The following is a 72,089-nucleotide window of genomic DNA, read 5'->3' on the forward strand; positions in this document are numbered from 1 at the left end:
GCGGTACCTTGGGGGGACCCAAAATGCAAGCATGGGAGAGGTACAAGTGGTCTCCGAGTTAGCCCCATTACTTACCCCTAGTGGTTGGTGCAGGTGAACGAGAAGACAAAGGAGACTAGGGTGGTGCTTGAGCTGAGCAAGGGGGTCCTACTTCCCTAGGACCTTCAAGAGATGGGGAATCAAGCAACCATGGTGCTTGAAGCTCGGCTAGCATATAGTCTTTCTTTGCTTCATGTTTTCTCTTTTTATTACTAGTGGGGACTCGTGCGGTGTATGGGCTTTGTTAGGCGAAAGTTAAATAATAGAAATACATAGGAATATATAATTGTCTTATATTTTAACTTTTTAATAACCAATCTGATCAAACTCGACTTGAGTTGGTCGATTTTCTAGTATTTTCGATCAACTTTGGTTTAGCAATTTTCCAACTCGACCAAGTTAGGTCAGTTTCGATTTGACCATTTGTAAACCGACCAAAACTAAACTGACCCGATCATAGATATATATTAATATTTTATATTTTAAATATAAAATTTTAATACGAGAAAGTGGAAAAATTTCCATATTTCTTGGTTTGAACAAACCAAACCGAAAATAGACCCAAATTGATACAACCTGAGTTGGCAAGTTTTCACTAATGGTCAATCAGTTTTAGGCATGGTTTTCAAATTGCCGTTGACCTAGAAGGTTGAACCGTTTGGCCCGAGAACCGTCCAAGCAACTGGTTCCATTTTACCCCAAACTCGATCCTTGGCAAAAAACCGTTGGAAAAGTCAATGACTAGTTGACTCGGGTTGTCAAACCGTCGACCCATCAATCCGTTCAATGGTTTTTGGTCATTTTTTATATTTATTTTTTTAATTTTTTTGTCAAAATGGGCTATCCATTTTAATCGGACGGTCAGATCGTCGATTCAAAAACATGTGGCTAGAACGGTTCCGTTTCTGAGTTGTTTTTTAAAACCATGGTTTTAGGTGATAGAATCTTGGCTTAACCAAGTCTATTTGGTTGGGGAAACAACCTACAATCGAACTAAACCAATTCTTGAACACTCCTAATTTCAACTAAATTAATAATATAATCTCTAATAAATAACAATAGTTTAATCTCCAATAACTATTCCAAATTTATAGCAAAAACACACAATTATTGAATATAAATTTATAATGAAAATACAATGATATCTAATAAAAATACAATAATTACAAAAAATACAAAAAATACTAAAAATATATTAAATTAGTCAATAAATACTGTAATCTCAAATAATAGTTTAAACTCTAATAAATATTAACCAATAAATTATAAAAAATACATAATTACTAAAAATAAAATTATAACAAAAATTCAATAAGTTAAATTTCAAAATTTAAATAAAGTTGTTTACTCTCCAATAATGATTGAAAACATATTTATCAAAAAATATAATAAATAATTACTAAAAATAAATAAATATTAATTTATATATATATATATATATATATATAATTACTAAAAATAAAATTATAACAAAAATTCAATAAGTTAAATTTCAAAATTTAAATAAAGTTGTTTACTCTCCAATAGTGATTGAAAACATATTTATCAAAAAATATAATAAATAATTACTAAAAATAAATAAATATTAATTTTAGCATATATATATATATATATATATTTATATATATATATATATACACACACTATTATTGTAAAATTATTACTAAAAATATAATTTTTTTGAAAGTTATTGTCTATAATTATTAATTGATATAAGTGAAATTAGTTATTTACAATATTATTTAGTTATTTAAATAATATTATTATTGAAAATTTTCAAATATTATTTATTTATTGAATTTAATATTCCATACAATTATAATTAGTATTTTTATTACATAATTCATCATTAATTTTGTAAAATATTAAATTATTATTAATAAAAATACTATGAAATTTATTATAATTATTCTACTATTAAGAATTTTTTTTTTAATTTATTACATAACTTTGTTATTTTAACTATTTAAAATTTAGTAATGTTAAATATTTTGTTATTTAAATATTTAAATAATATGAAAAATATTTAAAAATTTCCATTCTTTGAATTTTTTTTATTTTAATATTATTATGTAGTATAAAATATTTTGTTATATTATTATTTATACATTTTAATGTTTTGTTATTGAAGATATTTAGTAATTGAAATATTTAAATAGTATTTTATTTTTTAATGTTATATTTGTATTATTTGAGTAACATTTAAATTGAATAGTTCGTAACATTATGATTCATATTTTTACTACATAATTTCATGATGAATTTTGTAAAATTATAGAATTATTAATAATATGAATATTATTAAATATATTATAAGCATTTTTGTGTTTTGAATAAATATTTTAAAGTTACTATATAATTTTGTTATAATATTTAAATGAAAATTTTTAATTGAAACTTTCTTTAGATAGATGTAGATAAAATGTGAGAGAGAGGATAAATAGGAATTAGAGATAGTTTAGGAGGGAATATCTCTACTAAATTAGAGATAATTTAATAGATAAATAGGAGTTAGAGATTATTTAGGAGATAAGGTATAATAGACAATTTAGGAGAAAGTTGTGCCCCTTGGCTAAATATTAGAAAAGCAAATACCTCTTTCTTTATTGCTTTTGAAAATAGTTAAGCCTATGTTATTTCCTTATTTGTTTAATGGGTAATTATGTGGAATTAAAAAAATAAAAAATTCAAGAAAAAGCAGTAAATTAGGAGGGGTGTTTGGAGAAAGGAGAGGCATGGTGAACATAACAACCCCACTTTGTATTGTAAACAAAATTATTAAAAAGTTATAAAATATAACTAATTATTTAAAAAGTTAAAATACAAAACAATTATCTACTCTTATGCGGGCTTGTATGCAAAATACACAAAGTTCCTATTCAAAGGTTTAAAACTAATGATGCTAAACAGATTTAAACTACTTTTTAGTATAGTGGACGTAACAAGCCCACTTGAGTTTGATTGAGCAAATGGAGCCCAACTTGGACCTAGGCCCAATCTTAGTATGTCAAATTTCATTTCATGATGGGCCCGGATTCGAAAGATACAACCTGACCTTGGGCCCAGTTTGATTCAGGCCTTAGACCTAAATGTTTTAGGGTTGGGCCTGGGTTGACCTTAAACCAGGCCCAACCTGCCTTACTTGCACTCCTAGTTGTAAGGCAACTTTAGAATATGTATCACAATACACTTTAGGCTCAACTTGGAAGTAATGCAAACACAAATATGTATTCCTTCCAAACGGAGCCTTAAATATGCATGGGCACGGTAAAAAATAACCCGATATGTGTGAATGAAAAAAGTCATATTGGTCCTAATTATCTAGGGTCTTAGGAGGGGTGGATTGAATATATCTTGGTCCTAGCTATCTGGGGTCTTAGGGAGGAATGAATTGGATATGATCCACCAGATATATTTGGATATATTAAGAAAACTCATATGAATCCCAAAGCGCATTTGATAAAATTAAATATGATAATGCATTAGTTATAAACACATAAGAAAGACGTTTTAAAAGTTTATGTGAGGTGTGAGATACCAAAATACATTTAATTAAGAGTTAAGACGAAACATGTACACTAGGAGACCAATTTGTTAATATTTAAAAGTACTACTTTAAACAGGATTACAGTTATATGTTTAATTTAAACCTGAATCCATATATACCTACAAAACCCAGATCCATGCATTTGTAGTGTATTTATCTACTTAATTATAATTTTTTTTTCCAGAAAAAAGAAAGAAGCAAAGAAAAACAAGAGATGGTTTAAAATTGTGAGGCCAGATCTCCTGAAAGCAAAAATGGTGCACAATACAAATGAACAGACATATCGGGTGTTTCGATATTTCATAATTTTATTTTTCAGATTTTTTTTTTCAAAATTGTTTCAGTGGATCGGTTTTAGGCGTGCCTACTGCCTGAAAGTGGCGAAATTCTGAAATACCCTTTATTTGGGGTTTCCGAGAACTACCGCATATTGTATGAAATTTTGAACCTTGAGGTTGAAATAGCAACACTCGTACTTTATAGTCTTGAAAACCAGGAAAGTGATCAGCTTTTCCACACATAGTCACTTCATGAGATTATTCTAATATACATACAACTGTGAGGAAGAATTCTGTAATAGAATTTAGGTACTTCAGTTGGAACTTCCCCTGTTATAGATGTATGATTTGGCAAAATACAAATACAGAGCTAACTCTACTGCACCAAGTCCAGTAAGAAGGCAATAATACCAATCTAAATATGCCTGGTTCAAGTTGTTTGCAAACCAGTTCTCTTGGCCTTCTCTACTGGTTGCCTTCTCAATGACAAAGATGAGGAAGCTGCTTAAGAAGTTTCCCATGCCAAAGATGCTAAGGTAGAGGGACAGGCCCATGCTTCTCAACCCTTTTGGCACTTGATCATAGAAAAATTCTTGCAGACCAACCATTGAAAAGGCATCAGCTACTCCGAACAAGAAATACTGAGGAATTAGCCACCACACTTTCATTGGAAGAGTTGCTTGTGGCATATCTACCAGCCCAGATTCTCTGGCCACTCTAAGTCTTACCTTCTCAACTACTGCTGCCACAACCATGGAGATATTTGATAGAAACATCCCAGTTCCAATTCTCTGAAGTATTGTTATTCCAGAAGGCTTCCTAGTATAAGCTCTAGCAATTGGGACGATGACACGATCGTAGATCGGAATGAAGATAACAATCGAAAGAAAGATAATGGATTGGAGTGAAGCAGGCGGTACTTCGAAACAGATGTTATGGATCTGTCCATGGTGTATCCTTGCTTGGTGAAGAAAGTAGAGGATTGTACGGATACAACTCCATACATTAAACATGTTGCCCATATAGGAACCAAGTTTAAGACTACATTTGCTTCTTCTACCCTACTGATGCTACCGATTTTCCAGTTTTCATCTGAACCTAATTGATCATTTGTGACCATAATCAATGCTTTGTCAAGAAACCTGCAGAATTTGAAAGATATCAAAAGCAAGAAGTCTGAAGGATTGGATGGACACTATTTCAAGTTCTGACTCGTGATTAGGAAGTTCTCACATATATGTCATCATCATCATTTATACCATACCCAAGTATAAGGGGTCAGCTGCCTGAATCCTGTTTCATTATTCCTATCTGTTTATTGCAATGTTTTCGAACCGCAGTTGATTCAGACGGTTGGACCATTTTGGCAAATTTTTTTTTATTTTAATTTCTAATTTTTTCATCAGAATGGGCCGTTTGTTTGAACTGGACAGTTGAACCGTCAACTCAAAAACCGGTGGCCATAATGGTTCCAGTTCCCAGTCGGTTTTTAAAACATTGCATGGTTTAGTGCCATATGATCATATCCCTTGTTAAATTATGAGCCCTTAAATCATTTCTTATTACTTGAGCCCATGTCCCTTTTGATCTTGCCCTGGCCCTTCTAGACACTTCTAACTTGGGGCTTATCACTTGTTTTTACAGGTTATGATCTTCTATGCATGTGACATAACCATCTTAATCTACTTTCTTTCATTTTATCACTTATTAGAGTTAAAAGTTCTTATATATTACTATCATGAGATATGGAACTTCTCACATAAAAAAAGTCCATTATGGATGCATGGTCATTTCATGGATAAGATATGTGACCTTCGTCCACATTCATGGCACCAAAGAGATCACATGAGTTACTTGATCTTTGTCTTAAAATTAAGAATGAAAAATTATTTGTTTCCTTCTTGAATTGGTGTGTGCCATGCTGAGAGAGTTCTTCTCTTGCTTCTTCATCTTTGGCAACAGTCGCAGTTGAAGGAGGGGTGTGCCAGTTCCTTGCTGCAGCAACTAACACTTGGTATATTCTCGAAAATGGATTGCTTCTATCTTCTTCCGCACTGTATCGATACGTCTTCATTCCAAGTAAGAAAACAACAAGCGCAGCTGCCATGGAAATGCAAGGAATTCCAAATCCAAGAACCCAGTTCAAATTGTCTTGAATGTAACTTAAAATCACAATTGATATAAAGCTACTGCTGCATATCCCAAAAAACCACCAATTGAAGAATGAACTTTTGGATCTGCACTCTCTTGGGTTCCATCCATCAAACTGATCTGCACCAAAAGCTTGTACACATGGTTTGTGCCCTCCTTGGGCAAGGGCCACAAGATACAGAGAGGCAAAAAAGAAGATGTGGTTCCTTGTATTCTGGCAGTAAGGCAAGCTGGGAGAAGGATGAATTGCTGATACTGTTAACAACCCTCGTCCCTGTGATTCCATCAAATGTAATAATGTTCAAATTCAAATAAAATCAAAATTTTATTTTTAAGAATAATATTAAAGACATGAACCCCGTTTAGTGTCATATCCATCATAATTTTATTTGTATAAAACCTAGCTAGGGGTGTTCATTTCAGTCGGTTTTGGTTCAGAAATAAAACCTAACCCACATTTAGGATAGGTCATTTTCATGAATCAAACCGAATTTAAATTGGCTCGGTTTGGCTTTAAATCAGTTAATTTGTTTAATTAAAATATAAACGTATGTTATATTTATATTAATATTTATTGTTAAAATATGTTAACATTTATAATTAAAATACATATTTTATATATATATATATTCAGTTGATTTTTTTTAAATCGAACAAAAGATTATAAATAAATATTTTTAAAATTTCCAAATCAGACCGAACTGAATTGGCTTATTCAGTTTGGTATCCGAATTTTAACACCTCTAATCAAACCTTATCCCAACGACATGGGGTCAGTTACATGCATTCTGTTTCACCAGCCTGTTTTGTTTAATGTCATTTTCATTGTTAAATAATATGAATGCTTGAATCATTTCTTACTATATTTAGATATGTCCTTTTTGTTCTGCCCCTTTCTTCTATTCCCTTCAACTTGCAACATATCGCTTCTTACATGTGCTGTAGAGTGTTTTCTATGCATGTAAAATAAAAATCCTATACAAATGGAAAATAATACAAATGAGCACTCCAACAGGAATAGGAATGGGATCAGAATTGGAATTGAAATGGGAATGATCCATTCCCATAATATATTTGGTTCAACAGAAATAAGAATGAAAATTGGAATCAGCAAGAATAAATTTCATTCCCAAGGGAGGGGCAGGGAATGGCCATTCTCTCAAATGGGGAAATGCCATTCCAACAGGAATAGGAATGGGATTCTGATTCCACCCAACCAAACAGTTGGAGTCAGAATAGCCCATTTCGATTCCGATTCCAGACCCCTATTCCCGTGAACCAAACAGGGCCTAAATCTAATGATATTATGCCATATTCGAAAATAATACTCTTTTCGGGACACTATAATACATTGTGCAATATATTGTTTTCCCCCATAAAAGTGAATATGAAAAGTTCTCACAGCATTACGAGTTGAGATGTTCTGCCAATTAAACACGTTCCAACCCTCTGCCAACTTGATCTAACACCACACATCTCACCATGAGATTTGGACAAACCATAAAAGTGGGACCTGCTATTAGATGTACAATGTGAGATCATATTGGTAGAGGGTTGGAACGTGTTTTGTTGGCAGGTGATCCAAACTCCAACATTACCAGCAGCTTACAACCTGAAGCTCAACCCAACTTCATCAACCGAATTTACCTAACCTAAAATGTCTATTAATACTTGGCAAAGTATTTTTGGCTGAAAAATTTCCATGGATTAAAGTAGAGAAGCACAAGGGGAATCCTTTTCAACCAAATTAATTTGTCAATGAGAGTTTCCTAGGTTTAGATTTCTTTGCTAAACCATCCGGTACTAATACCCCCCTACTGGATCATCATTGCTAGTAAAATCCATCCACTTGATCATGGACCCTCTTGGTTAGTCATTTTTCCTCAATCCCCCATCCACATCACATATTGGCCGCTATGTTTTATTCAAGTATTTGGTATTTTAATTTTGAAGTGGTTCAAAAAACATATTTTCCTTAGGGGGTGGGTAATCATGGAGATCGAATCTTCTCCTCAGTGCACCTCACACCAACCTCAGCATGTTTAACCATGCATTTAGAACATCTCCCCATGAATTAAAAATTTATAAGAATGAAATGTTTCAAGTGCACCCTTGGAATGTGTTGAGGTCAGTGTGAGGCATGCTCTGTGACGAGTAGGTTTGAACTTGTGATCATGGGCTGAGCTGGGTGTAACACATAAAATTACAGTTACAGTTCTGGCCCAGCTTTTGGCTTATAGATTTAAATACATTATACTTTTCAATTAGTGGGGCCCTGTGCAATGTACGGAAAATGTTAGGGCTTATTGGGCTTAAAATTTTTTGCTATATGGGGCTACATAAGTCAGGGGTAGAGATGGCAATTTACCCCCATCCCTACCGAGTACCTGACATCCCCGACCAAGCGGGGATGGGGATGGAGATTGCCTTACCTGGGATTGGGTGGGGATGAGATTAATAGGAATACCCGATTGGGAACAAGGAGTGAAGTTCACACCCCACCCCAACCCTGATTATATATATTAAATATATATGTATATATTATATTAAATATATAATATTATTTATGCTATATATGTCAAAACATAATTAAAATATTATTTGCATTTTAATTTTTTTCCTTTATTTTAAATAAACACCTTTCTGAAACTAAATTTTAATTAAAAAATCTGGGGATTCAGGTCCCTAATGGGGAATCCATCTCCATTGGGGACTGGGGATATAGGCCAAATTTTTTTTCCCAACGGGGATTGGGGTGAGAAACAAGGACTAATTTAAAACTCATGGTCAAGATGGGGAGTATGATCCCCGCCCTAAACCCGCCCATTGCCATTCCTACCTAAGGGGTCATCCCCTAAACCCATAACACCCCCAAACTCTTAAATATGGGCTAAACTATGATACAGAGAAGATATGATATCGGAAAAATAACTGACCAATAAACTGAAATTATAAATGTGGTAGAAAATAAGGTGTCATTTATCAAAATTCATGGGTGGGTTTTGATTGGTCAAAACTCTTTCCATATCATGCCTTTTCTGTATATTTTTCCCTTAAATATAGTTCCAATAATTATGGTAATTATAAATGTATATCCAATACTTATGAAAATCATTAAAATCTTCCAAATATTTATTTGAATAATTGGAAGTTTTATAATTTAACTTTCACTAAATTAAATTATCAAAATCAATAATTTTTAGTAATTAAATTACCAAAATCACTAATTATTGCTCAAGAATTAAAGTAAATATCAAAATTATTGAAAATATAAAAAATAAATTTATATTTATTGAAATTATTTTCCACTGGAAATTTTAAATTATTTTCTAATGATATCATTAAATATTAATAAATTGACCAAAATTAATAAAAATTTCAATAACTACTTATTGCTTAAAATTACTAATAATATAAAAATTACTAATAATTATTAATTTTAATTATCAAATTTGATTTATTGATATTTTAATTACTTATTAATTTTCAGTAAATATTGATTTTAATAATTAATTTTCGTAATTTCTAAATTAAATTACCAAAGCTAGTAGTTTTTAGTAATTAAAATTTTTAATTTACCAAAGTTACAAAAAATTATAGTTTAGGTGTTGATATTTACTAAATAATATTCAATAATATCAGTAATTATTGAAAATATAAAAAATATTTCACAAATTAATTTAACCATGCTTTTGGTTTTTAGATGGTTTATTGAACATGTAATATAGATTAAGAAGTGTTTTAGAAAGAATTTTAGGATGGAGAGGTAGTTTAGGAGAAATTTTAAGAGGGGCTTGGCTAAGTGATTGGGAACATATGAGAGAGAGAGAGAGAGAGAGAGAGAGAGAGAGAGAGATAATTGAAGTGGGACTCCAATGAAGAAGAGAGGACTGCCACGTGACTACTGAAAGGACTAGAAAGAGGTAAGAGAGAAAAATGAGAGAAGGGGGAATGGGAAAAGGATAGGGCTGCAGACATGTCCTGTCACTATATAATACAGTATAAATGTCATAATTTATTTAAGCATATAAAATATTATATATAATATATTATACGAGTAATTTTATAATATTTATATATTATATAACAAGTAATGTAAAATAAAACAAAAATATATCAATACATCGTAGGCTGGTCCTGAAAACAAAATCTAAGCCAAGTCCAGAAATTTGTGGATCGAGCCAGGCAAGATCAGGGTACAGATCATCACTCCTGCCATGGGACATTCTTAAATCATTTATTCTTCTTTAGTAAGGTACTTGACTGGAAAATGAATTCATATCCTTATATTTCTTAGTAACCGGAAAATGATTTGCCTGTACCCAAAAAAAGTGGATTTGCATATTCTTTTCTAAAAGGCTGTGGTATTTTGTTATGCAGCAAAATGAATTGAAGAATTGTCAAAAGATCATGATTAAATTATTAAAGTTATTATCTAAAATTCCCTTCTACTTTTTTCTTCTATTTCTCTTACATTTATCTTGACTTTTCAAAACCTGGACCCCTGTCAGAAAATTTTGTTATTTAAAAACCGATCTTCTGTCAAGTCATTTGTTATTAACCATTAACAGAAGTTATCCCGTCCAACTATGCCATTAGTTTTTCTACTGATCAAAATTAACCTTGACTTTTCAATTGACTAAAGTGACTTGAAAATTATATTTATAGATTATTTGTGTAAGAGTGCATGCTATTCGTAAGTGCAAGTATTGAGTTTGGATTCCTCATAGAATTAGTCCTCCATAGACCCACCTCACCTCACATCAGGAATATCTCCCGTAGTTGTTTGTTTTCAATACAGGAAGATGTTCCCATGGCTGCAAATGCTTTGAGGTGCGTGTGAGGAAAATTAAAGAATTCAAGATTCTTATGTTTTAACCATAATATCATAAATGTTATGTGGGTTTAATTTTTAGGGAAAGTTCTGGATTAGAATACTATATTTTGGGCCTAGTGCCATTTTGGTTTCTGAACTATAAAAACACAATAGTTTAGTACCTAAATTTTCAAAATATGCCAATCTAATATCTATCGTTAATCAATCGTTAAGTGGCATTTAAAAAGGCAAAAATGTCCTTTGAGTGTCATCTAATTTTTTTTATTAATCATTTAAACGTTGACAAAACATATAGTCTCAAACCTTTTCTCTTCTACTCAAGAAATTTGGGTCATGTCTCTCATTGGACATTTTGGTGACCCCAACATTTTTGAATAAAAGAGGCAATGATTTGTGACAATTCATTTTTTGTCAATGTTTGGATGGTTGATAAAGAAAATTAGATAACACTCAAATGACATTTGTGTCTTTTCAAATGACACTTAATGACTAGTTAACGATAGATATTGGATTGGCATGTTTTGAAAGTTCGGGTTCTGAATTATTGTGTTTTTTAAAGTTTAGAGACCAAAATGGCATTAGGCCCAAAGTATAGAGTACTAATCAGAAATTTTCCCTAATTTTGATAACTTGCACAAAACCCAAGAAAAATATCTATTTTATTTCATAGTGTATAGATATATAGATATAGATATGAATATGGATAATATATAATTTTATTTAGTAATGACATGTATATCAAGGCAAGAAAGAAAATATATGATAAAATATATAATTTTTTTTCTTGTGAATCTAATCGTATTCTAGGATACAAAGGGAAATCTGCGATTTGAAAGAGAATAAAAATCGATTCATTTAAGTAGATGTAGAATAGCCCAAAGTCGCTACATAGCATTAAAAAAAAGGGAAAATTCCCGATAGGTACCATTTACTTTAGTCCGTCCAAGTGCCAATTTACTACCCGAAATTTAAAATGCGACAATCTCTCTATTGAAATTACAAAAATGACCCATCAGCTATTTCGACCAATGCAAATGGAAAATACTGTTCAGGTAAGATTCTTTCCCAAAGGTCTAATTAGATGTGAGCCCAGATTTGATATTTCAGTTGGTATGACGTTAATGATTTTAATGATTCTATTCGAAACTTCAGAGGTCAAAACTCAAAAACACAGAGGTTTTGCGAATCTGTGGATTTATCATACCAGCCTAAAACCACTTGCCTTTCCTTTGTAGGAGCACGCCGAGCTTCTTCTTGTCGGTGCCGAAGGGGTCGTTGTCTTCAGAGCCACCGTCGTCGCCAATTTAGAAGACCACCATGATGAGAAGCCTCACCATGTGCTGTGCCAGAACGCCGAATGTGTGATATCTCTCCAAATTCCGCAGCAGGAGGAGAGGGATTACTGTGTGAAAGAGAGAGAGAGAGAGAGAGAGGGAGAGAGAGAGAGAGACGAGTGTCATCACTGTTCATCAAAGGAGATGATGAACAGTGACGAATGGATGGCGAGGTTTAGACTAGAGGAAGGAGAAGAAGGTGAAGATGGGAAATGGGGAAAGAAATACCGGGAAAGATGAAGAAAACTGGCAAAACTTGATGCAGAGGAGAGCAAACTCGCCGCCTCCTCCGATGGTCTGGGCGAAAATGGCAAATTGCCAAGTAATCTCAACTGGCATCATCTTTGATCTCTCGTCTCTCACTCTGCACAACACAATTCTTATAATTTGAAAAGAAACCATCTCTCTCTGATCTCTCATGGCTGCTGCAACTTCTCCTATGGAAGACACAATGGCCAATGTTGACCTTGGTAGTGCCAAGGAAGAAGACGCTGAGGTTACCGAAGATGCAGTTCCTCACTATTCCTCCAACAACAACCGGATTCGATCCCTCCTCGACACCGTTGACCAGCTGCGCCACCTCAATGTTATGAAAGAAGGCATTGAGCTCCCCACCATTGCCGTCGTCGGCGACCAGCTCAAGTGCATAAAGAACAACTCTTGGGGGGTGTTTATTCTTTAGCTGCACCGCCAGACCATCTTTCATCAGTGAATCTAAAGAGAGAGAGAGAAGCTAGAAAATAGAGGGTAGAGGAGCTGGATTTAGGAGAGTTACAGATATTCTAGGAAGAGGTAGGGCTTGCAAGGTTGTGGAGAACCAGAGCTTGCTGGACACAATGGACTAGCTCTTGGACCTCCGACGGATGGGAGAACCAAAGCTTTGCTGATGATTTGCTAATAACAGAGGTACAACTTGCAAGGTTGTGGAGAACCATAGATGCTTAGAATTGAGAAGCATCCGAACCTCCTCCTTCGTCTTAGGTGAGAGCTAGGAGGTGGACCTCCAAATAGCGGCGGAGGTACCTCTGTTTCCATCACAATGAACCAACTCTCGGACTGCCTAAGGTTGTGGTGGTGGTAGTCTACGAGGTGGAGCTGGTGGTGGCGAAATCGGAAAATCATCAGCAGCAACAGAAGGACCCTCGCCAGTCGAACAACTCTCGGGTCGCCATTGATACAACAGTTGAACAGACTCGCAGTCTCAGCCTCAAGTGAAAGAGACTGAGCGATGGCCGGTGATACAACTGTTCAGTTTTAGTCTTTAACCTCCTCGTGCTCAGTTGAACAACAGTTGTATCAATGGCGATGGCCGGTGATACAACAATAGTTGTATTAAAGAGACAAGTGGATGAGCGGATCCTCGCAGTCTTAGTCTCAGGTTAAAGACTCGCCATTGATACAACTGTTGAACAGACTACTTGGCCATGGTCGGTGACTTGCAGGAGGGGCTGGATGTGAAGAAGAGGAAGACAACGAGAAATTGGGTTCGAGGAAGAGGAAGAGGAGAGGAATGTCGTCGACGCTGCCATTGATACAACAATAGAATAGTGAGACAATGGGTGTGCTTCACCGGGAAAAATGGTCTGTATATTTAGGTTTGGTATTTTGAAAATATTTAATATCATTTGATTCTTGCACTAAATTCTCGCAAAATGAAAGTTTATGTATTAAATTGTCACATTTTTAAAGTTTGGATACTAAATTAGCATTTAGAAAAAGAAAAAATACAGGATACCTATGGAGAATTTTCCAAAAATAACAAAAAAAGAATTGAAAACCCTCCCGGCTCACTCTCCACTCTTACCAGCACGCACGGGGAGTCGGGGAGATAACGCAATTTTATTTTATTTTTCTTTGGACAAGTGAAGGGGAAATAAAGCATTAGGATCAAGTAGAGTTCAATCTAGAAGATTAATTTTATGACAGTACTAAAAGATTTACCTGAAAGCCACTTGTAGGAAATAAAGCTCGCAACGACTCTCCCAAGTTTCCAAGACGACTCACCCAAGTTTCCAAGACGACTCACCCAATGTCCAGTCCTTACACTTGCTATTTAAAATAGAGTCCATTGGATGAAGGATAAAGTGGCTCAATAAGGGTCATTTTGATTTGCAGTCGAAAATCTTTTTAAATTAAAATTACAATAGTCTATTCCCATATTTTATTTGGTTTAAATATGAATGATAATGAAAATGAAAGTCAACAAGAATGAGATTTTATTCTCAAGGGAGGGATAGAAAATGGAGGAATGTCATTCTAGTAAAAATGAGAATGAGATTCTGATTCCATCCAATCAAACAGTTGAAATTAGAATAGACCATTTTAATTCCGATTACAGACCCCTATTTCTACGAATCAAACGAGGCCCAAATGAATAAAACTATCGAAAAAAAACATGCCATTCAATTAAGGGTATTTGATTCATTGGAATAGGGGTTTGAAATCAGAATGAGAATGGTCAGCCATTTGGTAGCGCAGAATATCCAATCATGCCTCCCCCCTTGAGAGTCATATATATCTTATAGAATCTTATTCTCATTCTGGTTATGATTCAGACCGTAAACCAAATGGACTTAAAATCTATGAACCATAATTGAGCTGGATAGTTAGACCATTTGACCCAGAAACCATTTAAACAACGATCTGGACAACAATTTTTTAATTTTTAAATTACAACAGGCCATATATTCGAACCAGACAACCGAACTGCTGCCCAAAAACCAGTGGTTAAAGCGGTTGGATTCTGATCGGTTTTTAAAACATTTTTTTTTCTTTTTTGGCTAAAAGAACTTTTTATTGCAGTTTTAGAACATTTCTACGAACTATTATAAATCTCCAAGATGAGGGGTAATATAGTAAGTTGACAAAAACAATTAATCTCCAAATGGCAAATCTGGATAAGTTTAAGGGAAACGGAAAAAAGTGGATAGGAGTTTCAATAATAAGTAATAACCCAATTATTAATTACTTTTCCAATAGTGCAAATATAATCGGTTCTGGGGTCCTAATCCGTACCAACAAACAAAATTAAATCCCACCACACAATAGGCCAAGAGACTAAGCGACCCGTTGACATGACGTAGTACGTTTTCCGGGCGAAAATATCCACTATGAATTCAATTGTATTAGTATCGAATCCGGGTCACGTGCCTATAGAATACATTCCAACAACCTAACAACATGATCCGATACCGTACATCTCAAATCAACTTGGTAGGGTTGGAATGTGTTTCGTTGGCAGTAGGAACTCATGACTATTGGCTGCAAAGGCAACTGTGTAAATGAAATTAAACGAGGAGAGGGAGAGAGACTAACTAGAATGTAGAGGAGAGAAGAAACGAGAATGGTCCGAAAGCGGCTGAGGTAAGCATCAGCGACAAAGCCTCCCAGCAGAGGAAGCATGGATACCGCTCCCGACCATGCGTTCTTGTTCGCAGCGGCCGTCGCCGTCGACTGCCCGAGTGGCCCCGTCAGATAACTGATCAAGTTGGAGCTAATCCCGTAGTAAGAACACCTCTCTGCCATCTCCACTCCTGCAGTCCGTCAAGTTCGAATCTTATACCCTTAAAGACGAATTAATTAAGGCAACAAAAAGAACTCACCTATAATGAAAATTGCAGATCTCCAACCACCGCTCTTGGATCTAATAACCCTGCGACCTTTATAATCCACCATACCTTCTACGGTATCTCCTCTTCCCAGCAGTGGAGTCTCATTCGTAGGAGCGCAGCAAACAGCCATTCTCCTTATCCTCTCTCTTTCTCTCTCTGCTATGAATTCCGAAAATAACGAAAACGTCGAAAAGAATGTGCAATTAGTGAAACATGAGAACATACCGTAGGGACTACTTGGAACAAATATCTGTAATGGATTGGCGATCTGGGGTTCATATACATATATCGCGGTCCACATACACATTTTATCATGAATTGATAACACCGCCCGTGTTCTTACAGAGATGATGTGGGCCCGTGTGGGACACGCTCTGTAAAAGGCGCCCATGCGAATTCGGCAATTTGGCGCTGAAGAGCTTACTGCACTGACCCGAACCAGCCAGCCTCAAACCGATTCCACTATACGAAGAAGAAATAAAAAAGGGTTTATAGTAGATAAGGACAACATTTTGCTCTTAATATCAATAAAAAGTATTATTTTTATATAATAATTAAAATGAGATAATTTTTTTGAAAGAATATCAAGAAAGGGCAATAGACACTATTGCTCGTCTTCCTCCTTTCCTTTGCCTCTGTATTTTTCCGAACAAGTAATAACCGTAAATGCTCTTCATGTCCCAAAAAATAAACCGGCAATAGGAGGGGGCAAAAAGCGAAAAAACAATAAAAATAAAATTTGTTACAAAATAAAAACTTAGATCGCCAAAAATTGCCATCACCTCCTCGCTTGCCTGAAGCTCACAGCTTTCGTTTCCGCAGATTCCCTCACCCGCTTTGACGGCGTAGGTGTCCGACACTCCTTTTCGCTGGACTGCTCTGCTATGCAGTTTGTTTCCCGACGAAACCTTGTCGGAGAACCTGGTCATTGCTCCCCTTTCCTATCTACACTTGTCGTAGTAGAAGTTTTGGCAGAGATTGAACTGCGTTTACGGCAGGCAATCATGGGAGCAGCAGGCTTTGGTTTAAGAAGCATTGAATCCGGTAGTTCAATTTCGAATTGTACTGGATTCGCCATCTCCTTTCTGGCAACGTCTCGAAGTGCAGTTGCGGCAGAAGACTCGGGCGAGTTCTTGGGGAAGAGTACAATCGCATTGCTAAAGAGGAGAAGAAGATTACGGAAGAACTTTCAGCTGCAACCAGAGTATCATCCTTCTTCCAACCTCGATTTCACTGTTTCAAGATCAAGATGTTGCCGGACCAAGCTTCTGTACCTGGTCGTATCTTGCAAATCGGAAAAAAAAAAAATCATCAGCAGCTGCAATGTGGTTTTCCGGCACAATTTGTAAACTATTTGTCTTTTTTGCGTGAACCTCATTCAGACATTATCATAGCTCAGGTGGATCCATTCGCATGAATACATAGGTAAAGGAGGAAGACGATCCACGCCCTTTCTTGATATTTTTCAAAAAAGGCTATCGTATTTTAGTTATTATATAAAAATATTATTTTTATTGATATTAAGGGCCCTTATTTTATAGAAACCTATCCCATATAATACAGTCTACATCCCCTCCGTGTATTGGAACATCTCCCAATGATGACATTTTCTTGTATTATCATGGGGAGATGTTCTGAACACATGGTGGGATGTGCTGCGGGGGTTGTGGGGGGCAATCTTGTAGGAGGCTGATTTGAACTCAAGTCTATACTTATGCTTGATCATCGGTGAATCGTAAGGGTGATCATCGTAGCTTATGCTATCGTTGTGCTGAATCGAGGATGCAATCAAATAGTGTTGCAAATAATCCTGTTGACTAGATGAATTCAAGCTGGAAGGACAAAGATGTGTATTAAAGATGCCTGTAAGCATAAAGAGAATGAGGCCCGAGAAGTTGTTCTCTGGGTAGGTATTCTGATACTCAAGTTAGTAAAAAGACAAGAAGGTGGTGGGACGAGTTGAAGAGAATAGACTTGTCTAGATTGAGGTGAATGCAATGGGTGCTAAAGTGAGTCGAGAGTCCAAAGTCCTTTACCTTGAGGGGGAGTTGCCTATATATAGCTGAATATCTATGTTGTAGTCGGATTAGGCCAGTGGGATTATCGGGATGAGGTTACCTGCCGAGGTGCTCGGAGGGCTCCCCTTTCCTTAGCGGAGTACGTTTCCTTGTCTGTATGAAACTCTTCTCCTTGGTCCATCCATCTAGGACGTGACCGCACTAGGTGGTGCTGACGTGGTGGTGTGGTCCAAGGTGTTTAGCCACTGAGACAGACACGTGGCATCTTGGACCAACTCAGATACCACCTGAACACCACTCCCTGAGTTTTGTAGTCATGAAGTGTAGTAATTGGCCGCGATGGAGTGGAAGAGCTCCTAAGTCCTCAACTGAGAAACTTTAACCTTTTCAGTTGGTCGAAGTTTGGTTGGACCAGACTAGCGAGTCACCTGACTAGTCTAAACTCTCCATTGCCGACCATACGAGTTGCGCCATTTCTTCTTCCCAAGGTTACGTGTGTGCACAGTGCGACGCTAGATCTGCATCGTTGGTCTAATTTAATCTCATTTGTTGGCTGCCTTTATATAATGAAGAGGGGCGGGCCATCTCACTTTTGTCATTTTTGAGTGAGAGCTAGCGTGGGAGTTTTGGCAGGTGTCTGATCCTCGGTTGGTGCTTCAGGTGTCCCACAATACCCACTTCAGTAAGATGTCTTCCTCTTTTTCCTCATCCTTTTTTTTTCTTCTTGTTGCAATAGCTCTTTGGCTAGTGAGTCCGAGTTAGGGCCTCAACAAGAGGTTCTCATGCTCATGGTTCTTGAGACCAACGCCAATATGACCAAGGTCGAGGGGGTCGACGTCGGGGAGATCAACGATGCCGACTTAGAGATTGTGTTCGAGGGAGAGCTTGGTACCACTCCACGGTTTTGTGTCCATTTTGCCTCCACTCGTTGCAGCCTAACACCTTGAGATCTAGCTTGTTTTAGGGAGTTGTATTGTATCCCCAAGGAGTATGAGCTGAGGTGTTCTGGAATAGGTGAACGGGCGACCTCGGCTAGCCCCAAGAGTTTTGTGTCTACCGACGTAGCCTAATAGATGTTCTAAGATTCCCTCTTGATGTTGGGATCGTGACTGTATTGAGGTGACACTCCATCTAGTTGGTTCAACTTATGTTGAACTCTTTTAGGTACCTCGTTGGGCTCCTTTGTTATTGCGCCATTCACAACATAGACATCATACTGTTGATGTTCACATACTTCCTACACTTAAAGAAGCACTAACAGGGCTATTACTACTTCTTAGCTTGGCCAAATACCTAGGTGCTTGTTAGGACCCCTCCTCAATGAAATACTAGAAGGAGGAGTTATTCTTCGTGTGCCACCCAAGGGACTGGCCATTCCCTACCGAGCTAACAGTCCCAAAGACTCAGCTCGGCCGAATACCTAGGTGCTCGTCAGGGCCCCTCCTTAGTGAAATACTAGAAGGAAGGGTTCTTCTTCGTGTGCCACCCAAGGGGTTGGTCATTCCCTTCTGAGCTAATGGCCCCAAAGACTAAGGTGGAGGTCCTGACCGAGGCTGAATTGTCTAGAGAGGAGTTGGCTGCCGTTCGGTGGTTGGTGAGGATCCATGTACAAGAGTACACATCGTCAAAATGCTAGTCCGTGCTAGGCTAATGAAGCCCCTAGTTAGTCTGTCCTCGTTTTGTGCAAGTTTCTTTGTATTTTTCTTTAACCGTATGTGATTGATGTCTTCTTCTTTGCGGATTTATTTATGGTTGGCAAAGAGGAGAGAGTGTGGCGCATACAGGCTACCGCACAGAGGAAGCAACGACACTCCAGCAGTCCTTGGTAATCGAAGTGGCCGAGGTCTACTGAGGGCAACATGGTCGAGATAGACTTGGAGGAGGCACCTCCTCAGTGCGTCTGACAGTAATTGACTCGGGGTAGTCTCGAGAATCCGGCCCCTCTGACTCCAGTGAATGAGGAAGCCAACATTTAACGGCCGAACCGGAAGGCGGACACTTTGGTGACCAGGTGTGACGATCTGACACAGGCTTAGCCTTGCCTACGCTTGGCAGGCTTACGTTAGGGACATGCCCGTCATTTTCGCCTATAAGATTTTTGGGAGAACTGATGTCATCTTCAGGCAGACCACCAGAAGCTTAACGTACTCTTTGAGGAGGGGTGGTCGACCTCCTTGGGTGCCTAACCTTGGCACTCCTAGACCTTCATCCCCTTGCGAGGCTGCCCTGGTTAACGGCTAGCATGACTATCAGGGTTCCTCATGGGTGCACACTCGCTCATGGGGACAGTGTCGGACCGGCACTACGCTACCGATACTCAAGGGAGGCTTGGCATGCGGGCTTGGCTCAAGCACGACCCTTCACCACGCCAATCCCTTGCCCAAGTTGAGTGAGCTATCCCGTTGCCTCTAGCACACAGGTGTGTTTCGGCCCAAGCGGTTGCTTATCATCCTGGCACACAGGTGCCTGTCATCATCGGCATACAGGAGACCCATCACATCGGTGCCAAGTCATCTCATCGGCGCATGGTCGCCTTGCATTATGGTTGTCCCCCTTTAGCACGTAAGCGACGCCTCCCATGGACCGGTCTGAGCCAGGAGAGTGCCTCGGCCATTGGACTTGGGGTCATGATCCAGTGCTACTGACTTTGGAGGAGCCATCCCATCAGACAACTCCTAGCCTCTATGCATATAAAGACTTGTCCTGGCCTGCCTTAGCCAAGACGCCGCACGGGTTCCTTCCGCTGTAGATCTACCCCCGTGACACGGGGGCATCCCCAAGACTGAGGGCATCCCCGAGCGGCTATCCGTGATACCGTGGCGGTAATCCTCTTTGGCCTCGTTTTTCCTCTCCTTATTTGTTTGATGCGCTTGCTAACTTGGGTATATTTGCTGGGCTATCTGCACTATTACTATACTAGTCGACCAGATGGCCAAGCTTTAGGGATAATTAATTCAATATACCAATAGTTTTAAACAACTTATATATATGCCTTGTTGACCATGGAAAACAATCAAACATTACGGTGGACACTGAAACAGAAATCTGTTATTGTTCATCATCTTTTTCATAGTGAAATATTAATTACAGTGCTGCGCTTTACTGTTCAATTCCTGCACCGGTGGTTGCGTTGAAACTAGTAATGGTGGTTAGTGTTTTAGATTTTTAATGGTGTTTTTAACGCTGGTTTGATGCAACCTGCAAAGAGTGCACAACGGAAGGAAGAGAGTTTTAATGCTGCTTATTTTAATGTCGATCCAAACGTATAGAGGTAGGCTTTGCTTGATATTTTCTTTTCTTTACTTTATTGTTGAAAGTTATTGAAACAGACAGGAACCTTGCAACATTGGAAGTTGTTCCATTTGGGGTGATCATTTGGAGAAATTCAGTTTGTTTGTTTGTTTTCTTTTGAAATTTTTATTATATCTTTTACGTTTTATAGTTGTTCCTCAATATTCTTTGCATTTTTGTCTTTTAGGTTCAGTTTGGAAAGAGTATAAATACAAAAATGTAAAATGCAAATACATGCAAAATAATACAAAATCAAAATTCATAGATTTGCACTCTACATATTTGTATTGGTACTCCTTCCAAACTGAGTCTTAGGCTGCATTTGGTTGAAGTGCAATTTTATTTGTACTAGTATAAATGCATGAGAGTGCAAATGAAAAAAAATGCAAATTTTCATTTAATATTGTTTGGGTTTTACTTTATTCTGCTTCATGTCTTAATTTACTTCATTTGTAGTGCAATCAAACAAGATAAGTTAAAATTTGAAACAAAAATAGGTCAGAATTTACACTCAAATCATTTGCACTGCTATGGTTTTGCATCAGTACAAATATATTTGCATTGCAACCAAATACAGCCTTAGGTTCAATTTAGTATAAATACAAATATATAGAGTGTAAACCCTTAGACATTGTATTATTTTGTATGTATTTATACTGTACATATTTATATTAATACTCCTTCCAAACTGAGCTTTGGGGTTTATTTATTTGGCAGTCAGGATTAGAATTAAAATTAAAATTGTAATCGCCTATTTCTAATGCCCGTTTGCTTCATATGGGAATTGGAATTGGATTCCAATAACAGTTTCCTTGTTAATAATTACCAATCCAATCTGTATTTTTGCATATGCTTCCCTCATGCTGGACATTGCCCAAAAGTCCAGGCTTTCTCTCTAAATTAAGAAGTCCAACTCCACTTGGATCCAATCTGACTATATACATATATACATACATAAATTGATACATACATCTCTCTCTCTCTATATATATATATAACAAATTAATATATGCATGTAGATACACACATGCATGTTTGATTTGGCCCTTAAATCTAATGTCTAAGGTTGGGACTGGGTTGACCTTAAAGTACGCCCAATATTTGTTATGTGTAGATATATTAGGAAAATTCATATGAATCCCAAAAATGCTTCCATAAGATTAAATTTATGGGCCCAAATGACTATGCGTTAGGCATAAACACATAAGAAAAATATTTTAGCTGTGACATGTAATATATATCCTTGGGAGACCAATTTGTTAACACTTAAAAAGTATTTACTTTAAATAGGCTTGGTAGAGTACTATTTTAATTTAACCTCAGCCCTTACCTACAAGATCCACATCAATGCAATGTGGTTTATTTCATGGTTTTTAAAATCGGACTGGATCGGATGGTCGGACCGGAAAAATTGGGAATGGGTCATTTGATTGGTTCTGTTTTCTTCTAAAACCGTTTTTTTCTCTAAAACTGTTGATTTTGATCAGCAAACCGTTGAATCAGCCGGTTAACCGTTTGAACATTTCGAACGGTTTTGACTGTTTTCCAATTTTTTAAATTTTTTTATTTTTTATTGTCAGAACAGGCTGACCATTTGAATCGAACAGTCAAACCATTTGAACCGGTAACCGGACCCCTGGCCAATTCGATCACTGGTTCGTTTTTAAAACCATGGTTATTTACATCTTTGTGGTTAATTGTAAATTTTTATTCAAAGAGACAAAGAAAGAAAAACAAGAGATGATGCAAAACAGGTGAGCCCGGATCATCTGAAAGCAAAAATGGTGCACCCCCCCCTAAGAGCATGCATCCGGCCACACAACAGGAATATCTCCTTACACTTGTATGTTTAATTTGCGGGAGATATTCCCAATGTATTGCTGGATTACATGCTCTCATAAAGTATACACAATTTTTTTATTCCAGGAGATTCCGTCTCTACTGTGGTTGGTTGAAGGGGCGAAATTTGTACTTTTGACTGTCTTTTGGTTGCAATGCAAATAAATTTTCATTAATGCTAAATCATGGCAGTGTAAATGATTTGAGTGTAAATGTTAGCTTATTTTGTTTGATTGCAGTACAAATGAGGTAAATTAAGACATGAGACAGAATACAGTAAAGTTTAAAACAAAATTAAACAACAATTTGCATTTTTTAATTTTGCACTCCCATGCATTTATACTAATACAAATAAATTTGCACTCCAATCCAACACAGCTTTAGGTTCAGTTTGGGATGTACAAATACAAATATATAGAATACAAAATCTTGTATTTTATATTATTTTATATGTTTTTGCACTTTATACATTTGTATTTGCACCCATTCCAAATTGAGCCTTAGTCTTAGTCTTGAAAATCAAAAAGTGATCAGGTTTTGCGCAAATAGTATTCTAATATATACACAAATGTGAGTAATAACTCTGTAATAGGATTTTGAAACTCAGATGGCACCTCCCTTGTTATAGATGTATGATTTGGCAAAATACAAATAGAAAGCGAACTCTACTGCACTAAGGCCAGCAAGAAGGAAATAAAACCAATCTAGATGTGCCTGGTTCAAATTATTTGCGAACCAGCTCACTTGGCCTCCCCTACTGGTTGCCTTCTCAATGACAGCGATGAGGAAGCTGCTTAAGAAGTTGCCCATGCCGAAGATGCTAAGATAGAGTGACAGACCCATGCTTCTCAACCCATTCGGCATTTGATCATAAAAAAATTCTTGCAGACCAACCAACGTGAATACATCAGCTAGGCCAAACAAGACATATTGAGGAACTAGCCACCACACTCTCATTGGAAGAGTTGCTTGTGGTATATCTACCAGCCCGGAATCTCTGGCAACTTTAAGTCTTTTCTTCTCAACCACTGCTGCTACAACCATGGAGATGACAGACAGAAACATTCCAATTCCAATTCTTTGAAGCATTGTTATCCCAGAAGGCTTCTTAGTATAAGCTCTAGCAATTGGAACAATAATACAATCATAGATGGGAATGAAGACAACAACCGAAAGAGAGATAGAAGATATGAGTGAAGCAGGCGGTATTTCGAAACCAGACATTATTGATCTATTCATGGTGTATCCTTGCTTGACGAAGAAAGTAGAGCATTGTACAGATACAACTGCAAACATTAAACATGTTGCCCATATAGGAACCAAGTTCAAGACTACCCTTGCTTCTTCCACCTGACTGCTGCTACAGATTTTCCAGTTTTCATCTGAACCATTTTGATCATCTGAAACTGTAGCCAATGCTTTGTCAAGAAACCTGCATCATTTGAAAGAAATCAAAAACAAGAAGTTGGAAGGATTGGATGTGAACACTATTTCAAGTTCTGGCAGGAGGTTATATAGGTCATCATCATCATGTAATAGCCATACCTACCTATAGGGGATCATCTACATGAATCCTGTTTCATCTTTTCAATCTGTTTAGTGATGTATGATCATATCCATTGTTAAATTATGAGCCCTTAAATCATTTCTTACTATTTTGCCCCTGTCCCTTTTGGTTTTCCCCTGCCCTTTCCGTTTTCTTCTAACTTGCAACAGATTACTTATTTGTACGGGTTTCGTAAATGGTTTTCTATGCATGTGACAAAACTATCTTAGTCTACTTTCTCTGATTTTATCACCTGTTAAAGTTACAAGTTCTTATATATGAATACTACTATGAGATCAAGACCTTCTCACATGCTAAAATCCATTATAGATGCATGGACAAGATATGACCTTCCTCCACATTCATGGCACCAATAATAAGCAGCTCCTGAATTACTTGATCTGTCTTAAAATTAAGAATGAGAAATTCTTTTTTCTTACTTGAATTGGTATATGCCATGCTGAGAGAGTACTCCTCTTGCTTCTTCCTCTTTGGCAACAGCCACAGTTGGAGTGGTGTGCCAGTTCCTTGCTGCAACAACAAACACTTGGGCTATTCTCAAAAATGGATTGATTTTAGCTTCTCCAGAACTGTATCGATATGTCTTCATTCCAAGTAAGAAAACAACTAGTGCAGCTGCCATGGAAATGCAAGGAATTCCAAATCCAAGAACCCAATTCAAATTGTCTTGAATGTAACTTAAGACCACAACTGATATAAAGGTACTGCTGCATACCCCAAATACCCACCAATTGAAGAACGAGCTTTTGCATTTGCACTCTTCTGGGTTCCTTCCATCAAACTGATCTGCACCAAAAGCTTGTACACATGGCTTGTGCCCTCCTTGGGCAAGGGCCACAAGATACAAAGAGCCAAAGAAGAAGAAGATTTGGAATTGAGAAGGAGGGCATGAGCTGTGGTTCCTTGTATTCTGGCAGTGAGGCAAGCTGGGTGAAGGATGAATTACTGAAGTTGTTAACAACCCTAGTCCCTGTGTTAGTTGGATTAAATATTCAAACTCAAATAAAATCATAATTGTATTTGTAAGAATAATAAAAATGACATGAATCCTATATAGTATCATATCCATCATAATTTTATTTGTATGACATGTACAATACCACTTATTATTATCATCTAAACCTTATCCCAATTATATGGGGTCAGTTACATGAATCATGTTTCACCATTCTGTTCCGCTCAGTCGTGTCATGTCCTCTGTAAAACTATATGAATGCTTAAATTTAGGGCATGTTGTTTTTGTTCTGCCCATTTCCCTTCTATCCCCTTCAACTTCCAACATATGGCTTCTTACAGGTGCTATAGAGTTTCTTCTATACATCTAAAGTAAAATTCCCATGATGAAAACAAAAAACAATACAATGAGCACTCCAAACTCCAAATTTAATTCTGTTATGCCACATTTCAAGATAATTCTCTTGTTGGACACTATAAAATATTTTTGAGATATTTATAGTCAATACCTGTACACCATGTAGCAAAACTATCTTACCAAAAAAAATTTGTAGCAAAATTATTATTACTATTTTGCTCTATATTACCTTGTTTTCCCCATAAAGTGAACATGGCAATCTCAGAGAGAATTACCAGCAGCTTCCACATCCACGTCCACATTACGGCAATACCTCATTCAAGTATTTGGTTTTTAATTTTAGGGAAAATTATCATAAGAACCCTGTATTTTTGGTCGAGTTCCAATTTAGTATCGTACTTTAAATGACAATCTAGTATCTGAACTTTCAATTTGTAACAATCTGGTACGGGAACTTTCAATTTGTAATAATTTAATACCCGACATTAGATTTCCGTCGGTTAAAAGCCTCACATGCGGGTTAAAATTTTTCAAAATACCAAAATTACCCTTTACCCTTCTTATTTCTCTAATTCCCTAGTCTTATTTCTGGGATGAACTAACGAAAGAGGAGAACCCCTGTTGTCTTCATTCTGGGTTGAACGAACGTAGCTCGGTTATGGACTGCGGCGGTTCGAGAATCATTGGCATATCATCTCCAATGAAAAAGGAGAACAGAATGTGAAGCGCAAAATGAAGACTTCTCCTCAGTTGAAACTTCTTAAGAAGACCTACGCTGGTCTGTTAAAATTTTGAATTTTTCTGGTTATTTTTAGTTTGGTATGTTTGCGTTTTTTGATTTATTAGGGTTTCGATTTACTGGGTTTGGATGCGAACCGTTGAGGGTTTTGATTCACACTGTTCATCTTCTTCATAGAGAAGCAAAGTGGCGGCAGAGCTGCCGAACTCAGCCCTCCGTTTCTCGAGCAACAACCTTCCTCGAACCAGTCGGAGTCTCTGCGAGCGGAGCTATCGGCAAAGCTGGGGCTGACGGATCGGCAGTTGCAGATGTGGTTTTGTCAAAGGAGGTTGAAAGATAGGAAGGTTGCGCCGGTGAAGTGATAGAGGAAGGATGCGACGGTGTCAGATGGGGTTGGAGATGAAATGATGGTGGGTGGTGAGCTGGGTAATGAGCCTGGGTCGGAGTCGGGTTCGGGGTCCAATCCATTTGGCCAGGGTGAGCCGATGAAGGTTGTTGGTCGAACAACATAACCGAAGATGAACAATGTGATTTTCAGTTTTTGCTCTGCCACCACAACGACAGAGGAAGGTTGTTGCTCGAGAAACGAAGGGCTGAGTTCGGCAGCTCTGCCGCCACTCTGCTTCTCTGTGAAGAAGATGAACAGCGCGAATCAACGACAGTTCCTCATCGAGCATGCACTACTCAACGGCGAGGAGATACTGAAATAGAGGAGTTGCAACGGTGAAACTCCTCTGTTACTCACTTCGGTTCCTGCAGCAGACCCTTCTCCCTAATCAGAAGAACAGCATCTCGGATGGGTTTCCCTTCCGACTTTTTCTTCTCCCTTTTTGAACCGGCCTCCATTGAATAACAACATCAACCCTAGTTGTCTCTTCGGCGCCGACAACAAGTAATCAACTTTCACGGTGGTGCATTCGTTTGACACCACCGGCGTGAGGGAGCTGGTTCTCGGATTCTTGTAAATGCAAGTATGAACTGTGGTTCCTACTTTCATTGCTCGATGGGCTATTTTAATAATTTTAAATGGTCGAAATAATACGGGGGTTATTTAAGACTTTTTATCTTCTAACCGACGGAAATCTAACGCTGGGTATTAAATTGTTGCAAATTGAAAATTCGAATACCAGATTGTTGCGATTTAAAATACATGTACTAAATTGACACTCGACCTAAACTATAAGATACCTATTGGAAATTTTCCATTAATTTTAAAGTGAGTAAAAAAAAACATATTTTCCCTGGGGGGGTTTCATGGGCTGAGATGGGCGTATCACCCATGACAAGACCTGCAGCCCGGGCCTAGCTTAGGGCCTATGGATTTAAATACAATATATTTAATATCTATAATATTTTATATTATTGAACATATAATATATGTCATAATATAAGTGCAAGTATAAAATATTATATATAATATAATATATGAGTCACTTTATGATATTTATATAAAATAGATCAAATAAAGTAAAATAAAACATATATATATATATATATATATATATATATATATATATATATATACCTATATGTAATATATAAATATATCTTAGGGTGGTTCTAGAAATAATATCTAAGCCTAAGCCCACGAATTTACGAACCGAACCAGGCTAGACCAGGGTAGAAAATTAGAAATCATTCTCATACTAGGGGTGAACACAAGTCGAGCTTTTCACGAGCCATTTGAGCTCTGCTCGACTCGACTCAAATCGAGCTTCGAGTCAAATTCGAGCTTTATACCAAATTTCTATAGTAATCGAGCCAAGCCCGAGTAGTTTGAAGTTCGGCTCGTTAAGCCTAACGAGCTTATATATAGTTTATATTTTCATATATATATATATATTATACATTTTCAAGAAATTTTATTTGTGAGACTATTTTATAACGATAGTCCCTTATACATGGTACAATTTCAAAAACAAAAAACCCTTTGACCTGACCTAACCCTTCGAAAGTTCACTCTTCTCATCTCTGTCCTCTCTTCTCTCATCTCTCTTCTCCAACTCCAAGTCTCCTCTCAACAACTCTCAAGCTCTCAGGCAGTCAAACTCTCAAGCTTCAACCTCTCACAAGTCACCCGACTCACCACCACTACAGCTCTGCCTCTCGTCTCTCCTCTCCTCTCTGTTCTCTCGTCTCTCCTCTCTGAGTCTCCTCTCAACTCTCAAGCTCTTAGGTGGTCAGGCCTCAGCCTCTCACCGGTCACCACCACTACAGCTCTGCCTCTAATCTCTCCTCTCCTCTCAAGCTCTCCTCTCCTCTCAGCTCTCAATTGAAGCTCGCAGGTCACAGTCCAGAGACTCCAAATTCGCAAGTCGCAGGTCTCAGCCATAGGTCACAACCTCTTGCAGTCTAGCCTATCACCATCTCAGGTCTCATGCACTCTATCCCTAGTCATTCTAATATCTAGATTTCTTCTTTTCTGTTTGAAATTTATTGTTTTGGGTAAGTTACAGACTTACAGGGTTGCAACAGTCTTATTTTGTTTTTCTTAAATAGAGTCTGAACCAAATTGAGCTTATTTTTTTTTCTTAAACAGATGCCACAGGTTCATTAAAGCTCAAGCTCAAGCTCGAATAAGCTTGGATCATTATCGAGCTCGAGCCAAATTGAGCTCGAATATATAGTTTTTTCATTTGAGCTAAGCTCGAGCTTGCATTTTTAGTTCGAATCGAGCTCAAGCCCAAGCTCAAGCCTTGTAATTTTATACTGAGATGAGCTCGAATACCCAAATATTCGGCTCGGCTTAGCTCGACTCGAATCCACCCCTAGTTCATACCATAGAAGATTCTTAAATCATTTAATTAATCTTCTTGAGTAAAGCACATGACTGGAAATATACCATTTTATTAATGCTAAATTGCTAAGTATAAGAAAAATTATCAAAAAGATCATGATTAAATTATTAAGGGTTATTATGTAAAACTCCCCTTCACTTTTCTCCATTTCTCTTCAACTTACTATTCACTGTTTAAAACCTCCAAGGACCCCTGTCAAATAATTTTTGTTATAAAAAACTTACCTTCGGTCAACCATTAACAAAATTGTCCAATTATCCTCTTAAATTTTTAATGAACGAACTAATCTATCTTGAAAGATCAATCAACCTTACTGACGTGAAAAGCATCATATTTATAGATTATTAGTGTAAAAGCACATGAAATGCACGTGCGCAAGTAAGGTGGTGTTTGATAACATTTTTATGTTTAATGTCTAAAAACTTGCTTTCCAAGGTTGGAGGCATTTGACATTGTCTAGTGTCTTATCGCAATTAAACTTATTTTAAGGTGACGAAATAATCTTACTAACCTCATTAGCATCAACTATTTAATAATAATAAATAATATTTATTATTATTGTTGTGTTTATTGAAATATAATAATTAAATTAAATTATAAATAATATTATATTTTTAAATAAATTATAGTATTGACTAATTTGCTTAATAATATTTACTTATTTATTTATTTATTATTATTTTATTTAATAGTAATATTATATAATTTAATATTATCAAACAATCTATTTTCAAAGGTAAAAAAGTAAATTTTATAATTTCAAATATTCGAGAATTACTCAACTCAAACAATCTTAGCTTTTCAAAGCTTCTAAAAAGCATAAAATCATTTCTACTTTTATACATGACCTAAATGAAATCCAAGGCAAATATCCATTTTATATAGATGTAGATTTATAAATAATGTGCAAGGTTAAGATATATGTTAACATGTTATCAACTTTAACTTTTATACACCAAAACCGAAACAAGTATTTGTTTTATAATAGCATAGCTATATATAGATATATAAATAAATAAATATAGATATAGATATTAAATACAAATATAGATAATATAAATCTCTATTCTGTAATGGCCCTTGATTAAGGCAAGAAGTAAACTATATTAATGTTTTCTTTTATTATTTTTACGATGAATCTCTTTCTATTCGGATAGAAAAGAAATCTGTGATCCAATAAGATCAAAATCCAACCGTTCAAGCAGAAATAGAATAGCTCAAAGTCTAACATTAAAACTCTCTCCGCTCCTCTCCCTTGTCTCCTACTAGGCTACTCCTACCATGGGGAACCAAGGCATTAAGTTCAAGCAGAGAGCTCGATCGCTTTATTGTTTATATAGAAGATTAAAGTACGACAGTGTGGCCACACTTGATGGTTAAAATTTTGCCTGAAAGCCGTTTGTTGGAAATAAGCTCTCAGCGCCTCTCCCAAGTCTCCAAGACAACCCACCCAAGGTCCAGTCCTGACACTTGGTATTTTAAAAAAGGGGTCTTTGATGATTGATGAAATGGTTGAACTAAAAACTAAAATCTAACTAACATGCCATTTGACTAAAATCTACAAATTAAGGTTTTTAAATTCGGACAAGACAGGGAACCGTTTTGGGTCCGGTTCCTTATCAAATGGTCTGACCATCTGGTCTGAGCGGATAATCGGTTCTAACAAAAAAATGGCCAAATATTGTTGTTCGGATTGACAGTTTAATGATATGACTACCCGGATTAGCAATTTACTGATCAAATCAACAGCTTTTTACCAAAAATCGATTTTGGGATGAAACTAAACCAATCAAGTGACTGGTTTCTGTTTTCCCAGTCCGACCACCCGGTCCAGTCCGATTTTGAAAATACTACTACAAACTCTATTAACATATTTTGGTAAATCATTTCGTGATATACATCGCTGACAAGAGGGGTAATATAGTAAATTTGTGGAAAGGGTTAGATTTCTGGCAGGGGTTCCAGTCTGTGTTGATTTTGAAAAGCCAGGATAAGTTACATAAAAACTGGAAAAGTGAAGGGGAGTTTTAATAATCATTACTTTTGTAAGATTGTCAAAATACATTTCTGCATAATCGGGTCGGGTCCTAATCCGCTCCGATCAACCAAAATCCAATCCCAACACCATTCCATTGACATGACATCTTAACGTTTTCTGGGTGATAAGTGCGTAATCCACTATCAATGGATTGAATTGGATTGGCCGCAAACGCAACTGTGTGAATCATTAAATGAGGAAATAAGAGAGAGAGAGAGAGAGACTAACAAGAATGTAGAGGAGAGAAGCGAAGAGAATGGTCCGAAAGCGGCCGAGATAAGCATCAGCGACAAAACCTCCCAGCAGAGGAAGCATGGATACCGCCCCCGACCATGCGTTCATGTTTGCAGCGGCAGTCGCCGTCGATTGTCCGAGCGGCCCCGTCAGATAACTGATCAAGTTGGAGCTAATCCCGTAGTAAGAACCCCTCTCCGCCATCTCCACTCCTGCGGTCCGTCGAACTCGACTCTTATACCCTCAAAAGACGAATTAATTAATGCAATAAAAAGAACTCACCTATAATGAAAATTGCAGACCTCCAACCACCGCTCTTGGATCTGATAACCCTGCGACCTTCATAATCCACCATACCTTCTACGGTATCTCCTCCCAGCAGCGGAGTCTCACTCGTGGAAGCGCAGCAAACAACCATCCTCTCTCTCTCTCTCTCTCTCTCTCTCTCTACTCTCTCAGTCTCTCTCTCTCTCTATAATTGACTTGTTCTGTTCTTGTTTTGTTTATTAATAAAATATAAAGATTTCTTATTCTTTTATAATTTTTATTATATTTTATGTGTAATTTGACAAATTTTGATTAAAATATATTATACATTATATCTATATATAGCAAAACGGTCCACGTCATCACTTTCTCCCAATATATATATATATATATATATATATATATATATATATATAACAAAACATTCCATATAATTACCTATTAAACCAATAATGAAGAGTAATTTGATTTTCTAATGTTTATAGCAAAGTGGCATCACTTTCCCCCCACATTTCTCCAAAATTCTCTCTAATTACTATTGATCTCTTAAATTATCTCTAACTCCTATTTGTCTTTTAAATTATTTCTAATTTAGTAGAGAGATTCCCTCTTAAACTATCTCTAATTCTTATTTATCATCTTCCCCACATTTTATCTACATCCATGTAAAGAAAGTTTCAGTTAAAAAATTCCAGAATTATGTAAATATTATAAATAAATTATATACTAACTTTAAAATAATTATTTAAAACACAAAATTTAATTATAATAGATATAATAATATTCTTATTATTAATAATTCTATATTTTTACAAAATTCATAATGAAATTATGTAGTAACAATATAAATTATAGTTCTACAAATTATTCATTTTAAATGTTATTCAAATAATAAAAAATAAACATTATTTAAATATTTCAATAACTAAATATCTTAAGTAACAAAACATTAGAAATAGCTAAATAATTATATAAAAAAATATTTAATATTATATAATAACATTAAAATAAATAAAGTTCAGATAATGAAAATTTTGAAATATTTTACATATTATTTAAATATTTAAATAACGAAATATAACATGACTTAATTTTAAATAGTTAAAATAACAAAATTATGTAATAAATCTAAAAAAATGATTAAAGTAGAAAAATAATTATAATAGATTTCATAATATTCATATTAATAATAATTTAATATTTTACAAAATTAATGACAAAGTATGTAATAATAGTACTAATTATAATTTTATGGATTTTTAAATTCAATTAATAATTTATATTTTGTAACTTTAAATAACTAAATTATTTAAATAACTAAATAATATTGTAAATAACTAATTTCACTTATATCAATTAATAATTATAGAAAATAACTTTCATAAAATTAATATTTATTAGTAATAGTTTTACAATAATAGTGTACATTGTAACATTCACTAGTGAGGACCCGTGCGATGCACGAGATTTATTAAGCGAAAGCTAAAAAATAGAAATGGTCATTTACTAAAATACCCCTTATAGTTTCATGGATTTACTAAAATCTACCCTATAGTTAGTATTTTACTAAAACACCACTTATAATTTGCAATGGATTTAATCAATCTTCCATTAGATAACAGTGGAAAATGATAGTGTTAGATTAAATCTTTTGAATTCACTGATACAAATTGAGTGGGTCGGTTTTTACAAAAGGTCAGTCGATTTCAACAGACCAACTCCCCAACTTGACCAGGTCAGTTTGGTTGGCCAAATAACATACGACCAAACTGGACCTACTCATGAACACTCATAATTTATGCTAAATTAATAGTCTTATGTCTGATAAATAACAATAGTTTGATCTCCAATAATTATTAAAAATTTATAGCAAAAATATTATTGAAATATATTGATAATGAAAAAATACAATAAGTACTAAAAATATATTAACTTAGTCAATAAATAGTATAATCTCTAATAAATATTAATCAATAAGTTATAACAAGAATACTATAAATTAAATTTAAAAATTTCAATAATAGTAGTTTAATCCCCAATGATTATTGAAAGTTTCCTGTTAAATAACCAAACAAAATAAATTTATACATAATCATTGAAAATACATTTATCACAAAAAATAATAAATAACTACTGAAATACAATAAATATTAAATTTAGTATATATAATTATATAATAAATACAGATTTATAGTTTAAAATTATTATTAATAAATATTATTTTTTTTGAAAGCCATTTTCTCGAATTAATACTTGATATAAGTGAAATTCGTTATATACAATATTATGTAAAAAATATTAAATTATTATTAATTTAATATTATGTTATAATTATTATTCTACTTTTCAGTTTTTTTAAAATTTATTACATAATTTCTTTATTTTAACTATTTAAAATCTAGTTAAGTTAAATATTTTGTTCTTTACACTATTTAGTTATTTAAATACTTAAATAATATGTAAAATATTTAAATTGTAAGTATTATTTTTTATTGAATTTAATTATCCATAAAATCATAATTTATACTATTATTACATAATTTCATTATTAATTTTGTAGTATGTTAAATTATTATTAATGTCAATATTATGTTATAATTATTTTGATAAATATTCTAATATATAGATATTTAAATAATCTATAAAATATTTAAACTTTTTTGTTATTTGAATTTTATTTATATAAAGCTATTACATATTATTAAATATTTGAAAAAATTTAAATTGGTAATCTGGAAAAATATAATTTAAATTGTTAGTACATAATTTCGTGATATATTTTGTAAAAATATATATATATATATATATATATATATATATATATATATATATATATATTTTTGTATTCTTAATAAATATTTTAAAGTTATTATATAATTTTGTTAGAATGTTTAAATAATTCTTAAATATTTTAGTCCAAATTCTTTAGATAGATTTAGAAAAAAAGTAGGGGAGATGATAAATTGGAATTGGAGATAATTTAGGAGAGAAACTGTCTACTAAATTAGTGATAATTTTGGAGATAAATAGGAAGTAGAGATAATTTAGAAGATAAATATGAATTAGAGATAACTTTGGAGAAAGTGGAGGAGGTAGTTTAGGAGAAATTTTAGGAGAAGAGATTATTAGGTTATTGGGAAAGTGCACCTCATTGGTTGTTTAAAAAATGACATGGAATTAAAATATATAGATAGATAGATAGATAGATAGATAGATAGATAGATAGATAGATAGATTAATTAATTAATTAAAATTATTTTTTTGAAAGTTATTTTTCAAGATTTATTAATTGATGTAAGTTAAATTGGTTATTTAAAATATTATTTAGTTATTTAAATAATATCCTTATTTAAATTCTTTAATTTTAATTATTTATTGAATTTAACAATCTATAAAATTATAATTTATTCTATTATTAATAAATTCACTATTAATTTTCTAAAAATATTAAATTATTATTAATTTGAATATTATGTTATGATTTTTTTATTTTAAGATTTTTATATTTTATTGCATAATTTCGTTATTTTAACTATTTAAAATATAGTTATGTTAAATATTTCGTTATTTAAAATACTTAGTTATTTAAATATATTAAATATTTAAAATACTTATTATTTGAATTTAAGATATTTATTTATTAAAATATTTAAATAGTTAAATATTTTTCTATGTAATTATTTAGATATTTTTAGTGTTTTATTATTTAATATATTTAGTTATTGAAATAATGAAATAATATTTTATTTTTTAGTGTTAAATTTCTATTATTTGAATATCATTTAATTTGAATAATCCGGATAATCATAATTTATATTGTTAGTACGTAATTTTGTAATGAATTTTGTAAAAATTTTAAAACTATTAATAATATAAATATTATTAAATCTTTTATAATTATTTTTTGTGGTTTTAATAAATATTTTAAAGTTTATACTATTATTACATGATTTAGTTATCAATTTTGTGAAAATATTAAATTATTATTATTTTGAATATTATGTTATGATTTTATATCTTAAGATTTTTTTATTGATTATTTCATTATCTTAACTATTTAAAATATTTAGTTATTTAAATATTTACATAATATATAAAATATTTAGAAATACTCATTATTTGAATTTAAGATATTTAGTTATTGAAATATTTAAATAATTAAATATTTTTCTATATAATTATTTAGCTATTTTTAGTATTTTATTATTTAAGATACTTAGTTATTGAAAAAATATTTTATGTTTTTAACGTTAAATTTCTATTATTTGAATAACATTTGATTTGAGTAATATGGAAAATACTAATTTATATTGTTATTTCATAATTTTGTGATGAACTATGTTGAAATATAAAACTATTAATAATATAAATATTATTATATCTATTATAATTATTTTTTGTGTTTTTAATAATTATTTTAAAGTTTATTAGAGATAATTTGTAGAGAAATGCTCTAGTAAATTAAAGGACTCCAGATCTCCTACCCACGAGAACTCTGTCCACATCTACCCACAACACATTACCCTCATGAATTGGGAACATCTCCCCCTGCATAATACTATGTAGGAGGATGAGATGTTCTCTATGTGTGGCTGCGATTGTATGTGGGCAGACATAAGCAAAATTTGTGTGGGCAAGAGATCTAGACTCAAATTAGAGATAAGTTAGGAGATAAATACGAATTCGAGATGATTTAGGTGAAAGTGGGGGAGGTAGTTTAGGATAAATTTTAGGAGAGAAGATTGTTGGGAACTTGTGGGTAAGAGAGAGAGAGATTTTAGATAATTTTTCATGAGGAATGAGAGCATCTCATTGGTTCTTTAAAAAATGACATGGAACAAAAAAATAAAAAATTCAAAAAAGGAGAAAATTTCTTGACCGCTTTGTTTTAATATATATATGTATATATATATGCTAAAATTAATAATTGTTTTATTTTCAATAATTATTTATTGTATTTTTGATAAATATGTTTTCAATAATTATTTATAAATCTATTTTTGCTTTGTCATTTAATAGTAAATTGTCAATAATTATTGGAGATTAAATAGCTATGATTTAACTTTTGAAATTTAATTTATCATATTTATTTTATTTTTGATATAAACTTGTTTTTTGTAATCATGTTTTTTTTATAATTTATTGATTAATATTTATTAGAGATTAAACTATTATTTGAAATTACACTATTTATTATATATTTTAAGTATTTATTGTATTTTTGCAATTATTGTATTCTTATTAAATATCTATTGTGTTTTCATTATAAATTTATTTTCAATAATTGTCTATTTTTGCTATAAATTTTCATTAATTACAGGAGATAAATTATTGTTATTTATTAGAGATTAGACTATTAATATAACTGAAATTAGGAGTGTTCAGGGATTGGTTCAATTCGATTGCAAGTTGTTTCCCCCACCAAACTGACTTGGTTCGATCAGGAGTTTGTCACCCGAAACAATTGACCATTAGTGAAAACCTTTTAACTTGGATTGTATCAATTTGGGTCTATTTTTGGTTTGGATTGTTTGTTCAAAAGATTTACACCTAAAAATTAAATTTAAATTTAATTAATTATAGTGGTATTATTAAAAAATTGAATTTATGATATAAAATATTTTAGACTAAGAAACATGGGAATATACCATTTTTCTGTATTAAAAATTCATATTTAAAATATAAAATATTAATATATATCTATGGTCGGTTCAGTTCAATTTTGGTGATTTACTAATGGCCAAATCAAACCTAACTTGGTCAAGTTGGAAAATTGCTAAACCAAAGCCAATCGAAAATACTAGAAAATCGACCAACTCGGGTCGAATTCGATCAAATTGGTTATTAAAAAGTTAAAATATAAAACAATTATATACTCCTTTGTATTTCTATTGTTTAACTTTTGCTTAACAAAGCCATGCATTCCACTGGTCCTCGCTAGTATATACTAAAGTAGAATGATGCCACGTCATGGCCTGAGCTTCCCTCTCATTTTAGCCTTTCTTGCTCCCTCATAAAGACACCTCATCACTCCCTTCTCCTTCTCTCATAATGACACCTCATCATGCCTGGTCCACCCCTCATAATGGCACCACTATCCCCTACGTTCTCCTAAATTATCTATAATTCCTAATTATCTCTAATTCCTATTTATCCTCTCCTCCACTTCTCATATATATCTATCAAAAGAAAGTATAAATTAAAAAAATTAAAAGTTATTTAAATATTATAATAAAATTATGTAATAACTTTAAAATATTTATTAAAAACACAAAAAAAATCATTGATTTAATAATATTCATATTATTAATAATTTTATATTTTATGAAATTTATAACAAAATTTTGTACTAACAATATAATTATAATTTAACAAATTGTTGTCATCAAATTGAATATTTGGTTGACGAGGAGTGGATGCCTTGCCTTGAATTCACCCAACACTAGGGACGGGGCGAGGAAAATTCGAGGATTTCCCATCCTTGATGAGGAGTGGGTGCCTTGCCCTTAGGGGTGGATTTGAGCTGAGTCGAGTTGAATAAATAGCTATTCAAGCTCGACTCGCAGGAATAGTATCAAGCTCGATCTCGAGCTTAGCTCGATTCATAGCTCGCAAGTTTGAGCTCAGTTTGTCTCGAGCTCGACTATAAGCCAAGTTTTTTTGAAAAATAAAAACTATACATATAAAATTATTTTTTTATTATTTACACAAAAAATTAATAATTATAAAAATTATTTACTATTATACATAAAAATAAAGATATTATTATATATATAATACAATTATTTATTATATATATGTATGTATTTATGTATATATAAAATAAAAATTATTTATTTAATGCTAGGCTCGCAAGCCTCATGAGCTAAGTTTCATTGGGCTCGAGTTCGGCTCGATTAACAAACGATCTTATATATCGGGCTCGAATTTGACTCAAAGCTCGGTTTAAACCGAGTCGAGCTCAAATAGCTCGTGAAAGGCTTGGCTTGTGGCCACCCCTACTTGCCCTGAACTTGCTTGATACTGTGGACAAGGTAGGGTATTCCTCGTTCCTAATGGGGAGTGGGTGACTTACCCTGAACCCACTTGGCATCGGGGACAAGGCGGGGATGGGGTAGGGTGTCTTGACTATGGGGTAGTGCCCCGCCCCATTGCCATTCCTATATAATTGTTAACTATTAGTTAAATTAATAAAAAATTTAGCTTTTGTAATTATTTTTATTTATTTAAAGTCAACCAAAATTTTATTTAAAAATAATGAAAACAATAATAGTTATTAAAATTACTACAAATGATTAATAAAATTAAATTTATTAAAAATATTTATTCATATTAAATTAACAATAATTATTTTCTATAATCAACATTAAATGAAAAATACAATTATTAAAATTTTAAATTCTAATGATAACTTTGAATACTTTTATTTAATTAACAACAAATTTTAATTATTAATTTATCAATTAATTAATAGTACATAAAATTATTCAATCTTTCAATTTTTCCTATGCATCTCACAAATCCCCACTAGTATATATATAGCAAGATGGTCCATGTCACGTTGCTTCTTCTTGTTCCATTATCCCAACCCTGCATTCTCCTTCTCTCTCCTCTCCCTCTTCCCACCACTCCCAATTTTCCATCTCAGCACCCTCTCTTCATTCCTCTCCCTTCCCATTGGATCCCCTCTCTCCCCCCACAACTAAGTCTCTCACTTTTTATAACAACCTAACTTCTCTCCTTAATTAGCCCAATATATGTCTTATCCTCTCCTTCACTTTTATCTCTAATTCCCCTCTATTCTCTCCACTTCCCCATAAAAATAGGGTCATAATTTATTAAGATTTAGTTTTCCAAATCAAACAATATTTATATCTATAGACGTGATTTCAAGCAAAGAGAGGGGAATAAGAGGAATTCAATGTTTCCTATATATTCACGACATCTTCCATTATTGTTAAATAATATATTCTTAAATAATAATCTATTGTTAAATAATCCATTAGTTATGAAAATTATTAAATATTTCTAGAAAATATTGTACCAAAAATTATGAAATAACATTTTAGAAATAATCTGTTATTTAACAAATTCTAAATAATTTAATAATCTACCAAAAATTAATAAACAATCCATTATTTAATAATTTTTGGTTATTGATAAATGTTCAAAATTTCAAGTTTAGCATAATTAATCATTGTAATTTAATAAAATTTTAACAAATTTTTACAATAATAATTTATTGATAGAAGATATTACTAATTAGCTTGATTACTAATTTCTATAAAAACAATAATTATAGTTAACAATTATCAAATAATTCAGGGAAACTCTTTAACTAATATTCCATAATTATTTTTAAATAAGTAATTAAAAAATTAAGAAATTATTCTATAAAAAAATATTATAAAAGATTATTTAAATAATAATCCATTATTATTATTCAACTAAATAATTATTAAAAAAATTAGGATAGTTAAATTAGGAAACTAATCTATCAGAAATTATTTCATAATTATTTAAATAAGAATCCATTATTATTATTTCAATAAATAATTATTAAATAACATAGGAAAATTATTAAGTCTATCCACACCAATCTAAACCACTTGGTTGACTTTGATCATACCTAGTTTTACATTAATTGACAACAAATGGTTTAATTTTAATTAAAAATATTATAATTTACCATAATTACATTAATTTACCATAATTATATTTACTTTTATTAATAGTAAATAATTTAGGCTTAAAAAGTAAATAATTATATTAATTTATTGTTATTGTAAATAATTAATTTAATATACATTACTACTAATCAATAGCAATATCATAAAATATTGTAATTTATTATTATTTACTATAATATTAGCTAATTATTTAAAGAAATAATTAGGGATGGGCCCCAAACCCGATGGTAAATTAGTAAAATATCCGTAGATTTAATATTGATTTTTGAAATATCTCTAAGTTTTCCTCATATTCTTATAATTCTAGGATCTCATAATTTCATTTATAAAAGACTTCAAATTGTCGTAATCCAATTCCTAAAATACCCCAAATTCCCATAATTCTATTTGTAAAATATCCATAAATTAGATTTTTTTATATGGTTGCATTAGGGTAGGGAAAATTTGGGGATTTCCCATCCTCAATGGGGAATGAGTGCCTCACCCCAAACCTTCTCCGCCACTGGTATTGGGGCGAGGATGGAGTAGAGTGTCTTGACTTATGGGGGTGAGGGACAAGAAGGAATGCCCCATCCAATGCATTGCGCAGACTAGTGAAATCTCAGACAATATTAATTAAAAATATTTGATTTATTAACATATAAATCACTTACCATTTTACTGTCATACATTATGAAAAAAATCCAATTTTAATTTTATTATATAAATAAATATAAATATATGAAGCAATATAATCAGGTCTATTGGCCAAACCCAGTCCTCCTCATTATCAATCAGGATGGTTCTACGTCTATAAATTTGTTCAAATTGTCCTGCTTAAATCATTGGCTCGGGACTAGATACCCTATCTCAACCCATTGACAGCCTATCGATGACCAAATAGCTGAGATGATCACTCGATATCACTCTATGTACAAGGGTGCCTTGGATCAAATCTGCATAATTGCAAATTCTTCATCGTGCATGGTAAGGTTTATTGACCTCATGTACATCCTACTTTTTTCCTGAGATCACATCAGCCCCCCACAGGTGGCCCACATGAACATCTCAACGTGTAATGGGAACATATTCCCACTTAAAATCTGCCCCCCCACAAGATTGCCCCTCACAATGCTTCACAACACATCTCTGCCTGTATTGAAAACATTTCCTGATGATGACATCATCATTTCTGAAATTACCATCGGGAGATGTTCTTAATATATGGCCGAGATGTGCTGTAGGACGTTGTGGGGGCTGAAAAGTCTCACATATTTCTTACTTGTCATCGGGAGATATTACTAGTACACAATCTAGATGTACTGTGGGGTACAGATGTGAACTTTTTTCCCACACTTTTTTTTTTTTGTACTGATTTATAGAATCCAATTTAAACTCAATCAAAACGAATTCACATTTGCACCCTACAGAGGGCGACCCAGAGCATACCTTAAAAACATCAGAGAAGTACAGTCAGGCCCAATATAGTTTTCTAATTTTCAATTTTACATTAAATTTGGTAGGGGCTGAGGAGGAATTCATTAATCTATCAGTAACCGATCAATCATTAATGAAATTTGCGATGCATACACATGGGACCCACATCGATTATGTCTTTTTTTTCTTATCATTAATTACGTAGAGATGGGATTAAATCCAATTCTATTATTTGTGTCAATGCATGTTCCAGCTTTTAAAATAAGAAAAAATCGGATTTGGAGTCGGGTATTGGACTTTATAGTTCATTGACAGCCCTATGCTCTTTCTCAATCAATTAATCAATCAAATTATTCTCTCTCAATGTACAGCCAATGGGCTCTCCCCTCCCCTCTTCTTTTACTCTTTAAGCCATCAGAGTTCACTTTATCAACACTCATGTCTTTAAATGCATTATTGTGGCTTAATTCAAGGTGGGGTCATAGCAATAAATCAAATATTTTGATTTCACTGATTTAACGTGACGCGGTGATATTGTCATAGCAAAATGGTTTGTATGCTCTCATACTGTTTTTGTGTTAATTTTGTGTCTCTATATCTATGTTACAAAGAGGAAAGAGGGTAGGGGGTGTGTGTGTTGGGGGGGGGGGGGTAAATTGCTGAAATTTCCTCTAAAGTTTTTGGTTGTAGCTGAAACCTTCTTTAAAATTTGGTAATTACAATCACCTTTATTTTTCTAAAATTGATTTATTTTTCAAATTTTCTCTTCACAAATCAACCTCTCAAAGCTGAAGTTGCAACTTTAAATTCTCTTTCTTCCTATACAAAGTTTTGGACATTTTGTGCCTCTTGTTTGAGAATTCTAACATAGCAGGTCTATTTGCATCTGTGTTAAAATGTTTGATAGATATACAAATTCTGATTTGTTTTGAAAACTTAAATCATATTTCATTCATTCAAGAAATTGATACAAAGAAATACCAACAAGGCCAATTAAGGTTCAAAGAAATTTCTTAAGAAGAACAAAATAAAGAGATGGATGAAGGAGAATCGAAATAACTTCTGCAACTAAAGCAGGGTGACTTAAAATCACCAATAGAAGTGGATAAGTACATATCCAAACCACCATAACTAGCAAACAAACTGACATGAGAGGTTTCCAACTAAAACGAAAACTAATAGAGGAGGTTACAAAGCCAAAAAGCCATGATTTGTAACTTCCAACCAATCCAAATCAATTGGCAAAAGACGACATGATCTGTAAATTCCATCCAACACACCGAAGAACTATCAACTGCAAACTGCCATCCAAAAAAACGCCAGAGAACTGTAACGTCCATCCACAACGTTGGAAAACTGTAACTACCATCCAAAATGCCAGAGAACTGTAACTGCCATCCACGATGCAGGAGAACTGTAACTGCCTTCCAAAACGCTGGAGACGGCAATACAAATGGCAACTTCCACCGGTGGTTACCACTGAAAGGATTCTAGAGAAAGAACTCCATATCAAAATGCCCGTAGAGAAAGAAAGCATAAAAAAAACAGGGAAGATGGGAGAAACAGAGGTAACAAAAGGAAACAAAAGAACAAAAGAACAGATGGGAATAGAAGAGAAATGGAGAACAAAAGAACAGAAAAGGAAAAGTGAAAGAACATAGAAAAGGAGAATAGAAAAGGGAAAACAAAAGAACAGATGGAGAACAAAAATAGAGAACAAACTAAAAGATGGGAATAGGGGAGAAATGGAGAACAGAAGAACAAAATAACAGAGAAACGAATAGAGAATAGAAAGTGATGGAGCGCGATCCGGCTGGTCTTAGCTGTCCGTTGCCTTGCTTTCGAACGAGGTAGCAGGGATCCTGAAACAGGAGAGATGGGAAAGCTTCGGGGGGAACCCGGTGTAGAGGCTCCGAAGCTCAAGTTAGAATCTTTCAAAAGCAAGGTAATACCAGATAGCGCAAAGTTATTGCATACCTCTTTTATCGGGGGGGGGGGGGGGCAGGGGGCTCTTATAGTCGCTTCGCGTACTCGCCCCGAGGCCCTTGTCAGATCGGGTATGATTACTCTGGCGCTTGTCAACTCGGCTGTCGTCCCTTCTGCTGAGACAGAACCGTCACTGCCTAATCGTCCAACTGGAGATGGCGGCGTCAGTGGCGGTGGCAGGTGGCTGTTTAGAGTGCTGCTGCCAAACGTCAGATCCCAAGTCAGTCAGGCGTGGCGCCCTCGGGCACGGAATTCCCTGGTGCCAGGCATGGTACGACTTGTTTGGCTTTGGTGCCTAGAAGATGATGTGAAGTGCTGAGCGAGGCGGTCTTGAGCTCGGAGGTATCCCGAACTGTAACAAGGTGGGTCAGTTCGGCGAAGTCTGTCCCGAGCTGTAACAAGGTGGCAGTTCGGCGAAGTCTACCCCGAGCTGTTACAAGGTGGTAGTTCGGCGAAGTCTATCCCGAGCTGTTACAAGGCGCAGTTCGGCAAAGTCTACCCCGAGCTGTTACAAGTTGGTAGTTCGGCGAAGTCTATCCCGAGCTGTTACAAGGTGGGTTAGTTCGGCGGAGTGCCCTTGTTGCCGCCTAGGCTTGACCCCTTTTGCCGAGCTGTCGTTTCTGCCACATGTCTCATAATAAAGAGGTCGAGCCAAATTTTCCTTCATCAGAAAGGAAAAAAAAACTCGAGTTAAGCTGCCCTAGAAACAGAGAGGGAGGGGGGTGTGACTCCCTGGCAAACTCCTCGGCAGCGGACAACGAACAAAAGAGAGACGGGGGAAAGAAGCAAATTCTGAAATTCGTGCCCCACCCCTCCTCAATTGAAACAAAATTGACACGTGGCACTTTGTGGTTGGGAAATGTCAACATAAACTTAAGAACTAGAAGTCAAATTACTTAAGCCATGCTAGACAATAAGTGGTCATTAAGTCCTAATGTGAATGCTATAGGAAGAGACTTTTGGTGGGGGTATATATATCCCTAGTCAACCACACATCTATCTCAGAAAATGGGGTAGTTTTTCCGACTAGTAAAGAGTATGATGTAAGGGTGTCAATGAACTGGTTTTGGATTGGACCCCGTCTAGTCCAAAATCAATTTGGGCAGATTGGACGGACCAACAAGACATTGAATTGGATTAATATGGTCCAAAATATTTATTAGATTGGATTGGACCTGGTCCGTCTGTAATAAATTTATATTGGATTGGGTTAGATTAAGCCAATATCTGGTTCATTGATATAAGATAAGAATATATGTGTCAATGGACCGGGTTTGAGTTGAAACCAATCTAAACCAAAATGAATTTGAACAGATTGGACAATCCAGACATTGAATTGGATTGGTCCAAATTGATCCAAAACATTCAGTGGATTGGATTGGACCTGGTCCATTTATGATGGACTCACATTGGACTGGATCGCATTGGGCCAAATCTAGTCCAATTGACACCCCTACTATGGTGTTTAGGCTTTCATGATTAGGCATCACTCCATAACAAATTTCTCATCATGAAGTTAGCTCGGATGTACCTAATTGAAAAAGATGGATTGTGGTTAAAGCTTTTGTCACTCAAGTATTTACCAACTACGGAGTCTCAAAAGAAGAATCTTAGACTCTGGTATTTGGAAAAATATTCTAAACTGGCATCCTATGGACTCGTCGATCCACCTTTTCCATGGTCCAACTAATAATATTTTGCTGCATCAACCAAGTTTTTACTTAGGCCCCATTTGGTTCGTAGGAATAGGGATATGGAATTGGAATCGAAATGCATGGGCCATTCCAATTCCAACTGTTTGGTTGGGCAGAATCATAATCCTATTTCCATTCCTGTTGGAGTGGCCATTCCTTGCCCCTCCCTTGGGATGGAAATCTCATTCCTGCTAATTTTAATTCCTATCCCCATTCCTAAATGAACTAATAGACTCTAGGAATAGACCATTCTGATTCCGATTTTGATTGTGAGCCAAATAGACCCATTGAACTTTTCAAGCCTTTTGTCTAATCCCTTTTTGTCCATTTCATAAAGGTAATTTGGTAAATGCTAGAAAATGGACTCATTGTTAGAAGGGTTAAAATCCATCTCATGGATAGTCGAACCATGTTGGATGCTTGAGCGAAATTTCCAAAATTTTTTTAACTCTTCTGAGAACCGATCTCTTAATGTTTTGAAAAAATTACATTTTTGTTATCGATCTTGCACTGAACCGGACCATATTTAAGACCAAATTGAAAGGAGATTATACCTGACATGGAGACCACGAACGCAACTCCCAAGGTGAAAGTTCATGCCCAATAACAGTCCCAAAATCATCCTCCAACTGAAGATGGCACAATGTATAAGAGAAATCGATTTAGTAACACGCGTTTCAGCAAATTTGCTATCCAACTTGCTTGGATCGAATGAGATGTATGAGCCTGATGTTCCTTAATGTTTTTCTTGCAAAAACTAGAAGAAAAACTTATCAAAATCAGATCTTGAAAGCCTAGGTTAAATTAAGGTTTCTTGGGAGACAAGAGAGAACAAGGGATGAGAGAGTGCAAGTCTAATTCACCCTCTTCTCTCTTTATCTCTTTATGAAGCAAGTCTCCTAATATAATTAGGAGATGATCCAAATCTAATTTGGATCAAAACCCTTTCTTTTAATAAGCATTATCCTCTTAAGAGGATAAGTGCTCCATACCCAGATCCAAACCTAGTTTCGACCCAAATCACATGACAATTTAAGTTGTCATGTGACCACTTAACTAATCATATTAATAATGGGCCTTAGCCCCATTTATCTTAAAGGCTCACATCCCCAAGTGTTGCATGACCACTTTAGGTCTTATATTATATGGCATGGGACCCCACAAAGGTCTCACGTAAGTCATAAGGGTTCGCCCCTACCCTTGAAACAGGTTAGGCCAATTCACCACTTAGGGCAATGAACCCTTGAGCCAATCAGCATGGGGTCAGTCTGGGCCCAACATTTAACCTTGAATTATCCTTGGATTTAGCCACTCTATGAAGACCCAAGGATAATGGATTTATGTGGGACAAAACCTATCAGGTAATCAGCCTTGTAATGACCTCTTACACTTAACCTCTCGACCCATAATAATCACAACATTGCCCGATAGGGAAGGACCTCTCCCCTGTTTGCAAGGTGTAATGTCATACTCTCTATTCGAATGGATCCTGAGATTAAAACTTTTTGTAAATCTTTTTTATAAAATAGTAGTATAACTGTATAAATACATTTTGCAAAACCAGATTTCAAACATAGGTGAAATCCACTACTAGCAGTTTAGGTTACCATCAGAGAGAGTGTAAACCCTAATTTTCACTTTATTTGATAAATGGGCCGATCTTATCACTATTATCACCCACTTAAGTGAATTTTTAGACTGTCCCAATAAACCTAGGTATTTGACCTCGATAGATCTCACTGATTGGTATATCAAAGATAACTTAGTCCAACACCTAGTGCAGTACCATAATCAAGTTTGGGGTTATATATAATTTTTCACTTTTGCCTATCTATCTCCAAGGTCCAAGGCATGATTGGAAATTGGTTCGGGTTTAGTGCTTTTGATAAACACCTGTTGGCTGTGCTTGAAATCTAACCCTAGTAGCTGAGACAAGCTGCTCCAACTGCTTAACAATACACCAGGGTTAGCCTGGTAAGAATAAACTCCTCAAGTTTATTCAATGACTGAGAACATTTTAAACTAACACAAATATCTTAAGTGCCTAGTTTAAAGGGTAATGCACAGAAAACACATCAATATGATCATAAAACAATAATGTACTTTATTCATCTACAAATAAATGTTTATGTATATCAATCTGATTGGAGCTAAGGACATACATTGTCTAACATTCATAGAAGATGAAATGCTCATCACCTAGTCCAAGTGAAACCCAAAACCTCTTTTATCTTATTTTCTTTCTAAGAGAGAAACCCAAGCCAAAATCATTTTTAAAACTCAGGGGAGAGCATGAATGGAGAGGCTTCATGTTTCAAAGAGGTGGTGATTGCGATCATCATTGATTATTAAATATTGACAACCTTGAGACCTTGACAATCATATAAATAAGAGGTTGTTGGAAGTACAAAAAAAGAATCAACTGGGAGTATGCAAATCTAGAATGAGATGATGTAGTTGTTCATAGTTGAGTCTATAGGAGAGTTGTAGTGATCTAAGAGGGAATTAATTCAGCCTCTAAGGTAGGTTCCTTTGTCTTATGACTAAAAAACAGGAGGCAAAAACTACACATCTACAAATTTAGAAATTAAATTATTGATCCTACCTATACGTTTAATATTATCTTTGCACTTTGTCTAGTCGACCAGCTCTGCTTGTTAATGACAAAAAAAAAAAAACCCTTTGTTTTTTTCTCCTTGAATCCCACCCTATCATGCTAAAATCGGATACCATTAGGTCCGTCACCAATGAGTAGATTAGAGACCAAATAAGAATGACGAGGGTGTCTAATTCATATGTTTCAATGGTGGGACCATATGCCACTTAAAATTTTTTAAAATATCAAAATTACCCTTGAACGAAGACAGTATTCGAATAAACCGATGATGGTGCTGGGAACTGAATGTTTCGGCGACCGCTGAAAAGAAATAATTGGGAGAGCAGATGAAGATGTTTGTTCGTCCACTATTCAATCTCTTGTGCTAGAGTTTCGTTATTTTCAATAGGAAAACGATGTCATAGTGAAACTGGCAGTTTCAGTGTTCAACTCGGCACTACTTAGGCATGCAGCGATTGATATGGGAGAGGTGCAGGCCAAGCAAGAAGTCAAACAATTACTAAAAGGGAAGTTTGGCAAAGTATTACAAGTCTAGTGACAAGCGACCTGGAGAAAGGAAAATCTTGATTAAATTCATTGAACAAGGTATTAGGTATTTATACAAGAGTTACAGCTGTTATAACATAGTGCTACACGTGGCAAATGGGACAACTATCATAACTAATGTGGTTATCCCAACTGTCATAACTAACACTGTTATCCCAACACCCCCTTCAAATTGGAGCATCTTTGATGCCCAGCTTGGATAAATGATTGCCGAAGCGATCGGTGGAGATGGCCTTGGTGAATAGATCGACTGGTTGGGAAATGCTTGAAACATGAGCAATGAGTAGGTATCTACGTTGGATTAGATCACGAATAAAATGGTAATCAATTTCTATGTGTTTTGTACGTTTGTGGAAGACTGGGTTTGTTGCAATGTGGAGAGTTGCTTTACTATCACAATGGAGGGTTGGAGGCTCGGTGAGTATGGTAGCGAGCTCAACAAGTATTCTCCGTAGGCAGACTAGTTCAGAGGAGACAACAGCCATGGCCCTGTATTCGACTTCTGCCAAGGAGTGGGAAACCGTATGCTGCTTATTAGTTTTCCATGAAAGAGGTGAGTCTCCAAGCAGGGTGAGTTATCCCGTGGTAGAACGATGGGTAAGAGGGCAGCTGTTATGGATGCATTCGTGGGAAAGACTTACCGCCGCCGGCAGCAGCAATGAGGAGGGGCCCACACGACAACTTATCAAGGACCCACACTTATCTTTCCACAACAGCTGTTCTTGCCAACTCGCCACCAGCTTACCTTATTCCACCTATCCTTATCTTATCTATTAAAAATATGAGTTAAGTTCTGTTCTTAGTAGGAGTTTGTTTACTATTACAAGTAGGAGTTTGATTTAAAGTTGGATTATCCTATCCTAGTCGAATTCAATAAGAAGTTCCCTCTTATAATCTCCTATTTAAGGAGCTGTGAATTGGAATAAAGGCATTCAGTTTTTTAGTCAAGGAAAGAGTGAGGAGAGTTCGGGTGATCTCTTGGACAAATCACCCATTAGGTTGCCACAATAGGGTCTGCATGCAAAGGGAAGGGCAAGGGGAAGCTAGAGGTTCTCCCCAGGCCCATAACATCTTAGTATTAGAGCCTACCGTCATGGGAGATTTGGAGCCGCTATCATCCAGGGTCCACGAACTATAGCATAGGCTCGCAAAGACCAGCATGGAGGTTCGTGAGGTCAAAGACGATGTTCAAGAGCTGCGATGCTTGCTGGAGACGTTTTTATCAAACAAAGAAAGGAACTCTGAGGAAACTGCCACCACCAACAGTCACCGGCCAGACTGGGCAGAGACATCCGTCAAACATCAGAATGCCGCCCTGACAGCCACAGTTATTCCCAAGTATAGTCGGCTAGAATTTCTGTCATACAACGACACCGGAGACCCATTGGGTTGGTTATATTGCTGCGAACAGTTCTTCCGTAACTAGCACACTGATGACAGAGACAAAGTCAGTCTGACCGCCTTCCACCTAACAGAAAAAGCACAACTCTGTTTCTACCGTTAGGTTTGGACCCCCGTTGACAAGCAACCCGTTGGGCGAGTTAATTAACCTCAAGTAAACCGGAACAGTGACAGAATACCAACGCCAGTTCCAAACCCTTCTCACCAGGGCAGCCTTGGTACGCCCAGACCAGCAAGTAGATATGTTTATAGCAGGGTTAGTAGAATCCCTAAGGATGGACGTAGAGATGCAATACCCTCCTAACCTAGTCACAACAATGAACCTCGCACGCACCTTCGAACGGAAGATGCAGCTCTCCCACGAAAACCTCAGTATAGGTTGGCCGACAACGACCTGGGCACCTTTGAAGACAGCAGGAGTGTCTCCTTCTTCGATCGCCAGTAGGGAATAGAGGCCTCCTGCCGGTAACCCTTCCAGATCGGCGTCAAGTATAGGGAGTTGCAGGACAACACCCCCCATTAGACGATTGTCCCGAGCCGAGATGGCAGAACGACGCGCAAGAGGGCAGTGCTTCAACTGTGATGATCTGTACTCTTCTGGGCACAGGTGCAAGAAGTTATTTTGTCTTCTAGTAGATGAAGCCGAAGAGGACGAGGATGAACCAGTAGCATCAGAACCAGAGATCTCCCTCCACGCCATCACGGGGATCAAAACATCACAAACCATGCAACTAAGGGCGCTGGCAGCAGGGCAACCAGTTCGCATTCTCGTAGACTTCGGAAGCACCCACAACTTTGTCACTGAACAGGTTGCCCGCCAGTTAGAATTATCGATGGAAATCAGACCGCAATTACAAGTAGCCATGGCTAACGGGGAAAGAGTTCACAGCCCCAGTATCTGCAAGGACACCAAAATTCAGGTCGGATCAGAATCCTTCCGTGCTGATTTATTCGTACTCTCCTTGGATGAATTCGACATCATCCTGGGAGTCAAATGGCTGATCACTCTAGGGCCCATCCTATGGGATTTCAGCACCTTGACAATGACTTTCCACCTGGATGGGAAACCGGTTACATGGCAGGGAACCAGAATAAGAACAAAAATGCAGTTGCATACACTTCAACGTGAGAACTTGCGTGCAACAGATATGGAGAGGCTCCTCACGGATTTCTCTGCAGTATTCAAAGAACCCAAGGGGCTCCCACATTCCAGAGCCTACGATCATCGGATCCCTCTGATAGCCGGATCGGATCCCGTCGTTGTCCGACCCTATCGCTACCCACATCGACATAAGGATGAAATAGAAAGGCAGTGCACAGACATGTTACAGTAGGGGATCATCCGTCTCAACCGCTCCCCCTTCTCCTCTCCGGTTCTGTTGGTACCCAAGCAAGATGGGACTTGGAGATTTTGTGTGGACTACAAAGAACTTAACAGTTGTACAGTCAAGGATAAATTCCCTATCCCATTGTAGATGAACTATTGGACAAGCTCTATGGCGCACAATACTTCTCAAAATTAGACCTCCGGTCGGGTTACTTCCAGGTCCGAATGACTTTCGAAGGCGTAGACAAAATGGCCTTCATAACACATCATGGCCATTTTGAATTCCTGGTTATGCCATTCGGCCTCAGCAATGCTTCTTCCACATTCCAGGCCCTGATGAACGAGGTATTTCACTCCCACCTCCACAGGTTCTTCTTGGTATTCTTTGACAACATCCTAGTCTATAGCAAGTCGTGGGTAGAACACATGCAGCATCTGCGGATCGTTCTTGAACTCCTATGACAACACCAATTCTTCCTTAAGCGATCCAAATGCTCCTTTGGGGAACGTCGGGTCCTTTACTTAGGACATGTGATCAACGGGCAAGGGGTCACTGTGGATGACTCCAAGATTCAAGCGATCAAGGAATGGCCCAGACCGCAATCCGCCAAGGATCTCTGCGGGTTCCTAGGGCTGACAGGTTACTACCGCAACTTCGTACAAAATTAAGGACTTTTGGCGGCCCCACTAACCAATATGCTCAAGAAAAATGCCTTCCACTGGGATAGTACAGCCGATGCAGCCTATGTAAGTTTAAGGGAAGCCCTCTCCTCCATGCCGATTCTATAGTTGCCAAACTTTGATCTCGAGTTCACAGTGGAATGCGATGCATCCGGCACCGGCATCGACGCCATACTACAGCATCAAGGGCATCCGGTCGCCTTCTACAGCCACAAATTGGTCAACCGCCACCTTAAGTTACCTGCCTATGAACGTGAACTGATTGGGCTGGCAAAAGTAGTTCAGCACTAGAGGCTGTACTTATGGGGAAGGTCCTTCATCATCAAGACGGACCACTACAACCTCAAATATTTGTTGGAACAACGGCTTACCACCTCGCTGCAACAGCATTGGGTCAACAAACTTCTTGGTTTCGATTTTCGGGTGGACTACAAGGTGGGAACCTTGAACCGTGCAGCAGACGCCTTGTCTCGTCGAGAAGAAGACAATATGATCCTCCATGCGATCTCACAACCCTGAGCCACCCTGCTGAAAGACATCTGGAACACACTGCCACAATCACTGGAGTGGAGCAATCTTGTCCAAAAAATATAAGCTAGAACGGCCAACCCAAACTAGTCCATGCACGACGGGTTGGCACTATACAAGAGACAGATATATCTCCCAACCGACTGTCCCATAATCCCCTCCGCCATCTCCAGCATACACAACTCCACACATGAAGGTGTCCAGAAAACATTGCCCTGCATCCACGCTGATTTCCACTGGTCAGGTATGAAGGCTTCGGTGCGGGACTTCATTCAGAATTTCTCTAAGTGCCAACAACAAAAGTGGGAAAACTTGCACCCAGCAGGCCTTCTCCAACCACTTTCACTCCCAACTCAGATCTAGGCCGATATTTCCATGGACTTCATTGAGGGCCTACCCAAGGTTGGCGGGAAGTCGGTCTTATCTGTGGTGGTGGACCATTTTTCCAAATATGCTCATTTCCTTCCCTTATCCCACCTTGCAGCGCGGTTTCAGTTGTCCACGCCTTCTTCACCCATATTTTCCACTTGCATGGGCTACCCGAATCCATCGTAAGTGACAGGAACCCGATCTTTACTAGCACCTTCTGGAAGGAGCTATTTCGACTATAGGGAACAGCCCTGGCCTTCTCCTCCGCCTACCATCCGTAGACTGACGGCCAAACGGAGGTGGTAAACCAAACAATAGAGATGTACCTCTGCTGTTTTGTGGGAGACCAGCCCCGGTGTTGGGTGGAGTACCTTCCATGGGCCGAATACTGTGACAACACGTCTTATCACTCCTCTCTTGGCATGACTCCCTTCCGGGTTGTTTATGGTCGTGATCCTCCCCGTCTATTGTCTTATGAACCCGGTTCAACACGGTTGGAAGAAGTGGATTGCAGCCTACAAGATCGCGATGCCTTCCTGGCTGAAGTCTCCCTACGCTTACAGTAGGCTCAGGCACGCATGAAGAACGCCTACGATCAGCGCCACCAAGAATTAACCTTCGAGCCGGGACAATTCGTTTGGCTGAAGCTCCAACCCTATCGGCAACTCTCCCTCAAACGTAGAGCTTTCCCTAAGCTGGCTCCCAAATTCTACGGGCCCTTCAAGATTTTGTGGCAAATCAGGAAGGTTGCATATCAGCTCAAGCTACCAGAACACAACAGACTCCATGATACCTTCCATGTGTCCTTACTCAAGCCTTTTACAGGGACTCCTCCTGATCAAGTACCTTCCCTACCTCCCTTAAAGGACGGTAGGCCCATTCTCCAACCTCGGGATCTTGTCCAGTCCTACGTCAATCGGGGTACCTTAGAAGTCCTAGTGGAGTGGGACGGACTACCATCAGTTGAGGCCACCTGGATCCCCTAGTTTGATCTTCACAACGCCTATCCAGATCTTGATCTTGGGGAAAGCTCGTTGCCCAGGAGGGGTGTGATGTTATGGATGCATTCATGGGAAAGACTTACCGTCGCCCGCAACAGCAATGAGGAGGGGCCCACATGACAGCTTATCAGGGACCCACACTTATCTTTCCACGAGACAACTGTTCTTGCCAACTCGCCACCAGCTTACCTTATCCCACCTATCCTTATCTTATCTATTAAAAATAGGAGTTAAGTTTTGTTCTTAGTAGGAGTTTGTTTACCATTAGAAGTAGGAGTTTGATTTAAAGTTGGATTATCCTATCCTAGTTGAATTCAATAAGAAGTTCCCTCTTGTAATCTCCTATTTAAGGAGCTGTGAATTGGAATAAAGGCATTCAGTTTTTCAGTCAAGGAAAGAGTGAGGAGAGTTCGGGTGATCTCTTGGACAAATCACCCATTAGGTTGCCACAATAGGGTATGCACACAAAGGGAAGGGCAAGGGGAAGCTAGAGGTTCTCCCCGTGGACTAACCCATGACGAGATCCTACGCCCGGGCCCATAACAGCAGTTGGCCCAGTCTGAGTTACAAAAGCCATGCAACTAAATGGTGCTCATAGCAAAGAAGAAGATGCAGGTACAGATGATGCCTTTGATGTAATGGACCAGTCGGAGAGCAACATTAAAGTGTTCATGGCAGGGATCATGCATGAATTGGCTTAGATAATTAATAGCAAAACAAAGATCTGAGCGAGTTGTTGTGAGGTATACAAGGCGACCTACAAGACGACGAAATTGTGCCAAATCGGAGCATGGGGGGCTGGAATCATCAACCAAGTGATTTTGTTGCTCCATTGGAGTTAAACATGGTTTTTAATCTTGAAGCCTGGTGTCATGCACAATGTCTAGAGCATATTTGTGCTGAATGAGGAAAATGTCAGATGTAGAGCGGGTGACTTCAAGGCCTAAGAAGAACCGTAACAACCCGAGATCCTTAATGCCAAATTGTTCATCAATGTGCTTCTTGAGAGATGTGATCCAAGCCTGGTTATCACTAGTGATGTTGACATCATCCACATACACAAGTACAACCACAAATGAGGAGTTGGAGTAGGCAGTAAAGAGAGAATAATCATTGGAAGATTGCTAGAACCCCAAGGATGTAAGGGCGTGAGTGAATATTTCAAACCACATGCAGGAAGCTTGCTTGAGGCCATATAAAGATTTCTTAAGTTTGCAAACATATGTTGGATCTGGAGTCTCAAAACCCTGTTGAATTGTCATGTAAACATTTTCATGGAGGTCTCCATGTAGGAAGGCATTGTTGACATCTAATTGGTGATGGTTCCAACCTTTGGTGGCAGCTATAGCAAGGAGACAACAAACAGTAGCTAATTTGGCAACTGGAGCAAATGTGTCATGGTAGTCAAGACCTTCAATTTGTGTATAGCCTTTTGCAACAAGTCACGCCTCAAAGTGCTCAATGGAGCCATCTTCTTTGCATTTAATTTTGTAGACCCACTTGGAGCCAATGGGATGTTTGCTAGGGGTAGGGGTACAACTGTCCAAGTATTATTTCTTTCAAGAACAGAAATTTCATCTGCCATAGCCTGGCGCTAGCGGAAATCTCGGGAAGCTTGTGTGTAGGATTTGGGTTCAACTTCTAAGGCAGCATGGTTGGATTGTGAGAGTGAAGAGGGCAGTTGGTAAATGTAGTCACTGAGGTGAGCATGGATGATGGTTTGGCGACAAGGTCATTGAGAATGAGTAACGGGTGGAACTGAAGAGGGGGCTGAAGTAATGGGTTGGGTCACATCAATGGTGGTGGGCTGAGTAGCAATGGTGTGTGTGTGTTCATTAGAAGGGACAAATGTATGTGGATAATCACAATCATCAGAGGGATGTGGAGGAAGTAGAACCATTGTTGATGATTTAGTTATAGGTGATGGGCCATCATGAAAAGGAAACCGATCTTCATAGAATACAACATCTCGGCTTGTGAAGATGCATCGGGTTTCGAGGCTATAAACCCAATAGCCTTTTTTGATATGTGGGTTGCCCACAAATATACAAGGTTCAGCCCGGGCAGCCAATTTGTCCAAGCGTTGGGGAATAGCTTGAACATAGCATAGGAAACCGAAAGCCCTTAAGTGGTCATAAGAGGGTGGCTGATGAAATAACATTTCATAAGGAGAAACATTTGATAGTAAGGGTGTGGGTAGAAAAATGATTATGTGGACTGTAGTGAGTAAACCTTCCCCCCAAAAGGAAATAGGTAAGGAAGCTTGGAAACGCAATGCCCGAGCCACTTCTAATATGTAGCGATGCTTTCTTTCTGCTACCTCATTTTGAGGAGGCGTGGCAACACAAGAGGTCTGTTGTAACATACCTTGATCCATACAAAACTATTGAATAGGTCTAGAGAGGAATTCAGATCCATTGTCTGAACGTATTTTCTTAACATAAGTGTTGAATTGACGAGCAACCATATTACAAAAAAATATCAGATACATGCCAACCTCAGATTTATTTTTCAATAGGTAAAACCAAGTGCACCGTGTATGATCATCCACAATAGTAAGGAAATACCGTGCATTGGAATGCGAGGGGATTTTATAACCACCCAAATGTCACAAGGTATACGAGCTTGTTTTGCTCTATGACAAGTATCACAACATTTATCTAAGTTGATAGTAGATATGTTAGGAATGAGCTCCATGTGGGCTCGAAAGGCGTGTTCCAAGCGTTTGTGCTAGAGATCAAAGCTTATGGAGGCAGCAGAGAGTGTGGTAGCAGTCGATGGTGTGGTGGAGTGATAAACAAAGTGGTACAGACCATGGTGAATTTCACTCATCCCAATCACAACTTTGGAGCTCGAGTCCTGAAGGGTACAAGAAGAGGCAAAAAAGTTAGCCACACAATTCAGTTGTTCAGTTATTTTACTAACTGATAGGAGATTGCAATGAAAGTTAGGAACAAATAGAACATCATGTAGAATGTAAGAGTTGATTGTAACAGAACCTTGGAGAGAAGCATGGGTAATAGAGCCATTTGGCAGCCGAATGGGGGTATGAACAGGCTTAGAATGATAGAAAAAAGAGGAAGATGATATCATGTGGTCAGATGCACCACTACCCATGATCCATTCGATAGAGGGTGAGGTATGCTTACTAGCAGTGACATTTGTACAGAAGTCAGATGACTCTCGATTTAACAAGGAAATGAGTTGTGAATATTAGTGCATGGTAAGACCCACTATTAGAGATGTTTTATCCATAGATGCAGCAGGTATGTCATCAGCCAATGCAGAAGAGGCTGATCGATCAGTCTTGGAAGAATTGGCTTGTTGTTTTGATGCTTTGTCAGTCCGGCGACGGTTCTAGTTGGAAGGATAGCCTATAAGAGCGTAGCACCAGTCTTTGGTGTGGCCTGTGTGTTTGCAGTGATCATACTCGAATCTTGATCGGGAATTTCCATTCTTGGAAGTGTCTGCTTCTAGAGCAGCTACTTCATGTTGCAATGTACGGGCAGAGACCATCGATTAATGTCACTCTTCTTGTGTGATTAGGGCATAAGCCTTACTCAATGAGGGGAGAGTTTCGGATCCGAGAATGCTGGATCGAATGGCATTGGAAGACTCATTGAGTCCCATGAGAAACTGATGCAACTTCTCCCTTTCATGCTCTGTTGTGAAGGCTTTGGCATCTCCATAGGTACACTCTGGATATTCAACCAGAGAGCTGAGTTTATCCCACAAAGTCCTCAGTTTGGTGAAGTATGTCGTTCCTGATGATTCGCCTTGTTGGAGAAGGGTGAGGTCTCACTTTAGTTGGTGGATACGTGGAATATTGCCTTGAGAAAATCGTTCTTGGAGCTCCTTCCAAATATCAACTACAGATTCAATGAAGGCAACACTATCGTATATTTCTTTGTTCAGTGAATTGAAAATCCACGCAACTACCATGGAGTTGCACTTAATCCTGGCATTCAGATTTGGATCGTTGGAGGCCAGACGTGGTAAAGATCCATTGACAAAGGTGAACTTATTCTTTGCCCTCAGAGCATTGGCCATGCCCCATTGCCACAATGGGAAATTGTCTTCGGTGAGTTGGCATGATACAAGTATGGCCCCTAGACTATTACATGGATGCAAGAAGTATGGTGAATTTACCACATTCTCCATTTTTTATCTGGAAATTTCAGTCCAAATCCTCGATGAAGGGGAAGACATATAGCGGTAAGAAGAAATAGGAGTAGTTCTGCTACGAGCATTTGCCAAGAGTGGCAAGAAATAGAATAGGTCAAGTGGAGACATAACTCCAACACAAGATTTAGAGAAGAGCAGAGTAGGGCAAGCGTCTACGATGAGGACAGAGCAACATGATTTTAGAGAAAGATCAAATTAGAACGAGCGTCTGCAATGAGGACAAAGCAGACTCCGGTGCAAGATTTCAGAGCGATCCCGTGCTTGGACGAGCATCTACGATGAGGACAGAGCAGACTCCGATGCAAGATTTCAGAGCAATCCCGTGCTTGGACAAACGTCTGTGACAAGAGATAGGCGAACAGGAGTGCGATGAAGGCAACTGCGATGGAAGATTTGCGATGAAGTGGGAGTTTCTTGCAATGAGGTATTGCTCTAATACCATGACAAGCGATGTGGAGAAATGAAAATCTTGGTTAAATTAATTAAACAATGTATTAGGTATTTATACATGAGTTACAGCTGTTATAACATTGTGCTACACATGGCAAGTGGGACAGCTATCATAACTAATGTTGTTATCCCAACATCTGGTTGGATTTCTGAAGAATCCTCCATGATTAGTCTAGGAACAAGCGCTATCAACTGGAGATCATGTCAGAGTTGATCAGCCTAGTGAAACGACCTCTTGATAGACATTATGGGTCAAAAACTGAGGGGTTTTGACTGAACAATTTCAAGACTGAGAGGTTTCAACGAAATGTAGGGTCGAAAACTAGTATCTCATTCGTGAACAACAACATTTTGCAACTTTGTGCTAGAAGAAATGGCTGCCTCCCACCTACCTCCCTTCACTTTGCCGATTCTGATAACACTGTTACACTCACTTAAACAAAAAAACTACTTATAAAATACAAGCAGCAACAAAAATATCAAGTACGGTAAAGGGATTTATGGTGGAGGGGATTTCTAAAGCAACTGAAGGAGGAATTCACCGACGAAGATGGGAGCAGGGGGAGGAGGCGGCCACGCTCCATCCCCTAGAAGCCTCAGTCCATTCTGCACTGTCCACAAACCAATGATTTTCTACTATAGTTGTCGCATCTAAAGTGCTACCAATTCAACAGCAAGTGGCAAATATGGCACCTGATGGGTATTTCCCTCATCTCACTTATTTGTTAACGTTTGTTAATGGATAAAGACCTATTATATAGTTTTTGAAAGTTCAATATTACATATAACATGTTTTGAAGTTTGGGGACTAACTTGATACAATCCCAAAAATACAGTGCATTCATCAAGAATTTTTCCTAATTTTAAAACACATTAATTGAGATAATGTAGCCAATTTTTATTAATTGAGACAATAGGTCAATAGAATGTGAGCTCAAATATTCTATCAGCAAGAACATATCTGTTGAAGGGAGCTAAAATGTCAGATTGCTAATGGTTGGAAGACTTTACATTTACACAAAGACCCATGGCTGTCTACTATCTTACCTAAACCTTCTACTACATGAGGTAATATGAAAGTTGAACAAATCTGTTGAAGGGAGCTAAAATGTTTGATTGCTAATGGTTTGAAGACTTAACATTTACACAAAGATCCATGGCTGTCTACTATCTTACCTAAGCCTTCTACTACATTAGGTTATATGAAAGTTACTGAACTAATTGACACTGAATGAGGCAGGTGGACAAATAATGTCATTTTGGAGAGATTTCAATTTATTGCAAGCCAAATCCTACACATTGAATTCCCACTATAACCCAATTTGATCCCATGTTAGTCTCTATTGGACATGCATCCGTGGTTAGCGGTGGCAATTGGGCGGGTTGGATTGGTTTGGGTTGTGTTTCAATCCAATCCATCTAACCCACCAACCCATTAATGATCCAATTATATAAAATTAAATGGGTTGGGTTCAATCCAAACCCGCCTTTACTCAATCTAACCCACCCAAACCCATTAGTCTTATATTTATGTACTTAAAACTAAAAACTAATTCCCAATTAATAAACAAATTGGTCATAGCTTGGTGGTAATAGTAGTTGTTATTTACATAAGTGGTGAAGGTTCAAATCACATTACATGCATATTACTTTAACACAAGTGGCGAAGCCATTGACTATGTTCAGGTTTCAGGTTTGACTGAACCACTTAGGTTCAAATTAGTTAGACCAACTTGAACGATCTAACTGGATTTGTCTTCAAGCTAATCACATCAAGAGGAGATGTTCCCAATTCATGGGGGTAGTGTGTTGTGAGTAGACGTGGGCAGAGTTCTCATGGGCAAGAGATCCTGCATCCATCAAGAGTTGTTGAACTATTTGTATTAGGATTAGTTCGGTCAAACCAGATTGGATTGGTTCAGTCAATGGTAGATTGACTCGGACTGGCCCATATCAGGTTGTGCATAGGTTTGGAACCGAACCGACTAGTTCGAAGTAGGGCAGGGGCATGCCGGTCCAATTTTGGGTTGGTCCGACCTGGAGTTCAGAGCGAATCTAATCCAAACCAGCTTCCCTGTGACTATTTTGGGCTCGGGTCAGGTCGATCCAAAGTGGATCCAAAAGCGATGGTCCATGTGGCTTCGGTTGGTTTGGATCTGACCTGAATCGGTTTTTGTTCGTGATTGTTTGTGATTTGGGTCGGGTCACATTGGAACAGACCAAAGTAGGTGGGCTAGGTTGTTTTTGTCCAAATCAAACTGAATTTGGATTGATCCAGTCCGCCTAGAACCATTCCATATTCGGGTCGGATCAGATCGCTCCATGTTAAATCGGGTTGGGTCCAGACTAAGTTGATCGACCCAATTGAATCACATTGAGGTGATTAGGTATGTTCATATTCAAACCTGGTTGAATTTATTCAGACTGGTCTGGACTCGAGTCGGGTTCATTTGGATTTATGTTGATTCGGCTGAAGTGTGTTGATTCAAGGAAAACTAATTTTAGTAATTAATTAATGCATTGATTATAAATTATTTCACTCAAATGAAGAAAATTAAAAAAAAGGCTAAGGAATTCATACTTGGGTGGGTTCAACGGGTTGGGTGAAAAATTGCCATCCCTACCCGTGGTAAATTTAGGTGTGTGTCACCTCTGAAACTTTTGCAAAGTGAGTAGATAGAATCATCTAACCACAATATTGTACTAGCAGAGATGATGTGATGACAATTTTGGCATTTCTAGGCACAATATAGCGTCTGTTTGGCATCGATGCCATTCCTCTAGAAAACGGCGACACATCAACACCACGTCAGAAAAAATTGTGCTTCAGGAAATGCCTGTTTGTTTGAAACCATTTTTCCATAAAAAATGGTGCTCCAAGCCATGCCTTGGAAATCGGGAAGGCATGGCTTGGAGCAACGCTGCATTTGGCATTTCTTGGAGTTGTAGCTCATTGCTACCAACATGGACATGAGGTGGTAGTGATAGGGATATGACATGGCACTGAATAGTAGGTACCAGTGCTGAAAATGTTTCATGGAGCATTGGTATCAAATAGAAAACGTTGTTGTTTCTCCAAGAAATGTCCTACCTGGCAGCAACATTTTCTAACAAAAAAAAAAAAAGACTGTTTTTATTAGAAAATGGTACTTCCAACCGACACATCAGAGACCCATATGCCACATGAAATAACCAATTCATGAGCTACATATGGAGCAATTGAGTGTTTTGCCTTCATATGATTGATGACAAATAGGTAATCTCCTTGTATGAACATATTTCCCTATGGAAACTGATCAACCAATTTGACCACTAAGAGCATTTCCTCCATCTCCACCATCTTTGCATCCCTGTGTAGCACTCCACAAATAGGTAATGCTCAATAGTTTCTACATCTTCCCCGCATAAAGCCACCTCTTGTCAACATGTGATTTCCACCATCTAATTGTAGTTTTGCTTATATATGCACATATGACCTGATTTTGAATAATCAAATAGTATACCAATGCAAAAGGGTCCTCCAAAAAATTGTCATTTGAACCACAACTATAAAAAGTAGAGAATGTTGATTTAACTTGTTACATGCAATTTTTGCATATTTTTTATGCCCCATTTGCTTTTAGGTAAGTCACTTGCCCAGGTAAATGCACTTACCTTGGTAAGTGTTTCTCAAGAAAAACTTACTTGGGTAATTGCATTTACTCATGTTCTTTTATTTTCCATGTAAATAAGGCAATGACAATCTTAGCCATAAAAATTCTATTATTAAAAGGGGCATTTTTGTCCCATCCAAGTATTGGCAACTTTCCCCTAAATGAGAAAGTTAATTTACCCACTTAAGAGGGTAAGCGATACCTAGGAAAATAAACTTTCATTGGTCCCCACATAAATCTGAAAAATGAACATGGGTTTCTTGATCAATGGGAATCAAAATCCCAATGACCAACTTTTTCCGTCTCAAAGTATACAAAAAGAACGCCCCCTTAGTGAAAAATTACAATTTAAATTGAAAAAGTTGAGAATTTTTTAACAAAGATTAAATGAGGTCCACTATAATCAAGACCACAAACCTCAGGAGTTTAGTATAAACCATAAAAGGAAACAAAGGAAAATGAAATAGATTTTTTAATCAATAAAGAAAGAAAGAAATTTGAGATATTGCCTTATTGGAAACACACACACAATATGCAAAACATCTATCCTCATTCCTAAATGTGCCCTCCTATCTCTGCCTTCAACTCTTGGGCTTACACTCTCAAGAAACCACTTGAAGATTAAAGCAAATAAGATGCAAAAAAAAAAGACTATTTATTCTACATCTAGGGGATGGTGATTGGTAGAGAGTTTGTGTTTTAATTTAGGTGGCATTTGATAACACTTCTTAGGCATCCGAGGTATGAAAATTTTGCTTTTCAAACCCCACCAGCATTTGGATTTAGGTTTCATTAAGCTGCATTTGGATGTGATGCAAATAAGTGTGAATGCAAATATGTAGAGTGTAAAATGGTCCATATAAATTGCAAAGTTGGGTTAGTTTTGCACTAACAAATTTACCTTCTTATCAAAGACTTTTATCTATAATGGATGCAAACACGAATTCCAATAAAACATATGCCTTTTATTTATCAAAAGCCAACTTGAATGCAAATTTACTTCTTTTTATTGATGTACTTTTACATCTAATTATTAATGTAAATATGTATTGGTCTGTCATTTGCCAATGCATAAATGTAATGTTGCCAAATACTGACAAAAGTGAACCACAATGCAAATTTACCCTGGGATTTACACTCTATTTGCATCATTTCCAAATGCAGCCTAAAGGATTTGAAACATAAATTCAGATTTGAAATGGTAAGACCTGGTTTCATGTCTTACTAACACCACACACATTTCATACATGATAAAATGACATTAATGTCTTCATTACTATCATCTATTTAATAATAATAATAATACGTTTATTAATAATGATAATAATAGTAGTTTATTTAATATGATTTAATAATAATAAATCAATATTGTTATAAATATTTATTATTAATTAAAAATATTTATTTATTAGTTAAAATAATAAATAAATATTATTATTAATTAAATGATAACTAATTATTTATTTCAACAAATCCTAATATTTGTTTATTAATAAAATAATATTTTATTTAATATTCTTTTTATTATTTATAATATTATCAAATAGTCTATTTCTAAGGGTAAAATAGTAAATTTCATAATTTTAGATGTTAGAGAATTGCTCCAACTCAAATGATCTTATTTTTTGAGAGCCTTTAAAAAGCAAAGAATCATTTCTACTTTTTAGGTTTCATATCTGAATAATAGTATTTTGACATTTTAGATATCAAACTTTAGATTTATTAAATGCCACCTTAAATCTCTCTAAGGCCCGTTCGTTTTTCGGTAAGTTACTTACCCGGGTAAATGCAGTTAGTTACCTGGGTAAGTTTTTCCTAAAAAACACTTACCCGGGTAAATGCATTTACCCATGTTCTTTTATTTCTTATGTAAATAAGACAATGACCATTTTAGTCATAAAAATCCATTATTAAAACAGGCATTTTTGTCCCATTCAAGTGTTGGCAACTTTCCCCCTAGGTGGGAAAGTTACTTACCCACCTAGGAGATGGGTATCACTTCTACTTTATTTGAATATTTAACAAGTGGCAAGTTAGAGGAGTCGTGCATTAAAATGCTTAAAAATTAGCTGCTCCATCTGGAGCAGCTTTGGAAGAATCATGAATCAGCCCTCGATGTATTGCTGTGGCCCACCTTAAATTGGATGAAGCACGTAAAATGGGGTCACAGCAAAGCATTGAAGGCCATGATTTCATGGTTTTAGCCCAGCGCTACTTGAGGTAGACTAGCTGATTTCTCCTCCAATCGAACTGTGTTGTGTGTGTGTAGTACTAAACATGGGCCCTGGATGGATTAGAAACTGGGAATACCAAACGCCAAACGAACATTCTCCTTTCCCGCCCCAGCTGATACTCATCTCTCTGTTTCTGAAGCCGGAAAGGAAGTAGCAAATCGAAACTCATAAGGTAAGTAATGTTTTTAGAATTCCTTGTTTTTGCTCAATCACCGTATCATCCATTTCATTAGCTTTTAAATCCTTGCCTGTTTGAATGTGTCCGCTCTAAATCCTTCGGGAATTGATCATGATGGGAAAGTCTGATAGAATTCCTTATGAAGCAGAGTGGGTTCTTCACAATCTTGAAGAACACCAAAGATTTAGATTACTAAAGTTTAACTCATTTCTGGGTTTGGTTATATCTCTAGCTCAGAGTAGAAGAAAGAAAATAAGCGTAAATATATGCATGTTGGAGGAAGGAGGATCAGCCAAACATATATTTGTTTCGTTAATTTCATATTACGTCGAGTACGGTAAACTATTGGAAGATTTTGCATCTGGAGCCAAAACCCTTTTATTCTTGAATTTGCTCGTTTATTGCAAAATGGAATTTAAAATGCTTCACACTATATTTTCTTTCTCCCCATTTTTCTAAGGGTCTAGAGTGCTTTTGCATTGAATGAGCTGTTCTAATCAATGTAGTTTTGAAGAATCTAAATAATCGTGCTTTTTTTTTTTTTTTTGTAAAAGCCATAGCGGTTAATTCCCCATTGTTGTTGCTTGTGTTATGCTTATAAGATATTCTATTCTCTAAAGTGGAAACAAGAAAGAAGGAAAGGAATTGGATTGATACTGACTGTTCTTATTTGTTCAAGAAGCAAAGTAGATGTTGGAAGTTGGATGTTCTTATATGAAATTGACAACCATATAGCAAGGTCAGGGAATTCCTTTCTAGCCTCATGAAATTATTCTCTACAAGTCAGTATTGTGGCACTTTTCCATACCAGAAACATTCTTTGCAGTTTCACTGTGAATGACAACTTATTATTATTTTTAGAGCAAAAGAAAGGTGAAAAGTGCGCACTATTCTTTCCACACGAGAGGAGAGCTAATTGACTGAAAACGAGGGGTTCAACATGATTACCTGATTTTAAAATTTTTCTTTGTATCAACCATGGGTGCTGAGACTGGGCGCTTTCAAAATCTAAAAAACATGCTCTGCCCAAGCCTGCCCAAATTGCACCCCTAATGAAATTAAAATGTAAGTGGATTCTTAGGATGTAAATTCATCTGATGTAGTGGTTTTGAGAAGGGCAAAATGTAGTTGTATTGCTGTGAAAACTATGAGGTTATGTACACCAGAACCTATGTACAAAGAGTCAGTCTGTCCAAAAAGAAAACAACTAGATCACATGATCTATGTACCAAAGAGTAACAAAATGAATATCATAATAAAAAGACATCGTGGAAAGGAACATCCTTGAGTAAAATCTTAATTACCAGCGAGGATCTTAGCATACCAACTACCTTTTTAAGAAGACATCTTCAGACGTTCTTTGTTCTCAATGATATGCAAGTTTCTTTCTTTCATAGGACCCAAATAGTCACTGTAGGTTAGAGTTCCAAAGCAGTTTCCTTTTATGCTTAGTCCTTGGAGATACCAGCCCTTTAAGAGTTGTTCCAATATTTCTGGAAAGCACCGATTCACATGAAAAGCTCCTAAAATATGCTTCCATTATACTGAAGCTATAGTGCAGACTTGCAGTGAAGGAAGTCCTCTTGGGCCAGATTGAATCATTCTCTTACAGTTCTGGTCTTTTCTTTTCTTTTTTGTTATCTTTTGGTTGTTAACAGTTTCTAGTTATTATTTGAAGCAGATTGCACCTAACATCTGAATTGGTGGCATCTCATAGAAAAAAAAAACAAAAAAAAAAACAAACCTAGCCTCTCGGTCCCAAACAACTTTCTCCTTTCAAAAGAGAAAATTTCATGGGGGTGTATGTCATATATATGAGCTTTAGTTTTATTGTTTGTTGCCTGATGGTGGGAGATTATACCCCTTTGGCCACTATCTTATTAGGAAAATTGGCTGAAAGTGTTTGCAACCCTTACAATGGAAGCACTAAAAATTAACCTTCGACTTAGTTGCATTTCCTATAGAATGTATTGATGCATGCTGGTTGTGTTTATGGAGAAGCTACTGCACCACCTTGGGGCTGCTTTTGGAATATGTTACAACAAGAATCAATAGTAAGCTTGAAAGTACCATTTCTAAAAGAGCGCATAGAAAGTATACTTCAAATCATCGTCAATCTGGTAGGCAACTCCAATTGCATGTATAGCACTAGTGGGGTGGCCTGAAATTGAGGAAAACTCTTAACTTTAGAGAGTGGTGGTGGAAGGGGACTCTCAAGTAGTTCTAGAGTGGATGAACAATAACAACCCAGGGCCATGGCTGTATAGACTATAGACACACACACTGAGGGAAATAAATTATTTGGCAAGAGAGAGGGCCCACTTCAGTTGTACCTGAAGATTGGCCAATAACTTGATGGATGTGTTGGCTAAACAGTAGACAAACAGAGATCAATTGTATTGGGTGGTTATTCCTAGTGAATCTGAAAACTGTTTGAAAAGGAAAGAAAAGAAAGAAAAAGAGGTGGAAATGGATAGGCAAGGTAGCAAGGGCTACCCTAATTTATAAGGGGTGCTTGCACATAGGCAAGGGTAGCAATAAAAACCCCCTATTCTTATTCTTTTATCAACAAATTATAAAAAGTGGAATTAAAGAAAAAAAGAACAACTTGAATTGCGTCAACTGTAGAAAACAAATTCATGACTAATCTTGATGCATTCTATTTTCTTATATCCCCATTCCACTCATGATCAGAGTGAGTTGCAAAGTGATAGTATGTTATCTTCCACTTCCACCATAGTTGAATCTTGGTGCAATTTGCAAAGCTATAGATAGAATTGCTCCTTAGAGTTCATGGGTGAGAACTGCATCTTCAATTCTTGCTTCATATCCTCTCATACCATCTTGCTGCTTGAACTACCACACCCTTTTTTTTATTTTTTATTTTTATTTCTGGATTTGACCCTGTCTCCACAACAACCAGCAGGAGACCTTACCAACCAGCTGGTTGGCACCATGCTTGAACTACCACACTCTTGGCTAAAACTTGCTATCAACAAAATAGATCTTCCTGCCCTTAGGCATATTGTCCCACTTTAAGTGGTTTTATAAATTGTGTAACCAAATCCTCCAATCCTCAAATAAGTGTTGCCCTTATGAGTTAGTGAAGAATGAAGCTTGGACTGAAGTTTGTTTTAGTACAACTTTCGGAGTATGTGCATTGAAGAGTCCTCTTTCTCTCTTTTGGTGACAACACAATTGGTGTGTCTCTCCTTTCTTTCCATTTTTGTTGAAGTTCTTTAAGGTGCATGTAAAAATCTGCAAACATAAATCAAGAATAAGAAAATATGGTGTAAAAGTAACTTCTTTCTTTCAAATTTTGTCGAAGTTCTTCTTCTTGGGCATTTTAAAGTGCATCAAACTGTCAAACTGTGTTCACAGATGGTTAATCAGAAAATAGCATATTTTTTCCATTACTGATATAATATTTTGGATCTTAACCTACACCATTCTGCGTTAATTATGTTTCTTGGCCTTGCCTTTTGTTGATATTTGCAATTGGTCATCCTTCTATTCTGCTTATACTGCAGAGAATTTGCATTTAGCTCCTTTACATGGCAACTCCATCCCACGATGAATATACAGAATTTGAGGAGAAGATGAAGAGGACAGTGTGTATTGACAACCTCTCACCACAGGTCACTGCATCTGTCATAAAGGCCGCACTAGAGCAGCTTGGAGAAGTTGTAAATGTTCAGTTTATCCCAAACTATATAGAGTTGAAGGACATCCCCCAGTGTGCCTTGGTGGAGATGGCGAGTGCAAAGCAGGCTGAATCAATTATCATGGAGATGACCAACTGCCCATTCATGATGTCTGGGATGCCAAGGCCTGTTAGGGCACGTGCAGCTGAAGTGGAGATGTTTGATGATCGCCCTGTAAAGCCTGGTCGAAGGATACAGTGCCGATGGGTGGACCCCAAGGATCCAGATTTTAAAGTTGCAAGGAAGCTGAAGTATGCTATCAGGAAACAGGCTGCAGAAGCTTCTGTAATGCTCAAGGTATACTCATTTGTTTCATTGTATTTCTTGGTTTTCTTATGTTGACATACTACTTGCATTTGGTTAAAAAAGCTAAAGTGCATCACTGCGTTGATTGGATGAACATAAGTAGGAAGAGTGATTCTATTTCATTTACCTTCGTATTGGATGGAAAACTGGTGCACTTGCTCCGAAATAAGCTACTATGCACTATGCAGGGATGTTATTGTCAATTTTCCGTTCTTCTTTACAGTAAAGTTCTCATTCACAATTACTATGCGTTGAAACATTGCCCATACTACAGATCTATTCTGCTCTTTGTGCAGTATCAACTGGAGGAAGAGAAGCAGCTTGCAGATCAACAAGTGGAGGTTCTTAAAGTAAATTGCAAGAAGTATGATATCATAAACAGTATCATCTCTTCTGATGATTTTGATCGCTTGGCAGGCATATATAATATGAGCCTTCCAAACAATTGATGGTATTTTAACCATGCTGATATTAAAAACCTGATACATGTTGCTTACTTGTCACAAGCTTGCAATTTAAGGATTCCAATAGAACTTTATGCTGTAGATTCATGGTTTTGTAACTACTTTGCTGTCAAATATCTAATGCGTGGTCACTATAGAAAAGTTTAACACTCCAAGGATGGTAAGACGCTTACTTGAAAGTGTTTGGCCGTGGCGCTATTGGAGCCCTTACTATGCACTGACCTCTCCCCATCCAAGAGAGTGCAAGAACTGGTGCTACAAAATTTTTGGTTTGGTTTGATGCTGAATTAATAGATCATGCTTCAATGAATTCACACATATTCTTAGGTGTCTCTAGAACCCAGATCAGACTGCCTGGTTCGATCAGATAGACCTTGCAACTGGGACTCCCTTGGTTGCTTGGATGCGAACAAGATGGACAGAGACCCGATGAACCCAGCAACCCAAGATGTTGGATCATTGGAGTATTGGACCATGCAACCAGATGGAGCTGTCTTGAGAATGGATGTTCTGTGGGTGTGGGTGTGGGTGTGCATGTGTGTGTGTAAGCATTGGTTGAGCTTCAACCCACCCATTTAACCAATCAACCTATTTATCACCATTTGCATACAGCTAAAATGGGTGTAGCCCAGTCACACATTAACCCAACCCACATCCATCCCCCTGTGTGAGTTGGGATATAATCCATCCAATGGGTTGGGTGATTGGATTAGGCACGGAGGCACCATATATCGCCCAACCCATACTAGCATACTCCATCCAATTGGATTGTTAACCCATATAGCCTGTGAAGTAAATGGGGGTGATCGGGATTACTCCTCGTGCCCACCTCAAAGCACTTGCAGCTGTGCATCGGGAACATCTCCCCATCAATGAAAACATACAAGTACAGGAGATGTTCATTATGTGTGGCTGCAACGTACTGTGAGGTTGGCGTAAAGAGGAAATCTGAACTCCATATCGGAGATGCAGAATTGCTCATACTAGCGCCGAGGATGAGTAATCTGTGGCCTTGGCTGCTTGCTGTTGATTTAATGAGAATATGTATTGTGACTTGTGAGAACGTGATTGTGCTTTAATCTGGCAAACTTACCAGGTTCTATTTTCATTCCTTTTGCTGAAGTGATTTATCAACCCTGGGTAACATGCCTTATTTCCTTTGATTGTCAATTTACTGATTTTTACTAGATCTATGAGGTGGATTAGGCATCATTTTTCCTTCACATGGAATGAAGAAAGAAATAAATGAACAAAGTGAGAAAACATAAGAGAAAACTTTATTAGTGCTATTGCTCATTCTTCTAAGGCCTTGAGAGCTCACTTATGAAACGAAATGTAATACATGCCTACATGGGGTATTTCCAGAATGGCTTAGGGAGATGATCCAAGAAGCACAAGAAACCAACATTGAACATAGTCACCACTCGAATTCCAGAATCAGGCATGCTAGCAAGAAAGAAACGTCTCTAATCTTTGTTAAAGGCAATGAAAGCAAAAGGCAATTGTTCCAGGAGTCAAAAATATGAAAAGCCAGTAAGCAACGAAAGAAAATGTTTTTCTAACAGAGTACAGTAAGTCTCAATCTCAGTGACTTTCCATGAAATTTAGCTTTTAATAGAAACACCTGATTTCATGGTGACCACTGATAAAGCAAATAGAAACACCTGATTTCCTCCAGCGAAAATTTTCATGCATTTTGCAGAGAAGCAATTAATGGATAACCTTTTTGGCAACAGTATATTTTAGTACATGTAACAGTTTCTAAAATCAAAATGAGAAATGCACAGAACTGAGTCTACTGTATTTATCTATACTTCTTTGAAGAGCTTTATGTCTTTAACAATTAATGGATAACCTTTTTGGCAGCACTTCTACATTTGCCTTGAAATACCCAAACTATCCTTAATTGAATTTACAAAAATGCCCTTCCACCTGCGATACATTGTTAACCCTTTGTGGCTTCCGGTAGTACCCACGAGATGGACGATATGGTCTTGTCAGCGTATTGCATTGTTTGTGTTTGTGAGGTGGTGGACAGTGAGGAAGATTTGGGTCCGAACTTGTTTTCATCAGTGATCAGAGATGGAGGGTAGTTTTTATCTGGAGAATGAAAGTTCAGCCAAGGTCAGAATTTGTAGGTTTAAAGTACTGTTGGGGTAAGTGTCAGCTCGGAATTGATGTCAATTTACGAGTAGGTATGGGTGTATAAAGTGTGAATTTTTTTACCTTTTGAATATTTATAGATTTGCAGGGTAATTTAAAAATCTAGATTAAGCCTGTCTGTACTTTTCCAATTTTTATCCTGGCAGGGATCAAAGTATGGGACAGAGACTTGTTTCAAAATTGGGGTTGGGGATGGAAAATATGGTCCCTGCCCCAAGGCCCAAACTCACCCTGTTGTCATTTCTACCATCCACTCTCAAAAAAAACAAGAATATAATGTAAAAAGCTTAAAGTAAAATTTTTAAATGAGAAAAGGAAGTGGATCTGATAGTCGAGTTGTTTGTTTTTGTTAAGTGATAGTTGGGTTGATTAGCAAGGAAGAATCAATAAGAAAGGAGTCTTTTCACGTAGAAAATTGGTTGGAGGCCCAAAATGGCCACCCACATATTCCCTCCTTTCACTTTTCTTTATTGATGGACCAAATAGATTCCTGAAACACTTGGTTAGAATAGAGTCTTTGTTTTAATCACTCATTGTCGATTTGGTCATAACTCATAAGGCATCCCTTGTATTGAAGAGACTTATGTTCAAATACT

At 36.6% G+C, this 72,089-nt stretch overlaps 2 protein-coding genes and 1 pseudogene across 4 annotated transcripts; 1 reads left to right on the forward strand and 2 right to left on the reverse strand.

Annotated features, from left to right (window-relative positions):
* Positions 1-4,178: 4,178 nt before the first annotated feature.
* On the reverse strand, positions 4,179-17,236 carry LOC148852153 (protein NRT1/ PTR FAMILY 5.10-like; annotated as a pseudogene). The gene is made up of 5 exons (XR_016098725.1): positions 16,580-17,236; positions 15,789-16,259; positions 15,502-15,719; positions 5,766-6,289; positions 4,179-5,006 (listed from the first exon to the last, which is right to left on the reverse strand). The product of XR_016098725.1 is annotated as a protein NRT1/ PTR FAMILY 5.10-like (transcript).
* A 6,300-nt stretch (positions 17,237-23,536) lies between these two features.
* Positions 23,537-32,113, reverse strand: LOC148852154 (protein NRT1/ PTR FAMILY 5.10-like). Its single transcript, XM_088942696.1, has 4 exons — positions 31,916-32,113; positions 31,628-31,845; positions 24,932-25,482; positions 23,537-24,377 (listed from the first exon to the last, which is right to left on the reverse strand). The coding sequence occupies exons 1-4, from the start codon at positions 32,049-32,051 to the stop codon at positions 23,549-23,551; spliced, it is 1,734 nt and encodes a 577-aa protein (XP_088798822.1). The 5' UTR covers positions 32,052-32,113; the 3' UTR covers positions 23,537-23,548.
* Positions 32,114-64,524: 32,411 nt separating this feature from the next.
* LOC148852155 (ASI1-immunoprecipitated protein 1-like) lies at positions 64,525-69,411 on the forward strand. 2 transcript variants are annotated; one of them, XM_088943056.1, is made up of 3 exons: positions 64,525-64,850; positions 68,387-68,857; positions 69,163-69,411. In XM_088943056.1, the coding sequence occupies exons 2-3, from the start codon at positions 68,411-68,413 to the stop codon at positions 69,313-69,315; spliced, it is 600 nt and encodes a 199-aa protein (XP_088799182.1). In that variant the 5' UTR covers positions 64,525-64,850; positions 68,387-68,410; the 3' UTR covers positions 69,316-69,411. The 2 variants fall into 2 exon arrangements, with proteins under 2 accessions (XP_088799182.1, XP_088799183.1); XM_088943057.1 differs by having other exon boundaries at positions 64,704-64,850; positions 69,141-69,411.
* The last annotated feature ends 2,678 nt before the right edge of the window (positions 69,412-72,089 follow it).

The sequence above is a fragment of the Nelumbo lutea genome, chromosome 5, assembly GCF_056320005.1.
Source record: "Nelumbo lutea isolate HS-2025 chromosome 5, American lotus-T2T, whole genome shotgun sequence".
NCBI lineage: Eukaryota > Viridiplantae > Streptophyta > Magnoliopsida > Proteales > Nelumbonaceae > Nelumbo > Nelumbo lutea.

Coding starts and splice junctions, on each gene's coding strand:
- LOC148852154 (XM_088942696.1), bottom strand. CDS start 32,051: ATGGTTGTTTGCTGCGCTTCCACGAGTGAGACTCCGCTGCTGGGAGGA. Junction 25,483..31,627: donor CTTCTCTCCTCTACATTCTT/GTTAGTCTCTCT, acceptor CAACTAACACAG/GGACTAGGGTTGTTAACAAC. Junction 24,378..24,931: donor CATGGCATATACCAATTCAA/GTAAGAAAAAAG, acceptor CAAATGATGCAG/GTTTCTTGACAAAGCATTGG.
- LOC148852155 (XM_088943056.1), top strand. CDS start 68,411: ATGGCAACTCCATCCCACGATGAATATACAGAATTTGAGGAGAAGATG. Junction 68,858..69,162: donor AAGCTTCTGTAATGCTCAAG/GTATACTCATTT, acceptor CTCTTTGTGCAG/TATCAACTGGAGGAAGAGAA.